Source organism: Mercenaria mercenaria, chromosome 4 (genome assembly GCF_021730395.1).
Source record: "Mercenaria mercenaria strain notata chromosome 4, MADL_Memer_1, whole genome shotgun sequence".
Taxonomy (NCBI): domain Eukaryota; kingdom Metazoa; phylum Mollusca; class Bivalvia; order Venerida; family Veneridae; genus Mercenaria; species Mercenaria mercenaria.
Genome location: NC_069364.1, coordinates 93,046,145 through 93,118,233, shown reverse-complemented (window position 1 = coordinate 93,118,233; position 72,089 = coordinate 93,046,145). Strand labels below are relative to the sequence as shown.

The 72,089-nt window shown below is 34.3% G+C and overlaps 2 protein-coding genes and 1 pseudogene across 2 annotated transcripts; all 3 read left to right on the top strand.

The window, feature by feature from the left end:
* Positions 1 to 41,999: 41,999 nt before the first annotated feature.
* Positions 42,000 to 46,062, top strand: LOC123553580 (uncharacterized). Its single transcript, XM_045343274.2, has 2 exons — positions 42,000 to 42,297; positions 42,827 to 46,062. Exon 2 carries the CDS (start codon positions 42,892 to 42,894, stop codon positions 43,792 to 43,794), a length of 903 nt encoding a protein of 300 aa, XP_045199209.2. The 5' UTR covers positions 42,000 to 42,297; positions 42,827 to 42,891; the 3' UTR covers positions 43,795 to 46,062.
* Positions 46,063 to 50,376: 4,314 nt separating this feature from the next.
* On the top strand, positions 50,377 to 56,306 carry LOC123552455 (flavin-containing monooxygenase 5-like; annotated as a pseudogene).
* A 10,046-nt stretch (positions 56,307 to 66,352) lies between these two features.
* Positions 66,353 to 71,871, top strand: LOC123552454 (flavin-containing monooxygenase 5-like). Its single transcript, XM_045342125.2, has 5 exons — positions 66,353 to 66,794; positions 68,530 to 68,826; positions 69,239 to 69,787; positions 70,315 to 70,480; positions 70,946 to 71,871. The coding sequence occupies exons 1-5, from the start codon at positions 66,471 to 66,473 to the stop codon at positions 71,191 to 71,193; spliced, it is 1,584 nt and encodes a 527-aa protein (XP_045198060.2). The 5' UTR covers positions 66,353 to 66,470; the 3' UTR covers positions 71,194 to 71,871.
* The last annotated feature ends 218 nt before the right edge of the window (positions 71,872 to 72,089 follow it).

Genomic DNA, 72,089 nt, shown 5'->3' with positions numbered 1-72,089 from the left:
ATGTAGCAATCACCAACAAAATAAATGACCAAATCATCTGAATACCGCCGTGGTCAGCAAAGATTGTGTACAAACTACCCAGGTGACAACAACTCAGTTAAAATGCGGGAGTGATATATACCTGAGTGAGCTCAAGAAAGATAACTTATCCAACACAGATGGAAACAGATGGAACAGGTATAAAACCACTAAAAGCAACAAATATGACATTGAAATAGACGGAAAACTTGACCCGGTTACATACGTGATGTACATGTCCATATATACACTACTATAAGGTTTTGTTGTTGTTGTGTATGTATACGTGCGTGCGTGCGTGCGTGCGTGTGTGTGTGTGTTTGTTGTGGAGGAAAGGGGAGGCGGCAAGGTCTTGAGGGGTGGGTATCTTTCTTTGATCGATGTTATTTCTATTGTTTTATTCAAACAATAATAAGTTGATTCTAGACATACAAAATGTTAGGCTGTTTGTTATGACTAATACTTTTCACATAACATTTGATTTTAATGACATTTTCTACATATTTTTTTCAACAAACAAAATTGTTTTTAGTATACAAGCGACGCTGTTTGTTTATGTAAAATGTATAAATCAGGGGTTTACATACCTCTAAAGGAAACTATATTGGTCCCGTGTGCTTCTTGTTTTCTTTAATCATTCCGGTTAACAATTATCATCAGTAGCAAGAGAGACAATGGACAAACAATCTATACGGAAATAACCCTAACAAGAGTTTAACGACACTAGAAATGACATTTCCATGACATTCTGAGCGTCAATATGTTTTGTCTACATAGGGCATTGTTTTGCACTATTCTCATGAATATAATCATTAGATTTCATTGATCTGTTTTCTTACCCTCTGTTTTTCTCGGAGAGCAATCAGCTTGGTGCTACAATCTTATGACACAATACACACATACCACATAGAGGTCATCTTAACCATTGAACGTACTGACGTCTTACAAACATACGAGGATTTCAGCTAATTGCAAAAGTCACGACATATCAAATATTGCTATGAAATTAAAAGCGAAGACTTTATCGAATTGTCACAGAGGAAGTTAGAAGGAGTCACAAAATCTTTGCTTCTCTGCTCCGTCTTCTAATTATGCACTTGTAATTTCTATAATACTACAAAAATAATAGTTTGTTTGTGATACTGGGCACTTCATAATAAATATTTAATAACGGTTTATAGATAAAGACCTTTTCCTTTCTTTATTAAATGCATAAGACAATAAAATAAAGCAGAACAAACACCATAACCTCAAATGTCTCGTTCGGTAAAAAAAACAACAGAGGTTAAGACATTTCACTATGAATATATATTGAAATTTCTTTGACTGAGGACTTGTTTCCGTTAAACATTTGATGCTGGTAAAATGTTCACCTGAAGTTTCTATGGCAATTCCAGTTTAATGTATACATATTTATATTTTGCTGCAAAATTATTGTCATCTCCGAAAAAACAGGTTGCTTCATAAATTTTCCGAGATTTCATACAAAAGAAAATCTTAAAAAGAGAGCGGAATTTATCGGTAATTTCCGATTAATTTGAAAGATTTCTTCAACCAACCTATTGTAAATCATATTATCAATCTGTATGTGCAATTACAGTACACATTTATTGCTCACTTCAAATTATTAATATATGATTTAATGCACGTGTTCTAACGTATTATAAGTGTCTGTGCATATTTTGTAAGAATTTGATTTTTCACAGAAATAGTTAGCTTAGCACACCCACGCGCGCGCGTTTGTGTGTCCTTAATTTTCCTTTGTTGTGGTCACATATGAATTGAATTCTGTGTACTTGCATTCCATAATGTCACATATTCTCGCGCTCCCGAACCCTACGACTACGGAAATGTTAGAACTCCTCGAATACAAATATTCGTCCATACACTCAGTACTGATAGATCTATCAATATAAATATGTAGTATAGCACTTTTTTTGTAAGGAGAATGATTAACTTTCTTGACATTTATATATTCAAAGTCAATTCACAATAAATACACCATATCACGTTGCTAATAAATAGTTCTGCAAAACAGAGTTTTCTTATTACAATATAATTGGACACCGCTGTCAGGACATAGTATTAAATCTGTTAGAATATGTGCCTGTTGACACAATAATGTATTGTGGTAAATTATTTGACAAATTACGAGCTGCTGTGCTATATTATATTAAGTGGATTTTTTTCTGATTTTGAAAACCATTTGCTACTTTGAATTAAACTTTATAAGAGAAGTTTCGTTTTTTGCGGCAAGGAATATAATAAAAAAAACGGAAAACCACAGGTCGCCCTATACGATTTAAACGAAAATGTTGCAGGCTCGGTTTGATTGAGCCTGTTCATGGACGGTAGTGGAAGTACAAGCTACCGTCCACGCCCTCTGGCCTCGGGTTGAGCAGAACTCAACATTTACACATGTTATAAATACCAGAATGTAATTTAGAGACATCCGCAGATGATTTCAACGGAGATGCACATGCAATTCCACAAACAGTGGCGTATGGTCCCCACATAAAATAATGGATGTGCCCTAAACGAGAAAACAATGACCTCACGAAATGTCCTTAGTATATTTCATCAAAGAATGCTGAAATGCTGACCCAGATGTTGCAAGTGAGCATTAGCAGCATTTATTGCATCAAATACATGCAGCAAATACAAAACCTGTGAAAACCTTAACAAAACAACAGCTGCATTTCATTGTATATTTTGCGAGCGTTGTCTCAACCGATTCAATGGTATGTTATCTTGCCTTAACGTTTTCGTACCAGTTTTCTGGGCACAAAACATGGCGCTTTACTGCTTGGTAGGTGACATTTATGCCTTTTTTTTAATTACAGCCATGATCTTTCTGAACAGATTTATGATGATTTGATCTGCATAATCATTACTATTCTCGAACCAATTGAGTTCAGATAGGATTAGAATTATCAGATAGGATTAGAATTATCAGATACATCTATTTACGAAACAAGAGATATTTTGATCAACGAAAAACATGAGCAATATATATTTTGATTTGTTTTCGGATGCAGACAGTCAATATATTTGTCTTTCCACAACATCATATCAGAATGTTTACGTCTCTTTTAGGACAAGTGACGTATGTATGATCATTACATTTATAATATGATAGACACTCACTTAGAACCAAATAAAAATTCAGTTTAATTCCAAATGCTTTTGTTTTCCGCTAACTTTGTATTCAAATACATGATCGTTAGCTGTTTGTTCATTTACAATATAAATTGAATAGCGTGACCATTCCAATAATTATTTCAGCATAGCTTTAGCTTATTAGTGAACTGATTAGATACTATCAAGGAATTCAATGATTGGGTGTTTACATTTACCAGCCAGCAGGAAGATTTTTAAAGATTAAAGGTCCAATACTAAGGAAAGTGAACATTTTAATTTCTTTTAAAAAGCACAGAAACTATTTCATTTTATTGGAAAATGAAAGTTGGTTTGTAGAAATTCGAAATAAATCGCAGTATATGTACAATTATTTTTCTATGAAGTATGAAGAAAGTTAAAAAGACCTGGGGGGTCATTCTGTCGATTCATTGAAATTTTAACATAATACACATACATTTCTTTGAGTTCCAAAGACCTTCTGTAAATTTTGACCTGCCAATCTTCATTATTTAGTGTCTTGCAGAAGTCTATGCACTGGCTATGAAAAAAATTGCCAACTCACTTTCCCTTAGTAATGGACCTTTAAATGAATTAATGAATCTTTGTTGAAATAAGATATATAATGGTTATTCACAGTAAAAACAAAACTGTGATTATCAAATACGTGAATTGCTTGAAATAATTTCAAATGACTGTTTGAAAATCTGATTTATTACTTGATAATGCCCATCCTAACGCGAAACATGATTTCAATATCGACATATCAAATCCTGATAACCACTCTACATTGTCTGTAATGTCAGTAAGTGTCTTTCTAAAGATGACATTCCCTGTACTCATTTAAGTGGCAGGGGCCAGTTTCGCATTTGGCCCGGGTATGTTTTTAAATAAAATAGACATATGTACTTTACAGGCATATATATTCAACTGGTTATTTATGATGTTTATAGAACTAAGGATTCCTGCGTACGAGTGATTATTGTGTAAAATAAATATGTGCATGTATCGATTTTCCTAGCTCCATGTAGACGGCCGGGTCTAAAACTTTACCTGAGGTAACGGAAGTCAGACGAATTGGAAACGGTCATCCATCCATCCAGATTCAGCTCAAATTTGCGGAAAAAGTAAACGGTTATGAGACACTTTTCTTCCCACCATTATTTTCGTCTGGCCACATACTTTAAAAAATATGCATGTGTTTTATGTCAGTCATTTGCTGATAATACGGTGCAGGTCGCGCAAGGTGTGCATTTTGGGCCATTTTTGTCTCAAAATTTAGTGTCCTGTAACCCGAGTTTTACTCGTTTTTATCACAGAAGCAACCGAATCGGCAGACTGAAAATGTCACATAATGAAGTGCTATGTCTATGCAAGACATTCGCTCAAAAATTGCCTTGAATTTGTCGAAATTGGATTTTTTATGATTTTTTTCGCACTGGTATCAGCGCAGAGTTGTGGAGTTTTCAAAATTACTGTCCCTTGCCACCATAAAGGAATTCGGCCAAAATTAAATTTCGAACACTCTCTTGATTTTGCGCAGTTTTAGGTAGTTTAGAACCTCTAGATTGATATTTTAAACTTTCTGGGGACTTAAAACGCTAAATGACGGCACTGCAGCTCAAAAATGTTACGGTGAGGACACATCAAGGTTTGAAAGTCAATATCTGCACAGACGATTGTTTAAAATTCTACCACCATTAACAGTGTTTTAGCACCGTAAAAACGTTGTTTTCATTATTCTTAACCCACGTAGCGCATATTTAGCCAATCAGCTCTGCATTCCGTCAATCAGGAGGATGCTTGGAGGGTGGGGACCCCATCCCCATGAAATAGGCAAATAGGCAAATGGGGGCATTTTATTTTCGCAAAATGATGCGAATATGACTTTATTTCATTTTTACTGATGGAATACGTTCAATTACGTCAGAAAATGATAAAAACGGACGTATTCTACATTATTTGTCTCGTAGCGACAAATTGTAAATTTTGGCTCATTTTGCGCGAGAGGGGTGGGCTAGTTTAGATGCTCACATACAGACATCTTTTCATGCTACCAAAATTATTTTTGTGTGGTTTTATTCGCAAAAGATGTATTAAAGTTCAGAACCAGTAAAATCCGCTTTTGGTCATAAATTGAAAAATCATAATGTTCTATCTTGTTTCGTGCTTAAGACCTGACTCTACCTGTGAGAATTAGCTCATACGGTGCAAAAATAAAATTGTTACCACAGCCTAAAAATAGTCAGGATATAGTGGATATTTAATTGTTTCAGTGTAAGATTGATACACTAGATACAATATACTCATGAGTGACATAGCCACGAGTGAAATCCCAAATAATGGTATCCACGAATGAAAGACATGAAACAAAATATATCTTCTGCATGCTAGTAAAATATAAACTCGAGGATATTGATATATAATTTCTAAATACTTGTATAAATTGTTGTTTTCAATTTTGAAATCATTTAGCTAAATGCTATGGGCAGAAAGTTTCTACAGACTGGTGCTGATTACTGTGAGAATATTTACATATAAATTAGAATAAATGTTTTCAGTGGTTTGAATCATGCTTATGAAATTCGATATTAAACGGGCTTTTTAGACGCAAAAATATGATGCGATTTTACATCTAATACATCTACTTTTGTATATCTTTCCTACTAAAACAAAACACTTATTACATACACTTGCAGTAATACTAATAATAATCACAGATATGTTTGAAACAGATTGTGCTCTGTTTTCAGATGAAAATGTGATTAATTCCTTTTCTTTTTCAGCATTGAGTATTCATCCAACTTACTATATCCTTTAAACAACTTTCAACGCGATGGATGGTCTCTTCAATAGACATTCTGTTTATTGGTTTGAAGGATTGATATAACTGCGAATCGTCCGCATAGAAATGATTGTTCAGTCCGTGCTTTCTGCAGATAGCTCCGACTGGGTTTGTGTACATTATGTAGTTCTTTGACCCCAGGACAGACCCTTGGGGTACACTGTACTTCATGAGCATTGGTTAAGATAGCTCACCATCTATACATACGGTCTGGTAGCGGTCACTATGGTATGACATCATCCATGCGAGTGGCTTGCCTGTAATACCAAAGTGACGTTCCAGGCGATGAATCAACGTCCCGTGGTCGATAGTGTCAAGAGAGATCGAGCATCACAAGAATAGTCACATTGTTTTTATCCAAGAATGTCATTTTGGACTTTTAATAGAGCGGTTTCGGTCGAGTGGAATTTCTTATAAGCAGATTGATTGACTTTATGGAGTTCATTGTTCCTTAGATGATTTTCAATTCGAACATCTACTACTTTTTCTAAGATTTTAGACAGAAAAGGCAGATTTGACACAGGTCTATAGTAATTGTTTCGATCTTTCCAATAAAGAAGTCACTGAAATCTTGTGCGAGATGCTGTGGAGATGAATGTGTTGGTAAAATCACCTCATTTGTATTCCAATCGTGACAATATAATCGTACCTTCTTAAACATTTTGTCTTTCCAGCGTATCGTTTTTAGGATATGATAACATATATGACCGAGTGCTTTCAACAAATTAACCAAGTCTTTCTAACATGTAAAACTTACATTATCATTTCTCCAGTAGAAATTTGTCGGTGAAAACTAGGAATTCCACCTTATGCGTCATGCTTCCTCGTGTGTTCCAAAATGAACCAAACCAATATGTTAATTATATAAATATTGTGTACAGCCATGATTATCTGTCATGTGGAAATTTTCGCCATTTCTAAAAGAAGTTACATTTTAAAATGTCCTAGCAAATTAAGTGCATGTTTTAAATTTCACCGACTAGAACAATTACATTTCTCAGTACCCGCCCGCTTAGCTCAGTAGGTAGAGCGTCGGTCTACGGATCGCGGGTCGCGAGTTCGATCCTCGGGCGGGGCGTATGTTCTCCGTGACTATTTGATAAACGACATTGTGTCTGAAATCATTAGTCCTCCACCTCTGATTCATGTGGGGAAGTTGGCAGTTACTTGCGGAGTACAGGTTTGTACTGGTACAGAATCCAGGAACACTGGTTAAGTTAACTGCCCGCCGTTACATGACTGAAATACTGTTGAAAAATGGCGTAAAACTCAAAACAAACAAACAAACAATTACATTTCTATTCCAAATCAGCAAGATACTATTGCGACATGAACTGGTGTAATTGTATTCAACCGCGACTCATATGCTGTATTTTGAAATTCAATATGCATCAAGTGGGAAACTCTCATGAATGCTTAACTGTGACAAAGCCAGGAGATGGAAGAGTGTAGTGAAAGGTGGTTTAATGCAAACAATTTATATACAATGTTATAGAGACCGATGTGGTCCGGAATTTTTCGATCGATACAGTTTATCTACCTTATAATGACAACTACTACTAAAATAAAGATATTCACACCAGTCGTAGACAAAGTGCATTCTGACTTTTGCAGACATGCTTGACGATTGTATCTGTGTATTTGTCTCTTGCGTCATTTATAACGCTGGAAGTATCAAACTAAAAAGCCTTATACTAACAAATTATATCTGTGGTGATATGTGTATTATATCTGAAGCTCAATGTCCTATTAACCAATGGAAAGATCATTTACGAATCTTAAGATGTTAGAGAAACAAATCTCTAGGAATATAACGAACTTGAAAGCATGATAGATATGAGTATTACTTTACGTGAAGGCTATCACAGAAAATGAGACTGGCTTATATTGATGTATGAATCTATACATACACTACTTTAGGGTTTTGTTTATGTGTGTGTGTGTTGTGGAGGAAGGGGGAGGGGGCGAGGGTATTTTTAGTGGATCTTTATCACTGTTTAATTCAAACACCAATAAGGTTATTCTACATACATTTTACATTTCAAATATTTCGGATCTAAAATATTTCATTTGTTTAACCCCCTTAGCATTGTTGTATAATTGTCAGTTTAACCTTTCATTTTGTGCGATCAATCTCATATTTACCAAGTTCACATGGCTTGCATCTCTACTATATAATCGTCCATTGATTGGTCAGGGTTAGCTATAGAATGTAGATGTACCTGTTTTACCGGTTCAAACATTTGACGTTTTGAAATAATATGAATTCAGAACTGTTGACTAATAGAAATTTATCTATTTATATCTTTGTAACATAATAATAAACTTCTACCATCTAATTATGTGCCAATACTTGATAAATGTTTGATTTCTTTTACTGTATGTACAACCAGTTTGATATATTGGGTATCAAGTTGGTATCCTCAAGAAAATCTAGCGTAATGATGCATTTTCTCTTAACTCTGTTTTCCTCACAGTAATAATCACACAACTATGGAAACAATAACTTATTTATGAAAGGCAACCTTAATTAGTCAACAGAGAACCAAGTTTGTATTTCAATGTATTATTTCAATCATTTTAGTTCGGACGATAATAATCAACTAGAAATCTGAAACTACCTCTGTTCTCAAAAACTTCATGTTTGATTACAGTTTTCATTAACTAATTGACATATGTTTACTTTAGTAACGGAGACCGCACCAATGGATTGGAGTTTTGTTTTGCATTAACTAATCCACAAACTGAAGTCCACTATACGTATGTACTCTTATAATTCATATCTTAAATAGATTATTATTAGATTAATATTTTCATAAAAATTAGGCCATGTCTTAATGTACTTTTGATTTAAAATTTGATTTTAAGGACAATTTTTTTGTTTTGTTTTGCAACCAACGAAATTGCAGTAAGTATGCGAGCAACACTTTGTGTATATATACAATGTTTAAATCAAGTGTAACATACCTCAAAATGGAAACTATATTGGTCTCATCCCCTTTGTATGTTTTAAAATTTTAACGACAATTATTCCGGTTAACAAATATTATTAGCATCACAAATAGTGGCGGACAATAACCTTATCAATAGTTAAACGACACTAGAAATGCCATTTCAATGACAATCAAAGCGTTAATGTCTTGTCACTACATAGGGCATTGTTTTGCACTTTTCTAGTAAATATAATCATTAGATTTCGTTAATATTTTTTCTTACTCTTCTGTCTCTCTCGGAGAGCAATATGCATGGTGTTACAGTCACATGACACAATACACATAAACCAGAACCAGACAGAGGTCATCTTAATCATTAAAAGGACTGATTTATTGCATAAATATTAAATTGTCAGCTAATTGCAAAGGTCATGATATATCAAATATTGCTATGAAATAAAAAACGGAGGCTTTGTCAAATTCTCTTTAAAGAAGTCATAAGGAGTCCCTACATATATTTTTTGTTATTCTTAGCTTAGTTTACTTATAATGCGCTTGTAGTTTCTATAATACAATACTACAGAACAAACAACATGACCCCGTGTATCTCGTTCAGTAAAAACACAAGGTAAGGACATTTGACTATGAATATATATTTATTGACTGATCGGAATTTGTTTCCGTTAAAACTTGGATGTTTGTAAAATATTCACCTGAAATATTTGACATAATTCCAGTTTAATGTAATGCATATTTATTTTTTTGTTGCAAAAATATTGCGCTCGGTCGCCAGTGTTAAAAATAACAGGTGCTTCATAAATCTCCGAAATTTCATACAAAAGAAAATTTGAAAAGGGAGAGGAAGTTTTCAGTAGTTTCTAATTATTTGCGATGTTTAGATACATGTTATTTAAAAGTTTGTTGTGTTAATTTGTTATGTAAATTCAATCAACCTAATATTATAAATAATGTTATTAATTTATATCGAGCAATACAGCACACATTTATAGCTCGATTGGAGTGGATTAGTGTGGGGTATAATGCACGCGTGTGTGTGTGCATGTGTTCTGAATATTAGAACTCCACGAAAAATAAAAAAGAAACATCCTTATACTCATTACTGATAGATATTGAATTAAGTTAATGATATTTTGCTTATAATCAAAGCCATATTCTAGATATGTAGTATAGAACTTCTTTCATAACACATGAGAATGGTTAACTGTCTTGATATAATTTGTATAGTTCGAAGTCAATTCTGGGCTGATTAATTTACGACAAATACACCACATCAAACTGCTACTAGATAGTTCTGAGAAAAAAAATTTCCTCATTACAATATAATTGGACATCGCTGTCAGGAAATAGTATTGAATCTGTTAGAATATGTGTCTGCTGACACAATAATGTATTGTTAGAACCAAGAAGTGGTAAATTATAAGAAAAATAACGAGCTGCTGCACTATAATATGTAAAGTGGATATTGTCTGATTTTGAAAACCATTTGCCTGACTTTAATCACACCCCTTATCAATGTATTAGTACCTTTAGTTGCTAGGAAGTAAACTTCACAAAACTGATGAGATGGATGTCATTCTTGCTCATAAAATGCCTTTGATTTAGTGATTTATTTTATCAAAGACTGCTGAAATACCGATCAAAGTTTTGTAAGAGTTGTCTTCACAGATTCAAGGCGATGTTATCCGGCCTATGCGTTTTTGTACCACAGACGAGTTTTCTGGACACCCAAACATTATTAAACAATTAACGCACAAATTGACACAAGATTGGAGTTCTTACACCTATTCCTGATAACATTTTGTCTCTCGTTATTTATCTACAAAGGTGGGTACAGTTTATGAAGACTGAATAATCCGGCATTGCTTGATCTTTCATTGAAATAATTTCAACAATATCAGACGTTTTCTTCCAGTATATTTCGCTTGTATTTACACTTCATCAGTTACTTGATCATTTTTTTGTTTTCTTCTGGCTGGTCTTAGACATTTACCATTTCATTTCATTTTTAATCTCTTTAACATGCTTAAAGATGAGAAGGGAATTGTCAATTATCAGCATCTCATGACAAATAGTGTTCGTTACAGAGCAGTGTTTGCAACTCAAGCTTGTCTACGACTGACTGACATCAAACATTATTATTGTACCTATTACATGTAAAAGTGAAATAGTAACTGAATGTGTTGAAAATCGTGTTTATTTCTTTCAAAAACATATAGGTATTGGTAGATATGTATTATATCCAACGAGAATTTTCCATATAAATTCTATCATCACTTGGAATAAGATAAGGTAAATAATTTTACATTAGATCAGAATAGTCATGAACAGATACACGATACATGTGACGTACCAGTACGCTTGACGCATCACCGCATCAGATACCTGTAAACGTAAACATTTAATTATAAGCAAACGTTTAGGATTCGCAAAACGTTCTACCTGACAAAATCCTGCTGCAGCTTATTTGCTTATATGATTCTTAGCATTTTTATACGCCCGAAGGGGCGTATTATGTTATGACGTCGGTGTCCGTCTGTCCGTCCGTGTCAGTTTCGTGTCCGCTCTGTAACTCTTGAACCCATTGAAGGATTTCAAAGAAACCTGACACAAATGTTCACCACATCGAGAAGACGTGCAGAGCGCATGTTTTGGATGGTTCATTTCAATGTCAAGGTCAAACTTAGGGGTCAAATGACCTTGTTTCGTGTCTGCTCTGTAACTCTTGAACTGCTTGAAGGATTTTAAAGAAACTTGGCACAACTGTTAACCACATCGAGACGACGTGCAGAGAACATGTTTCGGATGGCTCGCTTCAAGGTCAAGGTTACACTTAGGGGTCAAAGATCATACCTTCGGGTGTATATTGCTCCGCATTTCAGTGCTCTTGTTTAGAAATAATTTTTGCATAGAAATTTGAATATATTGTCGTACATTACCTCTCTTCATTAAATAACTGAGATTTGTATAGTATTGTCGAGTAATTGTTTAACTCAAACGGAACTTCTGTTCGCGATGCTTTGTTGATGGTTAGATTATTTAAATAGTGCTATTATGTTTGTAACGAAACACTGTTCCATTGGTTATTATTCTAATATAGGGATAATGCAGGTTTTATTGTATTAACGTATGCAGAAGCCCGCGGGAATGTTTGTGACCAAAGACCGAAGGTCGAGGTCACAAACATATCCCAAGAGCTTCTGCTGACGTTAATACACAAAAATAAACGTGTATTGTCGCTATTCCTGCATAAAAAACATGACACGACGATTAAATTTATTGTTTTCATATTTGATGACTTAACGATTCTGGTATATTTTTTATTAACCATTCTGTTGTGTTACCTGTTTTAAAAATCCATAACCGGGGCCCACATATCAACAACACTACCAAAAGCATGATTTGAAGGTATTTGAGCATTTTGTTTTATTTCTCCTTATTACAAACATGACATTACCCATAAGTTTGCATATTACTTAAACATTTGATAAACAGGAACACAATTTTAAGAATAATAACTTTACATTCGAATTATTTTAGTACTAACAAACATTGAGAGTACGGATGAGTACGAAGGTAGGGACGAGCTGTCAATCTTTTTTATATGAATTCTGCGAAAACATCATGTAGAAACATACCGACTGATACTTACCAAAATCATTAATGTGATTCCAAAAACCGAACAATCGCACAAGTAACACGCGATACTTATTCATTTACGGTTATTTACAACAACTGAACCGACGCATTGTAAAGGGAGTAAACTGTAAGAGAAGCGTGTGTGTGTGGGGGGGGGGGGGGGGGGGGGGGGGGGGGATGAAGCAGTACGTTTGGGTTGGAAACTGATACAGCAAAACTCACTACGGATTACATTGTATCTTTAATGCTACAAGAAGGTGTTATTATAGAATAAACAAGACGCAGATGCCAAATATCAGTCTGCGCAGAAATACATACATGTATTTACGTTCCTGGCAAAGCAGTTTAAAAATAAAAATCATGTATTAACAGCACGTGAATTGCCTTGTTTATTCTCCCGTTAATACACAGGCGGATCCAGTGAAAAAAGTAGTTTTTATGCAAGAATGGTAGTATCATGTAAAGTATTTTTGGCCCGAAAGGTTCTGTTGATGCAGTTAACTACTCGTTTTCTAGAAAATGATATGTGAGCATTTATACGCTGTGTCATTGTCAATGTTTGGACTGACGTAGCGTTTTCTCCGCATGTAGACAATTTAGCGTAATTTGGTTTATCTAGTTTTAGCCAGAAGATTGAAATATATATAATCTGAATACTGTATAATGTGACGCGAAAAGAGCCACAGGCGAAAACATTGCCGCAAAAAGCGAAACTAAAAATACTCTGTTACATTCGATATCTTCATGCATTACCAGTTTTACATTATAATAAGTGCATGAATATAACTACGTTTTTGGACGTGTTGTTATATTGTACAGAGTAAGGAAATACATAAGAGGGCAATATGGATAAAAGTGTGTTAACATTGCATGTGCATGTCTAAAAGCGCCACACGAAAACATTTTAAAGCTCGCTACTAAATCCTGACGATGTTAGTCTAAGCTTAAGGGCTAGGATTGTTTTAAAACAAAGTTACCGGCATCATCTTGCCCATTGGTATTTACGGCAATAAGTTTAATTTTCTCTATTTTGTATACTTTGTCTAATTTATATTGTGAAAGCTGAATATTATCTATATCCATAATATGTTTACTGCTTTTTATTAAATCTTTAACAGTAACCTCTTCTTCTGTATAAGTGTATTATACTTACGTCAAATAAGTAAAGTACAGTGCAAGCTCTATAAGAAGCTTCTTTTGTGCTTTTTCTCTTCACTACACAGACTAATTACTGCTTCGATTACTTAGATTTATACTCCTTTGCCGTGAGTATGTTATTGTACTTAAGATAGGTCCATTGTATGTTCTTTGTGCATTGAACTACCGTTTTGTTTTTACTCACATGCACTCGTGCAATCCGTTTGTATTCTATGTATTAGTATGTTTAATACATTTGTATATGTTGATGTCCAATCGGCGGGTCTGTTTGTTATCTGACTGTTGATATGTTTTGTTGTTAAATGTTTACTGATAATAAATACCATAACGATGTAACTGCTGTTACATAAAGAAATCAGAACAAACGAAAACAGATTTTCGTTTATGATAAAAATCAGTACTGAATTCAGCAATGTAGAAGGGAACGTCATGTTGACATGTTTTCAGCATTATATGATAAACAAATAGCACCTGCTTTAAGTACGACACTAAACACTGTTATCATAAAGAGAATAATCTCAACCGAAGCGAAACTGAGGTTGAATGTATCTCAGAGAATGTTGATAATGATATGAAAGGTAATGATAGGTAATGCCTCAGTCGGGATTCGATCTGACTTCACCTCATTCCAATAGAATGTGACAAGAATCGTTTAATGACCGCGAACTCGACCGTTTTAACCCGTTCCATATAATACTAGGTTACATGTAGAAGAAGCTTAAGTCGGAGTTGCAACTGGCTCAGAGAGGTCATTTGATGCTGAATACTTATGAAGAGTAAAATTATAAAAATATTGTGTATATGAGTTCCAGGGAAACCTGCTGACATGTTAAACATTATCAAACTTTCCGCCGGATAAAATCAGACTTATGTACCATGTAATGTATGGTCATATCATGATGTGAAAGACAATGTATTGTTTAAAACATTTGGTCAACTAGTGTCTGAGAAACATGCTTATATGTAAACATTCACACAATGTCACAAAAGGGTTATGATTTGGAAAAAATGTCAGCCAGACTAAGATCAAATACTCTTTTTTGAAAGTATTCAGCAGAATGCCATCTATAAAGGATTTTTACTGATGGAAGCTAAATCTAATAAAGTTTGCATTTGTTGAGACATAGGGTTACGTTTTTTCATCTTAAAATACTATTAGGTACTTATTATACGAAATCTTGATACATGTAAGCGATTAATTTGGTTAATATCAATAAAGTTATTTGTCCTCTCAATTTCTTAAATATACAATATTATATCATTCTCCCGTGGCACGGAACATACCGAGTAAATAAATACCATTTTAATATTGCAAGTACTGACGTGTAAAAGAAGGATGGTTTTTCTAAAGAAAAAACATGATAAATACTTTAATATCATTTGCACAGAGGTAACACATTTAGACGGACTCTCTTTATGAGACCGCCTCGGTAGCCTAGTGGTAGAGCGTCCGCTTCGAGTGCGGGAGGTCGTGGGTTCATTACAAAATAACTGAACACTCACTTCGAGAAAGATGTAATATTTCTATGAGATTATTTACATATAAATTACTATTTCATCTTATAGCGGACGAGATTAACATCTGCTTCTAAAAGTGTTCAGGTTTGACCTGAAATGTCACAATCATGCTTCTGTACCGGAAAACACAAACATTATGCCATTTAAGCATCTAATAAATCTTTAAGCTGAATCACAATTTAATGTTAAATCAATTTCAAAATTATAATTTTACCAAACCACAACACTGTACCACTGTTAAAATAAACTAACAGCAATCCTAATAATCATTCAGTGCCTGTCGTGTGGCTATAATATAATGATGTATAAGTGATTACGCAATAACTCATATTTAGATACTGATGTGGTCACCAGTATTGAGAAAACAAGTGCCGACTTTAATATGAATAATCTTCAAATTATGATCGATTATGATGAATCCCGTAAGGTGCTACGCGTATTTCGACCAGGACGAACATACTGCAATATCGTCTTATCTGCCCGCATGGTTCGGTTTCCTGTTTCTAATTAACGACATTATACAACACATTTACAGAAAAAGGTAATGATTCACACCAAACGATAATAACGCTTTTTTGTTTTTACACTTTATCAAGGCATTAAAGCTTAATAAGCGCATCCCTTTGGCCTCGGTAACATTGAGTTCTGTGCAAATAAGTGTTTTATGTTATGAATAAGAGCAAGCCCACATGATTGGCATTACTTTGAACTAATGAACCAGCTATTTTCTGTTTTGTCGTAACGGTTTAAATTTTACAAAAAAAATGGCATCTGATTCATGTAACACATAACGTCAGAAGTATTTTTTGTTCTTGAAGTATTGAAGAATGCCTTGTAAACTGCATATGCACATGATACATGTATGTGTTTACGATCTGTTCAATGCAAGTAACATGATCTGGAAAGCAATCATGATAGCTTTACATCCTTGGATTTAATTAAATAAAGAAATAAAACACTTATTATTAAATGTCATTTTGTAGTATGTAACATCATTTAGGATGGTTGTGAATCAAATAATAAATACCAGAAATAAATAAAGTGATATTTACTACTTATATAATTTGTCAATTTCTTCCTAAAGCACGTGACATATTACCAATTAATTTCAAAACTATTCACTAATATTGTATAGAATAAACAATAAACGAAAGGCAAGAGAAAAGCATAGTTTCTGTTTCGAGTATATAAATGCTCGATTTATATAGTGTACACGTAAACACATGGTCGTTTGTAATTCGTGAGCGAGGCAATAATTTTACCTGATTATTGGGTGTGGCAATGATGACTTCTCTGCAATTCCTGGGTGTGGAAATAACATATATGTGATTCCAGAGAGAGTCAATAACTGCCATATGATTCGTGGAAGAAGCAATACATTCTCTGCAATTTTCACTTTTTGCCTTTGGTTCCGCTGGTCTTGGAGTACCACATTCTTCCAGAGATTCTTTAACATAACTGAAATATTGGCGAAAAACGGTGCTCAACCCAAAACAAACATTTTTCATGATGTTGCTAGATCTTTAATTCTCTTATAATACTCCCTAAATGATATTTCCCTTACATTATACTATATTGAGCTTCAGACATACACATACCAGAACATAGATAATTAGTTAGGAACAGGGCTTCTCAATTTGATAGTTTCAGTGTTATAAATGACACAAGAGACATAAATACGAGATCAATCGTCAATTATGTCTGCGAAAGTCGAGAATGCAATTTGACGAGTGTGACTATATTTATCTGATGGGATGTTTTCGTTATAAAACAGATTAACTGTCTCAATCTGACTCGTCTCTATAATTTCATGAGCACATCGCTCTCTGTAGTATAGTTACATTGTAACCCATTGTAATCCACCTTTCACTACATGGTTCCATCTCCAAGCCTTGGCACCATTCAGCGTTCATGAGAGTTTCCCATTCTAAATACTTATAGTAATACCTATGTAAATGGTGTAATAGTATCTTGCTGATTGAGAATTTAGTACCGGTCGGTGAAATTTAGAAGAGGCACTTAATCTGCTGGAAAAAAATAAAATGTTATTACATTAACATATGACGTAAAGCTCAAATGTTTGTTAATCATAATGATTGTTGTACACAGTAATTGACCGTGTATAATTTACAGTTTTGATCTTATTCATTTCAGAACACACAAGGACAGGACAGAATACTTGATGCATCAAGTAGAATTTCCGGTTTTCACTGATAAAGTAATTTTGTTTTTGACGGGTTTACAAAAACTTTTATCCTTTCATGCATATGTTAGCATACAAATTGCGTGTTTTGTTTGTTTATACACATGTTTGTATTATTGAATGCCTTCATGGATATAAGTTTGAAATTTTCTCTAGTAAAAGGGTGTTTTCTTTTTTGTATTGTTGAATGCATCCATGGATATAAGTATGAAATTTTCTCTAGTAAAAGGGGATAAGGTTTGAAGTATCATTTAACAAGTATCATCTGCATTTAAAGAGATTTTGAATGAACGGAAATGCCCTTGCTTAGTTTAACGACACTAGAAATGCCAGTCCCATGGTATTTAATGCGTCAACATGTCTTGTTGCTACATCATATATTGATTTGTTCTGTTCTCATGAATGTAATTAATGAATTTTATTTATACGTTTTGCTCCACGCTGTCTCTCACGGCACAATAGCATGTTTTGACGTTCTATGGATACTACACACACGAAACACAAGAGATGAAGTTCATTTCCCCGACATCTTACAAAAAATGAAGATGTTTACTAACAAATATTAATATCAGATCTAAAAAGAGGCTGTCTCATACTGTCATTGAAGAAGTACTGAGGCGCTACTACTTTGGTTGCTTCTTAGCTTCGTTTATACACATAATCTGTTCGTATTTTATACAATATATAACTTTTCTGACTTTGTACAAATGCAAGGAAGACTTTTTCGCTTTCTTTTTAAATACTCGAGATAATAAAATACTACAGAACAAATAACGTGACTGAGTGTATCTCGTTTAGTAAAACAAGGACAGGACAGGACATTTGACTACGAAATTACATTTCTGAATTCATGGGAATTGATTTCTGTAACAGTCAAACCTATGCTGAAATGCATTTTGCTTAAAGGCATTTTCTTATGAAAATTCAATCAACCCATTGTACGTAATTCATTTGTACTAAGCCGTTAGAGTACACACCCATTGCACACTTTGGTAGTCATATTTGGAGCTATAAACCTATTTAAAAGTGTCTAGACATAATGTGTAAGTAGTAGATTTATTTGAAGAAAATAATTCTTTAGCTTAGCACACAGACAAGCACACAGGTACGCACACACGCATGCTTGCATGCACGCACGCACACACGCTCGTGTACTTGCTACTTACAGATGTTGAATGAAGTTACTGAGCTTTTTCTTATAACCAACTGTGGTGTAACAGGGTCTAAAGTTCACTATTCTAACTACAACAACAACAACTCTGTTCTCTATAATAACTACTGTTTAATATAGTACTATGTTCTGAGTTAATATATACAACAATGTCTTCCTTCATAATTCTCTAACATAGTTCACTAACATTTCACAGTTATTAAAAGAACTTCAATTCTTCGACATAATTACTTCAACGTTAATTGCCTCGGTCTTTATCTAACTTATTCATTTTGCTAGTATCGAACATACGCATCTAACCTAACTGAGAACCAGAATGATACTGAAGTGTTGTCTCAAAACTTCTGCTTATGAAAGAAATGATTCGTGACTTGAGTCATGCGGCGTGATCAAAAGACCGGGTGTTTATAATTACCCTGTCATTTATCCAGTTAGTCAGTTGTCAAAACAATATCGTAATTTTGAAACATGCATTGCTGGACAATGCATTAACTGGGCGATATAATGTAACCTGTCATTTAATGCACATGACTAATTTCTAGACCGTAAAGCTAAGTGTGAAAAGGAATGCGAAATATATTCTTAAAGTACATGACTTATTATTGACCGTAAAGCTAACTGAAAAGAATGCTTAAGAAGTATTTGGTATAATGGATTCTTTAAACCATTATATCACACTCGCCCCTTTCTTGTGAGTTTTTCTTTTAATTATCTATAAGAGAATAAAAATAAAAACAAAAACAAAAATTTACATGAGGCAATCAACAAATTAAACATGAGGTAATACATAAAACCGGCTGATAATATATACTTAATTTTGTTTTTAAAGTTTTAGCCGTAATACTGAAGATTAATGCCTTTAAGTAGAATAGAACACAATTGAATTCATAAAATCAAAAATAATAAGATCAATGCATGATATAATATATAATAAGATCAATGCATGATATAATATACACAATCAATGAATAAGATGAAACACAAAGTATTCGTAGATATAATTTCACAATTTCACAGATTTTTTGATTCAGTCCTAGAATATTCAATTTGTTTTCTTTTTTGTTTCAGTCCTAGATTGTTTTTCTTGCTTTTTGAAGTCAAAACCCCATTTAATTTAAATAAAACACTGCATTACTAGCGGACACAATTTTCACAATATTTTTCACAATACTAAAATGCACTTTTTCCTCCCTTGCCCAGAGGGGTTTTGCCTTCAAGAATGTAACTGAAATGAAAAAAAAATAATTGTTTATACACAACATAACTGTCAAAAATATACCTGTCAAGAAGAATATCATCATTAGGAAATACTTCAAGTAACAGTTAGACGTGCGTAAAATGTCAATTACTGATATGTAATGATATATATATATAAGTTCACAAATCTCTAGAAAATAAGATTAAATATGCGAAAGTAATATTAATAAGAAAAATCCCGTAACCTGTTTTTATATTATAATGAAATAATAAAAATCTACAACTTAGTATATACTAAAAAATGAAACAATGTTCTAGAATCATATTTAACAATCGGAACGATACTTGTTTTCCGGAACGATACTTGTTTTTACGTGAAAGGCGACATCATTCATTTCAAGTTCCATGGTTGACATCTGTACACCGCAGTTGCTATAGTCGAATTAGTAAGAGTGGTGACCCATCAACTTGTCAGTTTTCTCCAAAAAGCCATGAAATATGTTCGTATGTCACCACGCATTATTATAGCCTTCATTGTTGAGTAATAGCTTAGCCCGGCTTCAGAAGGTCGTTTTCATAGAAGGTTTGGCGTGTTGCTCCAGCAGCATTCTCTCGGTTTAATGAATATACAAGCAATCATTTAACATTGTCAAAAGTTTCGTTTGTCTATATAAGAACTTTACTTAATGATGCCTTCTTAGAATCTCTAAATAGAATGTTTATAAATTTGTCTTTTGTATGCCAATCTGGTTCCTGTTTTCTGTTTTTCAATCTTTTATAGTTTTTATTTCATTTTTGTAACAAAGCGTCGTCGTCTTAAGTCAGGACTGTTAAAAACTCCGTAAACCTCTAATAACTATTCGGGATACATTTATTGCAAAATACAAAATGATAGTTTCTTCATAAATGTTCAAAATAATTCTAATAACAGTTATCTCTACGCTGAAAAACTATGTATTTATCATGCACAAATTTGTCCTTAAATCTTACACTTAGACTCATAAAAACATGTTTTATTCTTTCTCTTTACGGAATTCCGCCTTAAATAGCAGTAATGCAATGAAATATTTTGCTATAATGAATTTCCAGCTAATTAACAAGTAATACTAATTCATATTGAAACATAACCGCAACTACTCTGACTCATACATAAGAAGCAATCTCTATGTCTGATTGCAAGGGTCGCATGCCTAGCGACATTATTCTCCTCATCAATACATGGTCGCTTTCCTAGCGACATAATTCCCCTAAGACTCATAATATAAGAAACTTCTTGTTTCATCAACGATCGCATTTCTTGCGACATTCTACTATGTATAAGCATTACACATGCTCTATGATGGTTCTTGACACATCATACAACGATACATTATAATAATAAATTTAGCGTTACACACGCCTCACAGACGTTATTAACGTCATATCAAAATCTCATGGAGTTCAGAGCATTTGGGTTATGATTCATAAAATGTTACCTTGTCATTTTACTAATTGAGAGCAATTTACTACTTTACTTCCCTAAGGGTATTCCACACTTAATATAACAAAAAAAACGAAGCTGGACTATATACATATGCTTGTCAATTTATGTTCTAATGAGTAATCTGTATGAAATTTATCTTTACAACAATAATGCATTTTCCTTATGAAATATACCATTTTCTGAATAATTCTATACGATATTCTTGTAAAAAAATCTTAATTGTTGACTTTAATGTACGAAAATTCGTGAAATTTAAGAATAAAGTTTCTTTTGGATTGCCTGTAAAATTGTAAAAAAAAAAGTTAAAGAGAGCTGAACATCTCTTCAAATCAAAAATGCATCTAAAGAATTCCCGAATAGCATCGTTGGTATACGAGTTAAAATGAACAGTCACTAACCTGATGAAGTATCGATTTCTTTTTCCATAACCATACACCATGGATGTTCTCTTTCCTTGCCGAGCCTTAAATTGCATCTTGTCCGTACGTTTCGTTTGTTCATGGGGTTTCTAACAGCTGTCTGTAGAGGTTTATCGGTCGTCAATTCCATTACCAGTCGTCTGCAAAATCGTCAGTGGTGAAAGTTATTTCGTCTTAAATCGTCATGGTGGCCTCGTCGTAGTTGGTAGTACTTCTTTCGTGTTGTGTCCGCGACGTTGTCACGATTCGTTTAAATCCTGGTTCTTTTAAGGCACCAAATCAACCCGTGTGGTGTAACAGTTACTAAGGTTTACTATTCTAACTACAACAACAACAACTCTGTTCTCTATAATAACTACTGTTTAATATAGTACTATGTTCTGAGTTAATATATACAACAATGTCTTCCTTCATAATTCTCTAACATAGTTCACTAACATTTCACAGTTATTAAAAGAACTTCAATTCTTCGACATAATTACTTCAACGTTAATTGCCTCGGTCTTTATCTAACTTATTCATTTTGCTAGTATCGAACATACGCATCTAACCTAACTGAGAACCAGAATGATACTGAAGTGTTGTCTCAAAACTTCTGCTTATGAAAGAAATGATTCGTGACTTGAGTCATGCGGCGTGATCAAAAGACCGGGTGTTTATAATTACCCTGTCATTTATCCAGTTAGTCAGTTGTCAAAACAATATAGTAATTTTGAAACATGCATTGCTGGACAATGCATTAACTGGGCGATATAATGTAACCTGTCATTTAATGCACATGACTAATTTCTAGACCGTAAAGCTAAGTGTGAAAAGGAATGCGAAATATATTCTTAAAGTACATGACTTATTATTGACCGTAAAGCTAACTGAAAAGAATGCTTAAGAAGTATTTGGTATAATGGATTCTTTAAACCATTATATCACACAACGCCCTATTTATGTAATAAAGCAGTTCTGTCAATTATACAACTCCGGGTCAATTCTGGGATGACCAATTAACGACAAATACTCCACATCGCGTTGCTAATAAATAGCGCCGCAAAATAGAACTTCCTCATTACAATATCACTTGACAACGCTGACAGGACATTAAATCTATTAAAAATTGTGTCTAATATAGCTGTTTTTCTCGTTTGATATTCATTAACGAAGGACACTGCCAACTACTGACATCATAATGTATTGTTAGAACTAAGAAGTGGTTATAATTATTTGACAAATAACGAGCTGTTCTAGTAAATTATGTTAGGTGTTTTATTCTGATTGTGACACATACATGCGAAAACCATTCGCTCATTAACCATACCTCTTATCAATGTATTGCTGGCTACTTGGAAGGAAACATCAACAACACTAAGGAGAAACCTGTTGTTTTTTGTTACAAGTCGCGTTTAATTGTATGATTTGTAACTTTATCTTGACAGATTTAAAGCGATGTTATCCTGTTTCATGGTGTTTCTTCGGCAGGAGTTTTTGTTTTTCTCGGTCATAGTTCTTTACTGGCTTGTAGGTGACATCTATTTCTTTTTACATTAAATTATAGACCAGATCTTTTCTAACAGATTTATTATAATTTGGTCAGCAGTATTAATACTCTTTTCCCAGTAAACTGACGTAACTTTGTTCACAAACCTATTTCGATTGCTATGTAGTGACGTTACTATCTTGTACCTAGTTGAAAAGAATAGGTAAATGCCGTGTGTGAAGACCAAATAATCAGTCATTGGTCGATCTTTTATTCAGATAATTGTATGCTTTTTTAGTGCCTTTCGAGTGTCTTAAATCTCTTTGTTAGTTTATCCTCTTCATTTTCTTTTTTTATCTCTTAACCGTTTATAAACATTTTATATCATTTTTGAACATGCTTAGATTTGAGAAGGCAATTCAGTACTCATGACAGCGTATATATTCTTCTTCGCACAACAACAACCAATCTACGTCTGACTGATATCAAACAGTGTACCTGTTATCAATGGAAAAATGACTGAATACCTTGATACTCGTTTAGATATATGTATATCTACAGAGACTTTTCTTTATAAAATGTTTTATCACTCTCTAATAAATTAGCTAAATTACGTAAATTTCGTTACATGAGGTCTCAGTAGTGACGTACAGATACACGATACATGCGACGTCGTACCAAGAATTGACAGATACGCTAGTACCATCACCGCATAGAAAATACATGAATAAGTAATCATTTATTCTATTTGCGAAAATAGAGAACCTGCAAAACGTTTAATCTGAAAAGGTCCTGTAGCTTCATTTCTGCTTACTCTCATATTGGGGCCTCCATAACCGAATGGTTAAGATCGCTGACTTTCAAATCGCTTGCTCCTAATCGATGAGGGCTCGAGCCTCGGGGCGTTGAATTCTTCATGTAAGGAAGTCATCCAGCTGGCTTAAGGAAGGTCGGTGGTTCTACCCAGGTGCCTGCTCGTGATGAAATAATGCTCGGAGGGGCACCTGTGGTCTTCCTCCACCATCAAAGCTGGAAAGTCGCCATATGACCTATAATTGTGTCGGTGCGACGTTAAACCCAACAAAATAAATAAATAAATACTCTCATATTAAGCTTGATTATTTGATTCTAACATATTTACAATATCTGCCTCATAGAAAGTTAGCTGTATTGTCATACCTTACCTCCCGTTATACAAATATCTCAGATTTGTATATTGTAGTCTATTTAATTGTCTTATCCAGACGTAACTGACATTTCGTTGCTTTACTGTTGGTTAGTTTATTTTAACAGTGATGTTATGATTGTAACGAAATAGTGTTTCATTGGTTACTGATCAGGTAAAATATTAGTTTTCAAAGTAATATTAAATGCGTACATTTTGCAATGGCATTTTACAGGGATCCATTGTTTGTTCTTTATGTCTTAAATCTACCGTTTTGTTTGAGTTTTCTTGTATTGTTTACTCCGTCTTTTATTCCATCTATGTATGTTAATTACATTTGTACATATTCGGATACTGCGTTTTTCTATTATTTGTTACTTGGACTTCAGACATAAAAGTAAAGCTTCTGGGTGAAATGTCACTTAGTTTCAATCGAACTGGAATGGGAAAAGTTAAAATTACTTGACAAAAGTGTTAAGGGTTATATTTCTCCGAAATGAATGACATTAAACAAGGATTTTCATATGCAGACTTTTTGTAATGGGACATCGATTGATAAAAAGTCTTACTGAATACAATTATTGTAAGAAAGCAATGTTTGTATTTTCCTTCGGTATCCAATGGCATTTTGTAAGTCAAACCTATTCTAAACCTATCGTGTTACATCATGAACTTGACTTATCCATTCTACATTGGCGTCTGACCATGACAAAATATGAAAAAGGCACAATTTTATGTAACGAACTGAAATTTGTCAATACAAGACATTCTTTTACCTTGGCGAAGACTGTCGCCTGCCTACCCATCAAACTTACACGTTTAACGAAGAAAATAGATTTTGATGAACCAAACCACAAAGAAATGCACATATGCCAAAATGTAAGTCCATGAAAAACAACTATTGGAAATGTTTTACATTTAAAACAAAATATAAAACAGACACAATCTATTATAAAACTTTTGAAAGATGATGAATTTTACAAATTATCGCAATTAGCTGCAATTCAATTTACGATCTGCCTTTAAAATAAAATATAAAACAGACACAATCTATTATAAAACTTTTGAAAGATGATGAATTTTACAAATTATCGCAGTTAGCTGCAATTCAATTTACGATCTGCCTTAGTTATTGCTATCCCATTATTTTTACTACTTGGAGAGCTGACTTACTTATTTCTGATGCATTGTATGGAGAAGGTTATACTTTCATGGCTGTTATATTTCGATCTTCTAAGATCGTTCAGCACGACTTTCGTACTATATAGTTTCCCAGCTTGAACATTTCGGCCTGGGTGGTTCCAATATTCCCGCTTTTATAGCGGTTGGTGTTGTATAATCTACCCCTGGATATCGTGCCTGCTTTTTAATTTTGTCTTTTGACAGTTCCTGTGCAGGCTCTATAACATCAGATCCCCTTTCTAAATTCCAGTTTGTTTAGTTCTGCCAATTGTTTTCTCGTTTAGGACAAACCCGCTATTTTAACTGGAGACCATATGCCAGTTTTCATGGAATTACACCTAGTGTATCATTGAAGGTTCTATGTGCACCGCCATATGAACACATTTGCGGATGTCTCTAAATTGTTTTTGTACTTCTGTCGTACTATGGTTTGCAAAAGTGCATCTATGTTTCGTCGGTTTTCTTAGATGTGTCATCCTGCTTTGCAATCCATGACTCTGGCCATGTATGTTGTAATCTACTCTGAACTTCTGATTTTTTTTATTTTGATTTCATTTACTTGGATACCGACATTACATTTTCTAAATCCGTACTTTTAAAAATACCTGTTTTTGTTAAGTAGACCTCAAATGACTGCAAAAAGATCGTTGATTTCACGCTTTAATATACTTAGTATACAACAAATCTTTCATAACTTCAAAGTATGATATTGATATCTTTCTTGGATTCCAGGAATACTTAAGATATTACAAGATATAAATAAAATCTGTAAAAAGATCCCCTGGAAGCATAGAATGCAACCAAAAAGAATAATAGCAGACTCGGTTTGATTTAGTCTGTTCATGAGAGGTTATAAAATGTGCAACACCTCTCACGCCCCGTATCACCGGCTTAAACGGAGCTATATTATACATCTTTTGAATGGACGCCATGATTCCAAAAGAACAAGTCGTCTAAATTAAATTAAATAAAAAGTCGAAGAGTCTGGGAAATGTTGAAAGTGTCGTAAAATTACCTAATACGGAATCGCAGAGAAAGACTCTGTCTGGAGAAATCCAAAGACACCATAAACATAATCTAGTTATTCGCTCAGTTTTATAATTAGAAATATATATTACACATACAAATTGAATATTAGACAACGTGTAGAGCATAATATGTTGACACTGCAGCAAGATAATTGATGTCAATATAGTGTCTTAATAAATGAAAAACGTACTGCCCTAATTCAATTTGCCAGGGAAAATGCTAAGCATTTTTACTAGTTGCATTGTAAACAATTTACTATGTGGACCTGTGACGAAGTTTGTAAAACCCTGTCCTTTTTATTGAACAATATTTACACTAGGTTTGGATATGCAGTTTTCAGACAAGTAATTGGTATTCTAATGGGAACAAATTGTGCACCCCTTGTCACAGATTTGTCTTCATATTGTTATGAAAGAGATTTTATGTTGAGCCTTTCTCCAAATACACAGGCAGACATTATTACTGCATTTAATTATACATCACGCTATCTTGATGATATTCTTAATATGGAAAATTCGTTTTTTCTTCAATTTGTGGAAACTATTTATCTCAGGGCGCTCCAGTTAAATAACTATTCGGATACTACTGCTTCATTTCTAGAATTGCATCTCTCTATTTATGGCAATCATATACATACCAAAATCTATGACAAAAAAAGATGATTTCAATTTTAGAAATGTAAATGTCCTCTATTTGAATAGGAATGCAACCCCAGGCAACATATGGGATATATATATATTTCAATTAATTCGGTTTGCAAGAGCGTGTAGTCATATTAAGGATTCCAATTAACGTAATCAATATAATTACAAATAAGCTTCTTCAGCAAGGCTACCATTATTATAAATTACGTAAATACTTTGCTAAATTTTACTATCGGAGTTCAAATTTGGTTTTAAAATACAATAGTAAGTTAAAGACACTTCTGCAAGAAGGTATATCAAAACCCGATTTTTATGGGGATGTGGTTTACAAACTTCGTAAGATTTTTGGTCATGGCGATTTTCCAATTGTATTTAGTAAAGTTATTAAACGTTTTGTTAAAAGAGGTTATGACCCAACTGTTTTGAAACACACCGCATGTTTGGTGTTCAGCCCTTTTACAGTTTGACGCTACGTTTTCCTTTTTGACTGTGTCTGACGGAACAGGTGGATGCATCTATGACAGGTAGTTCTTAAATCCAACCGGGACTTACCTGTTTTGATTGCTGTCATCTGGCCTCTTTCGTCGGGCTCTTGTTGCTCAGTCTTCTGCAAAGGCATTGAGTACATGTCGTATAGGTTCATAAGGATTGTTTTTTATATAAATATACATTTTTTTTGTGTTTCTGTTGCCTTGCGTATGTTAGGGTTTCACCTGGCGGGGATTAACTTTTATTTACACTTATTTTATCTGGAACATGGTCAAGGTACGAATGACGTTAGTTGCACCATAAACTGGTTTAAGCTCCCCAGTGCTGGTTTTGCCACTGACCGTTCCAAGGCGCTTCCCCACTGTGTTCCTTTATTTGCTCGTTTTGTCCTAGTGTGTTTGCTTTTTGTGAGTGTGTGTTGGTGTGTTTGCTTTGTGTGAGAGTGTGTTTGTGTTTTGGTCATGTGCGCGTCCGCGTGCTGGGTTAACGTTTAGGGAGGCTGCGTCTTTGGCTCTCCTTGTTGGATATTTATCCTTTTATTTAATTTTCATACACTTTTTAATTTTAAAACGAAGTTTTTTAGTATGTTCCTTATTTGCAGTTCTGTGAATAATTACGGTCTGTTGTTATGCAACACTTTAATAGCACGAGGGAAGCATTTATTTTCACCTTTTTATACATGTTTAAACCTGGAACATAATTTTGAACACTTGGCCGTTTGCATAACAACGACGCTACCAGTCCATGCCTCTTTTAGTTCTTAATGTAACTTGCGTTCGCAAATTTTTATTAAAACTGCGAAACATTTTCTTTTCAACCTCTGGTCGTAATTTAATGGTAACCCTCCTTCGCAAAGTTCTTCGCAATCGACGCAAGAAACCTATCAACAGATAATGTTGTGTTGTTGAACCAGCAAGTTTTAAATTTTGATTGCACGTAACACCAATATTGCTTAACTTAGTTTAAAGAGTACATTGCAAAACATTATTTGATTTGATAAATTAAACTCTCCAGAAATGAATGAAATTTTCTGTACTTCCGGAAATAATCAGATTCGTTTCTTGTAGTTATTAGAATAGAGAAAAGTAGAAACTTCACAGGTCGCTCAACACGACATAAACGAAAATGTTGCAGGCTCGGTTTGATTGAGCCTGTTCATGGACGGTAGTGGAAATGCATGCTACCGTCCACGCCCTCTAGCCCCGGGTTGAGCAGAACTCAACATTTACACATGCTAAAAGTACAAAAAGCAGTTTAGAGATACTAGCAGATGTATTCAAACGGTGGTGTACATGGAACCTTCAATGATACACGTGTTGAGGCGTGTAAGTCCATGAAGAGCGGTGTTTTGTCCCCAGATAAAGTAAAGGGTTTGTCCTAAACGAGAAAACAATGGGCAGAACTAAACAAACTGGAATTTAGGAAGGGAATCTGTGGTTATTGAGCCTGCGTATCCACACAGAAACTGTCAATAGGCACCATATCCAAGGGGTGATTAAACAATACCCAAGGCTATGAAAGCGGGAGTATTGGAACCACCCATGCCTAAATGGTCATGTTGAGAAACTAAACAGTACCAATAACACGACATAAAAGTTGTGCTGAACGATCTGAGAAGATCAAAATATAACAGCTCTGATTGAATGTACGGGGAGACATTTTACGGCCGCCACACGGCACGAACAACGCTGCTGTGATAATAAAATAGAGAAAAATAGAAACTTCACAGAAAGTCCTACTGGATAATCTGCAAACGGATTAGATGAAAATGAGAAAAAAACGCAGTCAAAACCATTCGAAAAAGGTTACTGCCGCATTCTCAAATACACAAACATCATTTGCAATAAAATGTAGAATTATCTCAAACTCGGATGGATGGACGGATAGATGAATGGACGGACGGTCAAGATACTAGATACAAGAGACAGTGTTTAATGGCGGAAAATATTAGCTTAAGAGCTACTTCCCGGCACACAAATAGAACAGGAATTAACAAGATTAAAACAGCTAAATGGAAAGATAAGCAAGTAGTTAAAGCATGTAAAAACATTCGAGGACAATTTAGACTGAATATGGCCTGCTTCAATCAGGAAAGTAAACATATACATGTAATGCATAGAAATTATATATGCACGAAAGATCAAACATGTAAGAATGAAGTGCATAAGAAAATATAAAACTAGCAGACATATATGCAGTAACTGCGTAGAAGGTTTTAATCGAGACAGCGGGAATGAAAATGTGAGCAGAAAATACATAATATTAATGTAAGCAGAAAGGCACTATCATTTAATTGAAATTTAATAGCACGTCCATAAAGATTGGTATGATCTATCAGCACATTCCTCTTGAATGTTAACTAATAGCGCATAAAACATCGTGCGTACGTGTGCGGCTTTCTATTTTTCTCTATTTTAGCATCTTTTTAAACATTTTATCTGTTATATAAACACCTGTAGCAGTGAATACAGTATCAAATTTTATAGTGCTGTCTCACTACATATCACGCTTTAGACACGTGACATGATATCCCACCCAGTCTCATTACACTGACACCGCGCTGCCCAGTCCTAGCATTATCCTCTTAATGCTGAGCGCCGAGCACGGAAGCTATCATTTTACCCGCCTTTGGTATGAAGCGGTTAGGGAGAGAACCCAGGACCTCCCGCACTCGAAGTGAACGCTTTTCCATTAGGCTACCGAGGTGGTATAAAACATTATTTAAGAAAAACAGCAGACAAACAAACAAAGCAAAACACTTCTTTTACTGTACCCAGATCATTTGGCTTCTACTTATGTTTGAGTGTTTAATCTGTCCGACCAATCTACTCGTCCAGTTAGCAAACAGGCATTTCGCAATGACAAACAGAAGAAAAATCAAAGAGGGCGTCAGTGTCTGGCAACAACAAAAGGACACTTAAAGCAAGCATACACATATACATATAAATAAGTGGCCATGGTGGCCCTGCATGGCTCAAATGACTTAAATGGGTACGCGAGGAGGACATCAACACAATGCTAAAGGCACATCTAAGCTCTAGTCCTTGAATTTTTAGACAAGAAGATTTTTAAAGTTTAATGCCAGTGGTGTCCCTTTGACTATAATATGAACGAACTTGGAAGAGAACAACAATGCCGCATTAAAGTATCTAAGATATGTGTCTAGCCTGTTCAGACTAGAGAGTTGTTCTTTCATGTGACCCTTGGATGGGGCCACTTTAAACCCCACGAGCTCAAGTTGAACAAACTTTGGTAGAGGATCTACAAGCCAAATATCTAAGTTACAGGGATTGAAGTTTTAGACAGGAATATTTTTTATGTAAGTCTAGGCAAAACAATTTAACCCAAAAGCGGGGTCAATTGTGACCATAGGTGCATGATTTGAACAAACTGGGTAGCGGACTACATCTACATGCCAAGGGCATTATAGTTTTAGACAGAAAGTCTTTTAAAGTTTTTCCTACATAAGTCTGTGCTAAACATGTTGATTAAAAGGGAATGATTTGCATATACTTCGTAGAAGATTATAGGAAATGGTACTTACCAAATATCTAAGCTTTTGGCCTTGTAGTTTCTGAGCAGAAGTTCCCTTATACAAAAACTATCTACAACAAATGAGAGGGTGGGGGTGTGGGGGCATAATTTTAAAAAGTTGGTAAGGGGCATTTAGACAATTCTAACTACCAAATAGTAAAGCTGTGCCATGCTATTTCGGAGAAGAAGATTTTTAAAGTTTTTACTTTTGGTTGCAAGATATAAACTTCTTTGACCAATTTTGGTTGAGGAACATCCAAGGAAAATCTAAGCCAATTTTTATTAACTTCCAAATGGTTTCAAAGCGTGGATAGAAAGACGACGTAAGACGGACTGTGAGTGTTCAAAATAGCGCACCCCGAGCATTTCTCGCTCAGATAAACGTAGACGGGCGCACCAATGGTTGGATGTATGGATGGATGAATGAATGGATGGATGGATAGTTACACTGGGTAGTTGTTGTTAGTAAACTGATGAGCCATTACTGTTCAATTCCAACACGTGATGTAGCCATGTAGTGGTTCGATTATCCCGAAATCCTAGAATTATTACCAATTAAATAAATATTCTGAAAAGTTAGCGACGTTATTTCGGCAGCTATTAACACTTTAAATGTCAAAGGTAATGGAGTTCATGTAAAACGGCGCCAAAAGTTTCACTTAGAATCTAAATTACATTTTATTAGGTGATCTATTGCTTTTTTAAACTAACGGGCTTACTCAATAAAGTGTACATTAAAAGGAAACAGGAAATGCATATGTGATATGGAGGCAGATATAGATGCATTTCAAAAATTATTTAAAAAATAAAAAATGTACAGTTCTTTATTCGTTAGATGCCGTTGGCTAACTATGGGAAAAATACCTAAAATTCTCAAAATCTGTATGGGCGCCGAAAAAAGTGAAACAGTTAAATATATGTTAATTGAAAGTATACCAGCTGATAATATTGGTGATAGGTCCAAACTACCTTTATATCAATTCGTTGTGTGCTGGTGTAATCATAACGGTTCAAAGAAAGATATTTTTACAACTTTTAGGCTTCATTCTAATATGCACGCTTACGCTAGAATGACGTCACGTTAACGTGCGGTGACGTCAAAGTTTTTGTTGCAACCAAGAAAGAGCGCTGCTATATTTTATCATCTGTTTTAGATTAAAGGCATATTAGAATTGAAATAATTTATAGCAAAACCGTGTTTTAACACTATTTATACACTCGGGCGGTAATACGTCGTACAAATAATTTATTACGCCCAACGTATAACCGCCCATCGTGCATAAGTAGTGTTAAAGCACTCTTTTCCTATAAATTATTTCTTAAATAACATGTCATGTTTGTTCGTCGAATGAAACATGTAATATTTTGCAAATTAAAAAGTTAGATAAAGCAAATAACACATGATATTTTAGTATTTACAGATAACAACACATCGTCACCCACGTGACATAAATAATATATTATTCATTATGCAATGTTACATATAATATATTATGTTTATGTGTAAATAATAATGAAATATAAATAAAACTAATAAGAGTTTCGCGAGCGGTAGTCACGCTGCAGTAGTACAGATGAGTATTGAATGACATCCTTATTTATTGTGCAAGTACCATAAAATATACCATACATATGTACCATTTATATAAACCATAAATATTTACTATAAATATGTACCAAAAAATATGCAATAAATATGTACCATGATTAAATACAATAAATATGTATCATGAATATATACCATAAATATGTATCATAATTATGTACCATAAATATGTACGATAGATACATACCATAAATATGTAAATTAGACGTTTTAATTTCCCTTAGTATATATACACCAATATATCCTACTGTACATCATAATTAAATTACATCAGGTTTGTTCAAAACGTCTCTCATACATTGACTGAGTAATTTTGACTTTCTTCTGTATTTTTATAAATATATTTTCAAACCATTTAATTTCAAATCGAATCAAATACCAATCATTCTACAATGTGTGCGAAAACTCTATGTCAGCCTCTAAATCTTTAAATTAAAATTTACTTTTAACGACGTTTAAGAACCGTAAAGAACGATTTAAGATTTGATTACATTTCCTTAGGCAATCTAACGTGTAGGAGGCAATAGAACTGTTGTGATGAGAATCTAATCAAATACAAGTTTCTCTTTTTCAGCTGGTTTGGAATAATCTTTGATATTAACTGAAATTAGCTGAAATTGCAAAGCTTATGTAAAGTACAACCTTATATGAAGAAGAATCGCATGCTTTTCTTTGAAGCAATATTTGCTTACAGAAGCTTAATTTTCACGCGTTTAATCATAAATGACGTTGTGTAGAGCACGAGAGTCACGACAGTCGTCGTTTTACACGCGTATTTCCAGCACCAGTTGAAAAAGGAAACTAGTTTATTTCGACTGCGTTGTCTTTATAACAGTAACAAACATCTTGTGTGTATGTATTATTATTTCTAAATAAAAGGTGTTTATGTTGACTGACCAGAACAAGTTTTTCTTTAGTTAAGTTTGTTTAGCTTTGATTTAATGTGTCAATTGCAGCGCACAGTATATGAAACAAAGTGCGCTTGCTACTGTGAGTCATTTTTTTTTCGGAAGTACACACGTCCTGCTTTAATTACATTGTCGTACAATGTTTACGTTTACAGAAACAATAGTCACTTTTTTCATGATGCAAGTAGAAACCGTATTTAAATTAGTGGGCAGTTCGATTGTATAGCTTACATTATGATAAAAATACTCGACATCTAAGTTTATTGCATAAAACATGTAAATACATTGCCTAAAGCAGATACGAACATACTATAATATGGACTATAGGTTGTACATGAATAGTTTCAGAAGAGACAACACAGCTGTGTGAACTTATTAATATCCTCCGCCATCCCCGTAATATATCAAAATAAGTTGGACACCAAGACCATTTGCTATGAATAATGACATCACGAGGAGAAACAGAAAACGGTTTTATGAATTATCTTTACAAAAGCGATTTCACTTTTTTGTTTTTATATGCTAAATTTATATATTTGGCAGGGGGGGGGGGGGGGGGGGGGGGGGGGGGGTCTCCTGCCCCCAAGTGTCTGTGATGCTAGGGGGTGTGAGGGATGTTGCACACTTCATTATCTCTCATGAACAGACTCAGTAAAACAGAGTCTGCTTTTATGTTGTTTGGTTGCGTGCTAGGCTTCCAAAGGATTTCTTCACACATTTTTATTATCTATTAACTCCTTTATCAGTCTACAAATGAACCATTGAATTCGGTCAGTTAGAACAGGTTAAGCTACATTTTATCTCGAGAGCACGACATCTTACCTCGAGCGCATTAAATCTCTTGTCGCAATCTCGAAATATACCTGCTGATGAAAACACATTTTTTGTGTGTGAAAATATCCAGCTTTAGAGACTTGTTACAACGAACAAAAGCTACATTTAGCGGGTTTCAGGTAACATTTTCAATAAATCAGCATTAGAATAATTCAGTAGTGATAAATGCGTTGTCTGTAGCTTAACGATGTGGTAATGGAATGAATTATTTTCCAACACAGCACTTGACAATACAAGGCAGAACGACAGGATAATATTGTACATTCACTGAGACTTGATAAGTAAATTCCTTATGCTTACTATTGGATTGAGAACGGAATAGGCAGACACAAATATGTTTATACATCTAAGTGTTTCTATTCATGCAAAGCTATTTTGAATATCTTGGCAGTACAAGCAGCTTAAGACCTTATTGTGAAACCCTACTGCCTTTGATATTTTAAAACAGCTTTTAAATAATTTCATTTTTTCTTCTTTGTTTTGTGCATGAACCGGTAAAACTACTGATAATGTAATTATGTTATCTATTATGTTTGTACCATTCACAGTATATAAGCAGCTTGTTTTAATTTGAGTTGAGTACAATCACTTCCCTATGTTAAAAATATTCTACAAACACGCAATTAATGAAATTGTAAATATTGCTATTAAAGTAAAGTAACACTATTATAACACAAATCTCTGTAAAATCTTCCCAAAAACTAGTCAATATTTCAAATAAAATTCAGTTTATTAAGTCAGCCATGTGAGACGTTTATTGAGGTACTTGGGTCTTAATATTCTTCGAACGGTAGATTGCAATGTGGCCGTATGAAAAAATATAAACTTGAAGTTATACTATTTAGTGTATTTACCAGTTTTATAAAAACAATAGCATATTTTGAATTTAGACCAAAAATGAATAGATCATTTATAAGTTCAAATTTGCCAGATGGAGAAAACGCTTTTGCGCAGAACAGGTGTGCAGAACCGGTATGCTGATACAGGTGTGCTGAACCGGGTATGCAGAACAGGTATGCAGAACCGGGTGTGCAGAACGGGTGAGCAGAACGTGCATGAAGAACCGCTGACAATAATTCAAATTCATAGAAACTGTGCGACTTCCAAATCATAAAAATGAAATTTATTTGAGTTGTAAATGAATAAAAACATTTGCATACCTTATGTTGTTATTTTCCTTGTATTTAGAAGTTGTCAAAAACAACAAAACATCTATTATAAAAGTATTTTATTTACTTCTGCTGTCACTATCTTCTTTTCAATACAGAAAAATGCTGCTATCCAACTATTCTTGAAATACTAATATTTATTACAGCATTATCTCTTGTGGGGTTGAATTCAATCAAACTTAATAGAGAATTTCAGGTTGTAAGGATTCCACATTTCCCATATTTCTCTATCGTAAAATCAGAATTATTTCTATATTCAAACCGTGAGAAAAACTAAAGAAAACTGATTAAACGTGATATAAACTTTTAGACTGTCAACAAAATTTCATGTTAAGCTGTATTCTTTTCATAGAATCATATTGAATAGTCATTACTTTAAACAATGGTATAGCTAAGTTCATTCTAATGAAAAGTGTCATAGTTCTTATATATTAACAAACATAACGTGTAAACTATTATAATGCTTATTTCGCTGAACCAGCAGTTTCAGGATAGGTTTTAACGCAATTTGAATTCTTCTCAGACACTTAAATCAGCGTTTTTCTTTAACCATAGAAACGCAGTAATGTGTATGGCTACTTCACAGTGTAATGGATCGCTTCGTATTCCTGTAGTATGCAAGTCAAATAAAGGATGTAACATGTAGTTAAATATTACAAAATTGGCTCTATTTATAGATAATTTTCATATCATTCATACATTCTCATAAGGATCTGATGATATGATAAATAACACGCCTATGTACATATTCTTCTCAGCAAAATGTCATCATTAGTTTCAGAAAATTCCAGTCGGAAAGACAGCACCCCACTTACGCTCTTTCAGAACCATCTAAAGACCAGTTGTCTCTGTTCAGTGAATAATTATACAGCCGACTGTATTTATATACAGAAAAGTTCGTGCGAGTTTGTGTTTGCTACGTGCATATTTGTAGCTTAAAAGTGAATGCTCAAAACAATTAAATACTTCTCCGAGGTGTCTAGAAAGGTTCATTTTTTTTCAATGCAAGTACAACTACAATGAAAATGTTCCGGCATATGGACTAGTTTTTGATATGCTGTCTTTATAAATACCATTTTATCACATCTCTCTGGTTCAAGTATACCCCAGTACTAATGCCCCAAGACTTTGTTATACAGTCCATGAAACAGAAAACGTACTAAATGAATACTCTAAATTAGACAGACATTTCGTCTCGAACTATGTGAAACATCTTTTAAGATAGCTTCGTTTGTTTTCATAGAATATCATTTTGAATCCCAATATTACAGCAGACAAAACCCTGCACAACTGTGGATAAAGACAGACCGGGCGAATGGAGAGGTTACGTTCGTTCAGAGAATTTGCAGAATGTTGAAAAGAAAGGCTGAATTCAATCTTAAAACATGAACATGAATCAGTGTAATGAAGCAGATTACACCGGTTGTCTATTATCATTTAAACATTAAATGATCATATTTTATCACTATATAAATATTATTTGATTACTTAAATAAATCAAATTTAACTGCCTCTATAGCCTAGTATTAGATTGTGGGAAGACATTGGTTCCAGTAGCTCTCTAGCTTGGCGCTCAGCATTAAAAAGGGCTTGCTCCTCTTCTCTCGTGGCAATGGATTCCACCAAGAATGAGGTGTCGGCAGGGATTAACACAAATTATAGAACTTACCTCACAATCAAGTGTTTAAAATAAATTAGTTCAGAACAAGCACTTATATATACAAACACGAAGAAAGTTATGTTTTGTCCAACTGTCCCCGTATATATTATGTTGTCGTTTATTTGTTGCATATATTTGCTCTGTATTTTGTTTCGAATGTAATCACTGTAATCAAAGACTTCAAACGATTATTCAATTTGCAAACGTTTGTTGAAATAAAAACATTTACATCTTTAAACAGTGTTCCCTTGGGTAATGTTAGTACAAAAGACAAACATAGCTCTTAAACATAAGAACAGTGTTAATGTATTTAGAGTATGGTATTCTATAAGAGTTTGGTATGAACTCGACTTGGTTGTTTTGTAACTTGATATCATAGCTTAAATGATTTATTACATTTTTCTCTGAATACTGATTTGAAATGAGCAAAGAGAAACAAGGATAAATATCCAACAGCGAAAGCCTCACCACACTGCCTCTCACATCAGTGCACGCATGGTAGTGCACACGACCAAAAACAAACACAGTTCATAGACAAAGAAAAACGAATGTCACCGAGGACAAAAATAAACAAATAAAGGAACACATTTGATTACTGTCTTGGAACGATCAATGGCTAAAATATCACTGTAAAGCTTAAACCGGTTTATGGTGTGGACAGAACCCTACCGTGTTCCAAAGTCATAGGAGGATGCTAGTGAAGGTGAATCCATAACTTACACAATTGAAACTGAAGGCATGGCGTGAAAAAATAAAATCTGTAAAAAGATCCTTTGGAAACATAGAATTCAACCAACCAGAAAAACAGCAGACTCGGTTTGATTAAGTTTGTTCATGAGAAGTAATAGAATGTGCAACACCTGTCACGCTCATAGCACCGGCTTAAGCGGAACTGTATTAGACATTTATTGAATGGAATCCATGATCTCAAAGGACCAGAAAATATAACAACACTGAATCAAAGTACGGGGAGACATTTTACACGAAATTGCTCTTGTAAATATATATAAAGTCAAACATTAAGAACCGTAAGCGAATGTACTCAATGTTTTTTGTGGAAGACAGAGCATCAAGGGAAACACTTGTTAAACGGTCCAACGAAACAGGCCAGAAGACGGATATCAAACAATTCAGTCTCAATACATATCCTGGAGTACTGCACCTGCTCCGTCAGACAGAAAGGGGAAGGCGTAGAGGCCAATGTAAAAGGGTTGAACACCAAACACATATCTATCTATCTAGTGTTTGTAACTACAGTCTGAAAACAGAAAAACACATCAATTATGACAATACCGCTTGGGAGTTGGAATTAGATATTTCCATGTACGATTAATGCGGTATAAAATGTTGTAAGGTTTCGCCATTAGTGTTATTTTTTACAAAGCAGAACGTGATTAATCATTTTTCGCAACGAATCATTATTACGTTGAAAACATTTCCAGAAGAAATGTAGCGTGGAGTGAAATAATTTTACCGATTCTTCTGAAAAAAGTAATGCCATTGTACTTTTCTATAACAAATTTTGCTATCTAATTGCTAAAATGTCACAAATATATTAGCCGCGAATACAATACTAATGTCTACTAATACTAATACTACTTGCACAATTCTCGAGATCCTTTTAGCAGGTTAAAACATTGATAATCCCACGAAAAATAATGTATATAATTCTCACATTAGGCTTACAATGACAAAGGCAAGTAACCTGTTACAAAAACACTGTTCAATCTTGACCATATGAGCAAAGTCAGAATAGTTTAACGTTGAAGTAAGTATGTTAATAATAGGATGTGGGAAAACGTAAATTATCCTCACTTTGGATTTTTAATATGTGATACATAACTTTCCCAAAGTTTACTGATTACATAACTATAACTGAAAATAAATAAATAATGCATCACTTTTATGGTTTCCTTTTTCTAGGTACTTACAAAAGAAAGAAATTAAAGAAATTCACTTACGTAAGGTGTGTCTTTTTAGTTAGCCAGTTCAATGTATTATGCCAGCAACGTGCAACATTCAAGGCATGACGGCGAGACATAGAGATTGAACAAATGAATATTGTTTTGAATGGCAATATCTGCAGAATGATTATATTGTATATACAAACTAATTTAAATTATTCATACATTCTCATAAAGTTCTGATGATAGTTGAATTCATAAAAGTTTTCACAAGCTCATTGTACAGATTTGCTTTCACTTAAATGCTATATTCAAATTGTAAAATCCGCGGTTGGTCAAACATAAACATTTAGTACGATACAATACTGCTTCACTAAGTCCAAAAGTGTTGATTAACAAACCATTATAATTTCAACGTTCTTAGCTGATAATATAGCATTATTTTGACGACACCGTATACAATTATTTACTAATAATATATCATTTTCTATAAAACTCACCTTGAACACAACATATATCTTTGAGATCATGGAGTTCATTCACTATTCTGACAAGAGTGTGAGAGAGCGGGGACTATCTGGTCTATAGTAGCGTTATAGCGGACAGGCTATGGGACATCTTTTTTATTTGAAATGAGCATTGAGGTATGTGTTAGAACCAGATTTGCATACATTTCATTGTGGATGTACTTTTGACGTTTTGGTAAAAAAGTTAGGGAGAAGACTGGATTTGTTCAAGTAAAAGTCAATTTCTGCTTGATTAGTACGAGGTCACATCATTTTATGATATAATTAAACAGTGAGCAAATGAGACAACAGACTGGAAAATCTCTATTACTTGATAGAAGGTATTTGACCCCTAACTTTGTAGTCAATTCCCGTAGTTTTATGTATGTTTATTTATTAATATGGGGTAAGGATTGTGTACTCTGAAATTAGCATAGCTTTGTGTGATAGCTCTCTGTAAACATTTTCTAGTTTACATAGTGAATAGTATAGTTGAACCACGAGCATGCATAAATTCGAATAGGGACATCTCAGTAGAAATAAAAACCAATGTCTGCTGTTATTTTACTTTGTTGCGTTTCGAAAGCATCTTGTAGATTTCATTAACTATCACAACAACTGTTGTAAGTTGTTCAAACATTTAAGCTTTCCGGGCTTCGACATAAGTATGACACAAAGCTCGTGCGCCTAGCTAAATGCCAAAAAGAAGATACTAACGCCAGGTAAAAGTAAAATGCTCATTTGTTAAATACAGACTGTCTATCAATAAATGTAAGGCAACAAAAAATATCACAGTGCTGCTGATATTGATGAATGCATACTTTGTACAGACAGTGTCGGTATGTACATTTAAAGAGTAAATAATTGTAGCGCCAGCAGTTTGGGTCGTACGTTCGCCTGACCTGTAAAACCACTGATACCAGACTAGGAAGGAAATGCTTTGGTATTGTCCGGGTAAAATAGTTACTAACGTGCAAATTTCTATCACGTATTTCTCACCTAAAACGCACTGTTGGCAAGTGGTTCAACAACTTATCTATATAGAGGACATTTGTTTGTTTCAGTGGAAGATTGAAATGTCTTTCACGAGTGAACACCATATGCAATATTTTGACGAGTGGATTAGCCACGAGTGAAAATGTGAAATAAGTTGTTCATGAGCGAACTATATTTTTTTTTTATTTTACATGTAATACTAACACATTTTCTTTTTATTTCATGTTTTGACTAAATTTACACATTTCTTAGTTTCTTTCCAGTAAAAATACATATTTGATATTTTTCACTGTGAAAATACCAGATATATTTCACTCTAACATTTCGATGATTCACTGAAAAACATGTAATAGAATATTATGCACCAGTAACATTTTCTCAATAGTTCTTATTGCAGTGGTATGTCTTTTATAATTTCTTTAACGTTTGTAGAAAAACTTTGATAGCATTCCCTACCCATCTTTCTGTCAGTCGGTGGCAGTTACAATAAAATTACACTAAAATAAAGTCACGAAAAATCCAAAGTTGTGCTAGCCGTTACGTTGCTAGGAGTGAATTATACGCTTTAATATTCCAAAACCAGCCCTACATTATATGTTTTATAATCAAATATAAATACATTCGTGTAAATAAGTAAAGCTCAAATTTCTATTTTTCGAAAAAAAACAACAGTTCTATAAGATTGTCTTAAAATCATTTAAGATATAAAGTCTATGAGTTATAGTATTATTTGCATAAATTAATCAGTTCTGTGGGATTTTTATAGCAAATACTTTCGGATATAAGGTCCATCAATTACTGCCACAAACACACAATAAACACTTAAGTTGATACAATGTCTCGACAAGTTTTATTTATATTTTGATAACCTTTTTCACTGGTTTCGGGTTTTGAAAAACCATATCTTTAAAGATATGAAAACTAAATATTTAAGAAAATATTTATATCGAGAAGGTAGGCCTACATATACCAAGTTTAATCTATTATATCTGAAATAGTATTAAGACCGCTTACAGCTTGTTAAAAACCTCAAATTGCTACCCGATAAATTATAAAGAAATTCAATTTATCTATAGAGTAAATAATAGGTAGACGTTTCCATTCAAAGATTTACGCGATATAAAAAGGTACTTTATTGAAATTCTTTGACTTTCAATCAAATAATGAAATCCCGATCAAATTTATAGATAGATGTCAGATATTTTAATAGACTTATACAACCAAATATGTTCGCTTATGAGAAAAAAGAAACTGCGTTTTACCGTTAAAAAACTTGTTTACCTTAACAGTTTAGGTCAAAGTTAAACGTTAGTAATTAATACAGTCAATAACAATTTTCAAAGGAGCCGTATTGACCGAGCTATTTAAAGAAATTGGATATTAAAGTGAAGTTGAGTGTATTTGACTTGGTGTACAGTTCACAGTCGGATGATAATGAAATGAAATAACTTCGCTGGACTCAGGTGAGTTCATTGTTGATTTTTGTTTTGAAAAATCGAATACGTTTAAATCATTATTATAGCAGATATAGTTTATTGACGAACTAACAGAAGTATAACATTTGGTCGATGTAAGATATTTTTAATATTCAGTGAATAACACAATGTCATGGATTGTATACGATGCAGAAAAGGTAAAAGTTAGTAAGTTCAGGCATGCTCAAACACTGTTACAATTGATGCTGTTAAGCACATGATTAATAAATTTTGAACTACAATGTATGTTGACTGCATTTTACCCTTTATCTTTGACAATGCATTGCTTATGATATTGGAAAAGATGAAAATACATTTCCTGAATGATAGGCTTAATTAATTGATCTCCTACATGCGGATATTATAAAGTATATATTCTGTTATAACGAAAATAAATTTAAACTTTACAGTTCGATGTACACCAAAAATGATATTCATGTTTATTTATGAGCCCAGAAAATGTACATGGGTTAGTATTCATATCTAACATTAAAATAAAGACTTATTTTGCTTTCAGGGTATCTGCCATACAGGACGACAACAATTCGACCGAAATCATCGCCGGTCCGAACAAGTGCAAGAATGTTTTCGCCTATTAGGCGACAACGACGTCCGCTTGGCTACTTTCAGCCAGAGAGTCGACTAGAGCTACAGATGGAAAAAGCAACATTTCGGATGCATTCAGAAATATTGAGAAATATGTGTGACAAACAAATGAAGCAACGACAAATGCAGCAAATGATAGAAAGTGGGAATTTACCCCTTCCTTCACAATTATCTCAACTGAATATATCAAATCATACTGCTGGTTCGAAAATGCAAAATGGTAACGCGCAATTGCCGCCGGAAATCCGATGGCTATTAACACGAAGTGCAAGAATGCAAAGGGCAAACAATGCAGGGTTTTCTAAATTTAGAAATCCGGTGAAGGTTAGAGTAGTTTCAGCAGGTGGACGCAGGGGCCAAACGTTGATGTCCCTGGAGCGTCAACGTTCCATGTGTAATCGCTATGAAGGTTTTGATGTGTCCGAGAAACAAAAACTTCAATGTGATGTGCTTGGACCTGACAGCTGTACAGATTGTACAAAAATGAAAAGTAAACAAATTGTAATTAAGAAACAAAGAAAAGACTTTCCGCGTCTTGAATGCCATACGAGATCTCTCGTTGCTCCGGACAAAGTGGAAAAATTATATTTGTCACATCCAAAGGAACTATTTCATCAAAATACAAAATACGCATGCGGTTGTGCGGTTGATCCAAAATTTGAAATCACTACGCCTATAGTTTATACGCCTCATGAAGTGTTCGAACGGATTCGGAGGAGGAAGAATATCGAACGTGGACAGGAACTGATACGCCAAGAACACGAGATAATGCGTCAGCACAACAATACACCGACCAGAATTCCTCTGTATGAAGAAAAAACTGAACCGCCCCTAGATATGAAAGTATCTGTGACATTTAGGAATGATGGCATGGAATGAAAAATATTTTACTTGTGGCATAATGCATAGTTTAGAAAGCGTATGAATGGATAGATTCTCTCATTTATGCGTTGTTTAGAAAGAAACAGGGGATATTTGTCTGTTTAAGATAGCAGTGCCTTTCACCGAGTGAACACAAGATTCTACATTATGTGACATATAGTGATCATGAGAGAAAGATATTTCCATCTTATATGTAAAACAAACACATGTTCTTTTTTTTCATATTTCTTGTTTTAATCAAATTGTTCTCCCTTTATCCGCGCAACGTCACGTACATTGCGTCATGACGTCGCATTGTCATGACGTCACAATATCTATGTTGAAAGAACTTTTAAATAGGTCTTATTTGTCACATTTTGATACGGGGGAGCGTATATCTTTATTTTCGTGTAGATATTTATATACATCTGTATCTTTATGCGATTATATTTTGTAAAGAATTTCCGAATATTTATCATTCATGTTATTTCGCAAAATTCTGTGACGAATGAAATTAACACGTTCACTGCATTAAAACGGCGCAAACGCCAGTTTTGTTTCACTGATATATTGGAGTGTTTTCATTGAAAATCATACCATTGCTGTTATCTACGCGTAATTTAAAAGACGGCCTATAGGTGACACACTTTAGAAAGGCATCACTTAATTATGCGTAGTTAAGAAATGCGCTGTATACTTTTAAACCTGCAACGCAACATTATACAATTATCGACTTTTTCATAGGTTGATATCAGGATTTATCAGCCTGAAAAGAGTTATATTCACCGAGCCGAAGGCGAGGTGAATATAACTTTTTGAGGGTTGATACATCTTGATATCAACCCTATAAAAAAGTCAATAATTGTTTTATTACATGAATAAATGTAAAGTCAGTCTTGTTATTACAATTGTAACTTTAATAAAGAAATAATGAATAAATTTAGACCAAATCAGGTTGATATTGGTTTTGCAAGCACCTACTTCGATCTATTTTTATTTTCGTACTATTTATAACCCAAGATAAATTGATATGATATGTACTCATTACTTTTCGAACCGTTTTAAGCCAATCAGAGAAACAATTGAATACAGTCATGTAATAATTAGATTTTAGCATTACATAATATACACTTGTTAAGGTAGTTCTGCACGTTTTGATCAATTTTTTCTACAATGTAGAATTTGATTATACCTTGATTTTTCAAAACTTCAAAATATACTTAGAAAATTCGAAAAAAAGATCGATTTTTTGCTAGACTGATTTGAAAAATTTGGATCTCACACAAGTTTTCATAATGGGAGTCTATGGGGAAATCACAATTTTGATATCATTTTGGTGAATATTTTTTTTTTCTACAATGTAGATTTTAATGAAACTTTTCACAGTCGTAAACAAACATATGGCCTATAATATGGTGTAATAAAATGACTGTATAGGCTCGTGTGCTTGTTTTCAAGCTGATTCTAAGACATTTTTTTGCAGTTGTTTAACATGTTAGATAATATCATATTATAACTTTAAAAAGATAGTAACGTTGCCGTTGTAACATATTTACTTACCGGTTGCCATTAATTCATAAAATGATTTTCATTTCCGTACGCCGAATCCATGCTTTATTCTACGCCATCACTTCCGGTTTATCAAACGTGCAGACATACCTTAAATTCAAGTACATTCAGATCAGTATGTTGTATGTATATCAACATGCCGAAATTGCATCAAAATGTGAACGTTTTTTGATACCTTGACCCATTTAAAATAAAGTCACAAAATACGCATAAATAAAACAAATAGCGATGTTCTTAAAGTCACCCGCTTACATGTTTTATGTTAAATTGAGGCTACTTAAAACTGTTTTCTAAAAAATGACAGTTTAGATAACAATTTTGTCATGAATCCCGTCAAGGTCAAGTCTATTGAAATGGGGGTTACACATTTCGTTACTCGTCAGAAAAAAACAACGTTTAAAGGTATTTTTGACCCAAGTATCACATTTGAAAACATGAACAAATATATGTGTTTTAACAATAAAATGATACACGCTGTATGCATTTATGACTGAACATAGTACAAATGTGTACTACCACTAAAAATGGAAGCTTATAAACAAACGACTGCTAGCTACTACATGAGATTTAATTATTAATGTAGCTCTACATACAGAATTATTTTATCTGTTTATTGCATTTAAATATATTTGATGAGACAATACTACAGTTAAAGTTAATATCTAAATATAAAATATTTTAGTGAAAGACGGCCATTTGCGGGTGTTTTTGCAAGCGATTATAATTATGGAATTAAGAATATTAACTTTTTCCCATTATTTCGTACGCAAGATTGTGTAATCATAGTGAAAACCATGAAATAAAATCTACAATTACAAATCAATTTATAATTCATCAGAACAAATAAGCAGTTACGCCTGATCACTCATTTGTATAATAATGCTATACGTTATAAGTCTAAATATAGCCGAATGTCTATTAAATGAATAAGGGAAGTACCCATCCCATTAAGTGGGTACTGAGATACAAGCTAACACACATGGTCATGTTTGAAGATTAACAGCATCAAAATTGAGAATAACAGAGAACTGAACAAAAAAATACCAATCGATCGGAAATATCGTCAACTTTAATTTGTGAAAATTTCATATCAGTCCGTTGAAAATCGGTAGGTGGCGCATATTACCTTAATTATCTTCAATGCAAATTTGACGTGGTTAAGATCATACAGTCAGAAGTTATGTCTCCTGGAAAACAGTCACTTGCACGAATTCGGCGCACGGTGATCATATTTTTACGACGTTAACAACGTCGAGATTTCACTTAAGTTTGCATTAATTTATATTTGTAAATTTCTTTTATCAATTTTGATTAACAATACCTAAGTCTTAATAAGATGTTTGGTTACAGAAAACTGAAAATAGTATAATTATTCCGAACGTCTCAGACAACAGGGTGCGCACCCCGAGTAGTTGGTCTTTATCCAAGGTGTCGTATATTGACTTTTTGTTTTCTATCTCGACCTTTGCTGTCTTCTAGCAATTATGAGCCATTTTCGAGTCATTTGTACGATTTGAAAACCAAGACACAAATGACGGAACGTTGTTGTGGTGTCTGCTTCATTAGTCTATAAAGTTCAGTTGGTGTTTGCCAAAATCTCTACATAACAACTGTCTGATTATCTATGCGGGCAGATGACGACATTACATGCGTTATATACAACATTCTAACATGGCTCGATTTGTCTGCCAGTTAAACAAAGAAGAAGTTCAAGTTCTGTACATTCTGCGATAAAGAACGGTTGATGCGCGGACCGGTAAGAGAATTTTATGTCGTCAATTATGATGTCATATTGATGCAAGACGTTCGGTTCATCATTACTACTCGGATAAATGAAGCCCAGCATAATTTTTATCAAAATATTTCAATGACCATATAAGAATGAAAACAATCAAGCCTTTCTAATGGTTTATCGCCTAATTTACCACGATGCTTGTATATTAAATCCCCTCGGGCTAACGCCTCGTGATTCAGTACCTGCGCAAACTGACTCTGAACCGTGATTAAGACGACAAAACCACTCGAAAGGGCCCTTTATTATTTGTTAAATATTCACTTAGTTTAGAAGTTGTTTACTTCCGCCTCCCAAATCCGAATGCCACCATACTTCGGTGCATGTTTGCCTTGTCGTGTTGCTGCCTATGGCATATTTTCAGGTAAATAAGTTGACTATCAATGCGAATATTAGCGATCAAATTCAAATTATAACAGATGAAAAACCGACTGAATCGGTTTAAACGAGTTATGGTAATTAAACGTTCACGCGCTTCGCTTATTAACAAAGATGTTACAAAAAATATATGACCAAATTACAGAATGATTGCGAATTACATTTACTTATTTCACATTGCGCTATACACAATAGCCGGCTTTGGACAGCAAAAGTCTACATTGTTTTTGAACAGCCCTCGTACGTGTACATTTTTAAGAGTGAAGGACGGTGGTTCTCTCTTTATAGAAAATCTCGAGAATCTTTTAAATTGCTTTACGAATATGTATCTATTGTATTTTGATACGATTAGTAGATATTTTCAGAACTACGTTTTAATCTATTTAAAAACTTCCAGTCATGTATTTTTCGCGTAGAATAATTCACACCTTCTTTCCGTGAAATTATTTTGCAGGAATATAACCTCTTCTTAGAATTTTATATCAAAATATAATTATACTGTATATTATTTCTTACTTGAAACCTATAAATGGAATACTGTGCCTTAGGTATTATAAAATCTACTATATAAAACAATTAAAAAAAAATGTCGTGATTTCTTGAAACATGTCTTAAATTAGCATCTTTTCTACATGTGGGGTTAGAATAAAAAAAATTGCAAGTATATGGTAATATGTTTTTCTATCCAAGAATATCTCGTAAACAAATTGATACTCATTGTTTCTGATAACTGAAAACATGTAGCAATGATAACATTAATTTATGCTCTAGAACTGTGCGAAAATTGAAAAAGAAAAAAAAGAATTTGTGTCAACTAAACTGCACATTGCAGGATATTATTTATCTGAAACGTAACAAATAAACTGTCGGCGTATTAGTCATTAAAGAGAATAACCAATTAGGTCGATCAACGATGAATGTTTGAGTTGCGCCCCCGCCGGTATAAATTTGTGGAGCTCCCTTAAATATCAAAAATATTGATTCAGAGGAACCTTCAAATTTCACGATATTTTACATGGGATCGTATTAATTATGACAATGTCCGTTCACCTGTCTGCGTCTGGCGTGTCCGCATTTTCGTCTACTGGATGCATATATGATGTTGATTAATGTGTGAGCTCGCCCTGCCGGACACGATTAATTCTGCCTTTGCGACCACCGCAGATTGTGATCAGCCTGCACATTGAAAGATGGACAAGTTCATCATAGAAATTTAGCACGATCTTCTGATAAAACTACTTTTGTTTCGGCCGGGTAACTTTAGCAAAGTTATTTTGATTATATATAATTTTTAATATAATCATGTTTGAAAGCTCCCCGCAACACCCATGGACAAGTTGTTCGCAGTGTGTTAAAGACTTTTACAAAACTATTGCCTGATTTTTTTTTCTGAAATTTTTTTCCCTGCAAAATATTGGAGTAAATGAAGATGGACTGATCAAATAGAAAAATGGAAACCACAGGACCCTCCAACACCACATTAATTAAGGAAATGTTGTAGGTTGTTTGATTGAGCCGTTCATGGACGGAAGTGGAAATCAAGCTTTCTATTTGGGTTTTAGTTTTATAGCGAGCTCGAAGAGCAGGCCGAAGGGCCTGCTCGAGAATCGAGCTTTACGGTAACGCAAGTATACTTGCACACTTGGTGATGGATTTGAAAGTTTCGTCGGAAGTTTTAAAACGGGGCACCCCAGCGGACTGGTGCTCACAGGAAGTACTTCTTTCCGGAGTGAATACAGAATTCATTTTACGCTAAAATTATTCATCACTCAACAATAATGAAAGAATGATTTCCAGTTGTTTGAAAAAAATATTATTTGTATTTAAAAGATCAAGCATCGGCCAGAAAATGGAAAAAATGTCATTAATAAGCAGAAAGAAACGGGAACGCGGTAATGACGTCACCGTGACACCGGCTTCTCATAAATTTTGCAACCTATGAATTCACTGTTATGGTATGGTGACATAAATGTAGACTTTTTCAAGAGAATGGTTTTCCTGAATTCTTGTGACTAGTGAATAGTTCTTTGTGACAAATAAATGATGCATCATATTTTTAGCTAAATCCGATTTCTTTGAGCTCGCTTTGAGGCTTTGCCTTATTTCATATTAGAGTTATAGGGAATCGATCCTACTGATTTTCGTCGCGAAGAAAATCGGGATCGATCTCTCTACGGTAACATGCGATATACCGAATGAGATATGTACTATCGAATTAAAAAATGTGTATTTCCGGCACGTGCACAGAGCGTCTGACTTCGGATTTTTTGGAAGAATACGTTTTTTCCTTGTGCCTAATAAGCGTCCACATAACTTGTCCGAACCACAACCTTCAGTACAAATATGGATATATACACCGTAGTGTGCACTTGTAAATAAAAGCACCTACTTCTCATTAAATAAACAAACTCGTTTGTAAACATGGAAGGTTCCAAACTGAAGGGATCCATGCTAAAAAATAATGACAAAATACAATACATATCGCATATCCGTAGCCCTGACCAACCTATTAACCGGGCCAGGCAATTGTATAAGTACAACAACACTGTTGACCCATTTAAACGAGGAGTAGTGAGTACAGTTCATATAAATAAATATACCTCTCCGGAGGGTGCGCCTATCCAAGAGGCTGAAATTACCTGTAATACAATACGACACTTTTTCAGTCATATTTTATAGACGACGGTTACCGTAGTAGAAACGAAGAAACAGACAAATTCTCTAATTGATTTGCATAAGTTTCAGGTTAAAAAAGTGGGTGAATTATAATCTTTCCTATCAGCCGAGGTCAATGATATTTGCATTCTCTATATAAACACATTTTATCGGCCAAGGTAATCAGTCCTATCATGTGTTTGTTTTCAGTGTAAGGACACGCTGTTAAATCCAGGCAACTACTGCATCATAAAATCATATAAAATAATGAAACGCGTAGCAATTATCGGTGCTGGCTGTAGTGGACTAGCAGCTATAAAATGTTGTCTTGACGAGGGTCTCGAGCTGTGTGTTTCGAGAGAACAAACTATATAAGCGGATTATGGCACTACACAGAGGAGGTGGAAGAGGGTCAGGCGTGCGTTATGAAATCTACAGTGTAACCCCATTTCCCAAAAAGATGATGTGCTACAGTGACTTTCCTATACCTGAGGGTATCCAATCTATATGCACAAAAAAGTGTGTTGATCAAATATTTTCCCCATGTATGCGGACAAGTTTGGGCTCGGGGAAAAATATCAATTTCACACAGAGGTACGGAATTATCCAGGATTTATTTTTTAATTTCTAAAAATAAATCATATGGAACATGGTGCCCTATTTTTTTTCAGTTTCTGAAAATATCCCAGACCGAAATTTACACACATATTACCATTAATGTATGTGTGCTTGCGTCTGTGTGTTCGGGTTTGGCGTCTTTATTTAACAATTGTTCAGTCATTTAAAGGACGGTGTCAACCTTGGGGCGGTAAGTACAATGCCAAACTTTATAGTTCTGCCTCACTGGGAAAATCATGCCCTAGACACCTGATACGATACCCCACCAGTCAAATTATTTGACACGGGCTGACCAGTCCTAAAACTATCTTCTTAATGTGGAATGCCAAGCCAAGAATCTACTAGTATAATTTTTCACGTCTTGGTATAACGCGACCTGGGAGCGAATCCATGACCTCGGTCATTCGAACCGGGCACTCTAGTACTCGGCTACCGAGGCGGGGAACAGAAAAAAGAATTTGTCACAATGTTGTCAATAACACTACATACCAGTTCTGTAAATCTCCTCTTAAAACGATTGCGTATTGCATTAATTCCTAAATTTGATAACTTCCCTAACTTAGAAGATGTTTTGTGAAAATACGAGATAAATGTATTTTTACTTCAGCAAAAGAACAATTCCCGAATAGTTGTAAACTATTTTCATAGGATCGATATTTTAATTGCGACGATAGTAGATAATAAATCGTTAGTCATTGACGTTTAATCTAGATATTCAACAGAATATGTTAAATGCATTTTTGTTGCAATGATTATTTATATTCATATAGTCCTAACAATTTGGGAGAAGGTGTCGGATAAACAATATGTATTTTTGCTGTAAGCCCAAATGCACAGTCATGTTTAAAAATCATTAATATTTACAGGTTTTGTCCGTGAAACCAACAGAAAGTTTTAAGACGGACGGAAAATGGTCTATTACAACAAAGAGGTCCGACGAGAAAGAAAAACAACATACATTTGATGCTGTTCTTATATGTACCGGACATCATGCAGAAAAGAATATACCAAAGTTCCCTGGGTTAGATACGTTCAAAGGCAAAGTGACGCATACCCATGATTACAAGGATTACCATGGTTACGAGGACAAGAAAGTTCTGATTATCGGTATTGGAAACTCTGGCGGGGATGTTGTACAGAACTTAGTCGAATTTCGTCTCAGGTTAGCTAGTGGGTTTTCTCTTTGAAATCCGTTTAGACGCTGGGTTATTTTATTTTGTTTTTGAATCCCCTCACGAAAGTCATTTATCACAATACCACGATAATGAAAAAGAAAATCACGGGGGGTGGCGGAGTATCGAATACTGAAAGTATAATCTGTGTGATTAAAGTAAGGTACGATCATGAAAATCATAATCAGTGTGGTGAAATTCAACATCACAACTAGAGCTTCTTTTGAGAAAAGCGCATGTCTCCCACAACTGCCTTATCAGACTTTCAGTGCTTTGATTATCAAAAACAAGTTTCAAGGGCCATAATTCCGAAGTACCTGGGCCGATTTGGCTAGTTATCGAACTTGGCCGAGGACTTACTGGCAAACACATTTTGTTCAAGTTGAGAAATGTTCGACTTAGAGTGCGGACAAGATTTGTGACAGACACACGCACAGACAGACACACAGACACACACACAGACAGGAGTAAATCAATATGTCTCCCACACCACTGTAATGTGGGAGACATAATGACCAATGTCCAAACCATGATCGTGAAAAAAATCGAAAGTCAGCATAATGGATAAATACGAAATCGAAAGACGAAACCATGTTTGTGGGGGGAAAACAAGTCTAAAACCGATTACGACAGTTTTCTGTTTTCTTCAACGTTATGCTGTGAATTCACCATCGTGATTCGTGTTTTCGGCTTTCAACTTTCATCATCTTAGCTTCGTGAATAACCATGAGTTTTTTTCATGACAATCGTAGGTTCACGGTGACAACTACAAAACGAGATAGACCAAAATTAATAATAGAAATTGCCGAGGAACAAAATTACTTACATTCGTATGCGTTTGAATATTTAACTTAAACATATGTATCGAAGTTTGTTCTTACATGTATCTATATTTCAGATTTTTTTGAGCACCCGATCTGGATCATGGATATTCAATCGGGTTGACGATAAGGGGGTTCCCGGGGACATGAACCATTCAACTCGCTTCAATACCATTCTATTGCAAAGTTTTCCTAATTTGATGCAGAATCTTGTTAAAAAGAAAATTAACTACAAATTTGATCACGAAAAATACTGCTTCAACCGAAACATGGTATCTTTTCTGCTCACCCCACAGTGAACGACGAAAAATTCCAAACAGAATCATTTCCGGGGTGTTATTGTAAAAGCCAATGTAGCAGAGTTCACTGAAATGGAGCAATATTTGAAGATGGTTTTAAGTCGAAAATTTGGACGCTGTAGTACTTGCTACAGGTACATATTTGGCTTCCCGTTTCTTGATAAGAATGTTCTAGAAGTGAAGGAGAACAAGATCAATCTGTAAAATACATGTTTCCACGGATCTGCAAAAGAAAACCCCGGCAATTATTGGGTGTTTCCAGCCTTGGAGCAATTATGCCCAAAGAGCGAAAAGCAGTGTCGTGTAGTACTAGAGTGTTTAAAGGTAAGTTGAGTTTGTAGATGCACGTAAAATGACAAAAAATTGCTTTTCTAAGTCTTTGATAGAGCTGTACTGTTCTATTTCTAGGTGCTTGTTTTACATCTTGTTTTTTTGCGGATTTCCCATGATTTTGTTTTATCATACAGGAACTTACTGCAAACGTCGTTTGGTAATTGTAGTTACCAGATATTCTCCGTGTATGTTTTTAAGCATGATAGCTGTTACTGTTTGTATTGAGGACTATATAACGGAAAAAATTGAACTACTTGATAACTGAAAGACAAATGGGCGTATACTACACTGTTCTTTCGTTTATGTTGGGATAGCACTTGTGCTTCGTGCTTGTTGCAGAATCCAGAGGCAGTAGTTGGTTAGGGCTTAGGTAACAACATATTCCGAGGGATTCTGCAGAGGCTGTAAGAGAAAAAAAATGTACAATGCTTAATTAAGTGAATATCATTTTAAAAAATCGTTAATTTCCGGTCCAATTTGTTGTAAGTATGCGTTGTAGGGTCTTTATAAGTCCGAGGTACCCCATGGAACACACAAATACACGTACAAAATGGTGCGTTTACTGCACGTAATCATCTTGTGAACACATGTTTACTCCCCTGTTCTTTAAAAAATTACTTACTTCATTACTTTATATTGTATGTATGTATCTTCTGAAATGTCAGCTATAACGGGAATATCCTTGCAAATATTACTAGGGCATAAAAGACCTGCCGGATAGCAATGAGATGTGGAAAGATATTAAAGACAAACAGGCTGCCATGGCGTTGAGATACAAGAAAGCAATGCGACATACCATTCAAGTGGATTACGTTCCATACATGGATGAGTTAGCAGAAATCATAGGCTGTAAACCAGACATAAGTAAAAATATTTTATAGATCCAATTTAGTTATTACACATACTAATTGTTTTATTACCAATAATTGCTAGCTAGACTGAATTCAAAAAATCTTCATATACTTCATCAGAAGTTTAAAAATAGCAAGTAACATTGTGTAGAGTTTTGATTAGGAAAGGGGGGCGATTGTTTACAACAGTTAAATTTGTCGGATATTGACCAAATTTTCTTTGTGTAACAGATATAATATTATGTTAAAATATATGACTTGCTTAACTCGGTGTAGTTAAACCCCGTTTTATATTTATCAATTTTATTACTGTAAACCCCCCACAAGTACTTCTATTAAACAGTTTGTCTGATTCCTTTGAAGATTCTAATTTAGATGTTAATTTCATGGCATGATTTGTTATTAAATGTTTTTTGAACATAGGGAAAACTTATTTGGACCGACCCGAAACTTGCAACTAAAGTTTACTTTGGACCTTGTACGCCCTACCAGTATCGGTTAATGGGACCTGGACCCTGGAAAGGTGCCCGGCAGGCCATCATGACACAATGGGAACGAGTGTATAAACCCCTGCAGACCAGACCATGTGTTAGAAACGAGAGCAAGGGCTTTGGAGCAATATATATGTTGTTAGTTGTGGCCTTAGCTGTACTGCTTTACCTTATTTTGTAGCCGTACACCTTAGTTATTTTAAGCAATTATTCAATCGTCATTCCGTCATTATTATGTAATGACTACATCACTGAATAAATGGGCACTGCTGACTCAATAGTTTAATCAACATTGATGATAGTGATTTTGCTTTAAAGGTTCAATATAGATCTAATGATAACAGTAATTGGCACTGTGTTGTATCGAAAACTGAATTCGTAAAAGCACGTGAATTGTCGTAATTTTTTAACGACTTACCGGAAGGTATATACTTGCAATTCGGTTTTATCTTAGTGCGTTTGAAGATATATATTACAGTGCTGAAACCATATTTGTTTTGAATTCAAATGAATATGTATTACACTGTACTCAAACTGTAATCAGTTCGGATGTCACAATTACTTGCCATATACTTACAAATATGATATGTCTTTTAGCCTTAGCGACAAGTGGTCAATAATCTGCGTACGTTATTTGCACACATATGTTTCTGTTTATATTGTAAATGTTTAAACATACTTCATTACATTTGACCAGCATATACTACTGCCTTATCTGTGAAGAGTAACGGTCAAAGGTTCTTACAAACATGCATGTATGCATGTTTTCGTTTGTCGGATGTTCGTAGAAACATGTTACATACGTTACCTTAAAACACAATAGTGTGATAAAATAATTTCCAGCCAGACAGAGTACATCAGGTTATGCTCACTGACTTAAAAATTCATGCCCATTATGTTTAGAAATAACAAAGTTGTAAGATGTGATCCTTTGGAATTAGGGGATTTAGAACAATATAAAGTTACGATAAACTGAAGTGTTGCTAAACAACAGTCAGTGGTAACAATGCCTGACTACGAAGTCCAATTCCCCGCTCCTCGAAGTCTGGATTGAGCGTCCGGTGTATTTGTGTTTTACATCTGGCACGCAAAAAAACTCTGGAGGCTTCCGGAATTTGAGTGTTTTCTGTGACTTCCATTTGCTAACCATATGGGAAAATTACCACAAAAGCAGATAATAAGTTTTGCCGGGTAAATCTGCTGTCGGGACTGTTCGCTAGATTTCGGTCAACTCCGTATTTTTGGCCGATGTCTAACAAGTAATTCCGTCTTCGCCAATGTACCGTTACATTAATACTTTTGATCATATGGATTTAAGGAATATTGTCAAGTCTGACAAAACGAGACACGTACATGTTTACATATCTTTTATATATTATAATATGTATATATGTTATAGCTCATATTGTCATGAATTACATGAATTGAGTATTGAATAAACTTGAAACGTGATTGCAAAGATAAATCAGAAAGTTTCAAATCTTACAATCAGATGGAAGCTCGCTTTTATAATACTTTGTTTGATGATTACGAAATAAATGTTTTAAATTTTTTGTGTGATCAAATAACTGCATATTTATTATTGTGTCGTGAGCGGTGTCGAACTACCTTAGAATCTTATGCCTGCTCGAAGATCGAAATTCAACTTCATAACTTGTCGAATTTTGATCCCAAGCTACCCCTGAAGATCGAAAAACGTCAAATTTCAAAACTGCATTTAATTTCGGGCCAGATCAATGATCGAAAGTCATAATATTCCAAAAGCCGAATTTCGATCTTGTATTGAATGAACAGCCTGTTCTAAGATTGATATTGATTTTTTAAAGTCAAATATCGAGCAAGCAATTTGTGTCGAGCCAGCTCGAAAATCGTACTTTAAATTTTGAAAAGCTGAATTTCAATATATTACTGAAACTTCGATCTGCTCAAGATCATAATTCAAAGATTAAAAGTCGTGCAAGATCGGATATATCGAAATTCAAGTTTTCAAAAATCTAAATAGATTATTCCCGGTATTATATTTCAAGCCTGCTCGAAGTTTGAAAACAATCGAATTTAAAGCTAGGATTGAATGTGAAACTAACTTTTGAAACAGATGGATTTCGATCTTGCATTGATTTTATTTGCAAGCTAGCTCGACGTTTCGAAAATCTAGCACTGCATGTCGAACAAGTTCGAAAATCAAAGTCAAATTTTCAATCTGAATACCGAGCAGGTATTGAATTAGGAGCCATTTTAAAGATCGCAATTTAAATTTTTAAATGCCTATTGACTAGAAATTAATGCTAGCTCAAAACAAAATCATATTATTGAGCGTCCACTAATTTATAAATCCGTACATGTAGGCAGTTTAACGGGTGAGAAGAAATTAGTCTTTATCGTAAGTAACTTAAATTCCGTAAGAATTGACGGAAATATACGAGAATGTTCAAGTCTTTCCGAAAACGGAAAAAAACTATACTCATCTTCAAAATGCTTAAAAATGACCATTTTCTTCTTCGCCTAGAAAACTGAAGTTAATATGAAACAATAGCTAAATGAATATAGATTGCTAAGTCGTTTGCAATGGTCTTCAAGGAATTTATTTATTCTTTGATAAACAGAAGAAATTTCAGCAAATTATCTATTGTAGATAGACAGACATAAAGTACACGCAAAAAAAGACCATTTTCTTTTAAAATCATTTTAAAAATAAAATATTCATAAGAAAGACAATACATTGAATATTATCACATCGTTTGCAAAGCTTAAATACCTATAATACTTTTTCCAAAAATTTAAGTAGAGTAAAGGACTCCTTCTTTGCGCTATATAAAATATTTTCACTCGTGCGAAAAATCGATGGGTCTAATTTTCCCATATGAGTTTTCAAGTCACCACACGGGATACCATTGGAGACTATAAATATGCTTTATCATAAGCATTAGCCTTTCAGTTCTGCACGAAATGTGTTGCAATGACTCTAGCCAACTCACCGATGTGTGAGGAGATGCTGACTACTGAAATTTACTTGGTAATGTTTAACGTTATTTGATCATACCATTTAATGACATCGTTTTTTATCTGTCTAAATATTAATAAAGTGTTTTTCTAACAGCTACAAACTGACAATAAGGGTAAAGTCATATCGGATGGAAATTTATATACTGCTGAAAATGAGTAAACTGTGTTAGATCCGATTAACTGTTTTATCCGCCAATGCTGTTTCAGAGTTTTCATGAATTTGCATGGTTTCGATATGAGTTACACATCATTCTAAAATCAAATATGACTTGCAGAAGTCCCCATCTTTCATCAAATCTTAGCCGACCCATAGTTTGAAAAATACGCTTGTCCGTCAAAGACCTTGATTCTGTTTACACGTAGTGTTTATTTGTATAATTGTGAGGAATCGGTAATGTATAAAATAGATAGAATAATGTGAAATTGTAAGTAACGGATGTTTATATTTTAGTTATAAAAATAATCATACTTTCCAGGTACATGTAAAATGTTAATCTTCTTAAAAGAATTACTTCTTAAGCTAAACATAATATTAATATCATTATAGCGCTCAAAATGCACTAAATTTGCCAATGTTTTGTATATGTTGTTTATTTTAGAGTATATATGTGTTTTGTACAAAACCTGCCGCTAACTAAGATGACATACAATTTGAGAATAACCTGGCCTTACAAGAGTCGGTACGTGTACAAATGTTGTAATCAGTTTCTAGTATATAGGTTAATTTCGTGCAAATTAAAATTGAGAGCGACTTGAACAATCTAGAAATTGCTCTTATCAAATCTAATACTACCATTGTTGTAGCAATACATTATTTAATTCGTCTGTTAGAAATAGCGTTTTAGCTATTTAATAGTAAGAGGTTATTTAATCTAGTATAAAACCTAGGCTGCCTTATATCGTTATTTTTTTCAAAGGATATATTCATGTACTAAGTAGTATATGCGTGTTGAATATTATAATAGAACAAGAATTACAGTGTGTTGTACACGGCAGAGAGTTTTATATAAGTCAACATTGTATTATACATAGACGACATATGCACTTTTAGTCAATATAATGTCTACAATATATGAATTTAGGACAGGTACTGATGCCCGTGGTTTATACAACTGTAAGTCACGGTACTTTATAATGATATTTAGTATATTGATCATGCAGTGCGGACTTGTTTTAAAATGTTATCTATATATGCAGTTTGCATACTGCAATGATATACTTTTAGTATGCATATTAAGAGTTCAAGTTAGACCATGGGTAAAAGCGATTTAATTGGTTTTAATTGGTAAGATTGGCTCTAAAATGAGACCATTCGTTCGAACTTTTATATCGGCTCTAAAACGACCATTTGCTTGAACTTTTATGTCGGCTATAAAATGAGACCATTGCTTGAACTTTTATGTCGATTTCATATGTGTCCCTTTGCTTGAACGTTTATGTCGGCTCTAAAATGAGACCATTTGCTTGAACTTTTTATTTCGGCTCTAAAATGAGATCATTCGCTCGAACTTTTATGTCGGCTATAAAATGAGACCATTGCTTAGGCATAGGAAATAGAGATCAATATAATTGCATCTTTACTAATCCTACCAGGTGTTCTGTATTACAAAAGTGGTTCTATTATGACATTTTGATACAAGCAAAACTGTATTATCTGCACTATTATTTACCTTCTGGTACTTCATTGTATTATCGGCTTGTTAAAAGTTAATTTTTTACCATATGTAAGTTGACAGAATCATAGGAACCATGTCTTGAGGGGTAAATCAAACACAAATGAATAAATCCTAAATGATTTTGTTGTGCAAAAAAGTATGATATTGTGTCTAAAACGGTTTTCACTCCACTCAATTGGGTAATTGCAAGGGAAGTAAACTAATAGATTTCTACTTATAAGTACAAGCCCAAGGCAAGGGTTGTCATTCTTTGTGGATCACAAAATTAAATTAAAAATTAAAACTTCTGTTATTGATATTAACAAAACTATCATAAACTTCACATTTGTGAAATCATTTTTGGTTATTTCAATGACTCGGAAATCAATTTCTAGACTTTATTTAATGTAATACTATCACTGAATATTTTAGGGTCTATCTCTACATTGCTTGAACTTTTATGTCGATTTTCACATGTGACCATTTGCTTGAATTTTTATGTCGGCTTTAAAATGAGACCATTTGCTTGAACTTTTATGTCGGTTCTAAAATGAGATCATTTGTTTGAACTTTTATGACGACTCTAATATGAGACAATCTATTTGAACTTTTATGTCGGCATTTACGCAATTAGTTTCAAATTTGTAACTGAAGTACAAGATAGACTTACTTCACAATGTAGATACTTGTAGAACTATTTTAAATAAAATACTGTTTGTTAATACCCGTTACTGTTCTGCGAAATTCATTGTGATATTATATCCTGGTCGAGCTTGAGCTTTTTTTCGGTATTAATGTGTTGCGTATTGCGCTTTGTTGTTGAAGGTTATTTTCATGCCATATTCATTCCAAACTTTTAACACTATTTATAACCTAGAATTTGTATTGTAAAGTAAGCCGCTGTTTAGTATTAACAAAAGCAGATTCAGATCTTACTCATCTTCTGTTTCATCAATATCTATTACAAGTGAACTTTCTGTAAATCATGCATTTTTGTAATGTTATCATTATTACCTACTGGTTTTATGTTTATGTTTATTTTTTATATCTGCATGACACGTTATATGTTAGCATGCACGCAATTTGAATCTATCATACCGTACTCTAGGTTTCTAACAAACCATGATAATAAGAAATGTATTACTTCATAAAACATACGGTATCAAACATTATTTCGCTACGCTTAGTTACAAATCTTTCAAAATCATATAGAAGTTCATTAAGTCTCTATTTCTTATTTTTTTATGCACGATGAAATTAAAAACAGTTCATTCTAATTATTCTAATTTCAATAATCGCTACATATCTTATTCTCAAAACATTAGTCCGATTTCAAATACTGATTAGTTTTATCAATCAGATCATGTTTTGTTTTACTTCGTTTTTCGTTTGTTTTCTTTGTATTATTCACGGTATTGGCGGGGTGTTAGAACCGACAAGCATGATTTTCCTTCTAGGTAGTCCTGTTGTCTATTACTGTCTGGCGGCGCAGCACATAACAGTATGTATGATATTCGATCCACCTTGATTATGTGTATGTCCTTTAACCATTGTGCGCGCCGTCCATTGATTTTGAAGTCCTATTACATGTTACCGTATCTTGTAATAATCAGCGATTTCTTACTGATATTAACTTCGGTATATATATACTATGTACTTCTTTTAATCTCTGGAGATGTTCAACCCAATCCAGGCCCTGACACTACAGTGTCAGATACATCATCTTGTTCTGGATACAGTGAGGTGTTGAACAATGGTCTTAGTGTTTTGCATCTAAATATACAGAGCTTGAAACCCAAGATCGAGATTCTTGAAGTCGAGTCTCAATCATATGACATTTTAGTTTTCACGGAGACTTGGCTGAATATGTCTGTTGTATCTGATGACCTACTCTTGCCAAACTTTCAACCACACTTTCGATGTGATAGAATGAACCGTATTGGTGGTGGTGTCGCCATTTATGTCCGAGAGGGTATAATTGCTTCAGAAAGAGTAGATCTTGCTATTACTGGTCTTGAGGCGCTTTGGTTAGAACTTATTGTTAACAAACGTAAAATTATCTTGGGAGGTATCTATCGACCACCTGACTCAAACAATAACCATTGGCTTCTCTTAGAACAAAGCATAGATCAAGCTTTCAACCAGTCGTGTGATAACATACTTGTTACAGGAGACTTTAACATCAATGTTCTTAACACCACTTCAAATAAAATAACAAACCTAATGGCATCGTACAATGCAGAACAACTCAAAACACTCCCTACCCACTTCACTGAACACTCTAATTCTCTTATTGACCTTATGTTTGTGAAGAACACGAACCAAGTCATTTCTAGCTTTGTTGCTGACCCTTTCATTCCAAACCTCACTCGTTTTCACTGTCCAGTCGTTGCTGTTCTAAAATTAGACAAACCTAAACATATTTCATTTAAGCGCAAGATTTGGCTGTACAACAGAGGTAACTATGATGACTACAGAGCAAAACTCCAAGCAACTAATTGGGAGACTCTGATGGACAGTAATGACCTCGAAAAGGTTACTCAAGACATTACAGAGAGCAGAGTATCATATCAGCTGCATCAGAATCTATACCAGATAAAGTACTAACCATCCGACCAAATAACATCCCATGGCTAAACACTAAATTACGTAAACTCATTAGAAAACGCAATAAAATGCATAAAAGGGCAAAAAAGTCTAACACAGTTGAATCATGGGCTACATTTAGGCAAGTACGTAACGAGGTCACTAATCAGATACACAAAGCAAAACTAGATTATCAAAATAAATTAATTGAAAAAGTTAACTCATCCAATATTTCAGCCAAATTATGGTTCAAAACAGCAAAACAACTTACACACAAAACAAACATCCAAAACTATCCCAACCTTATACGAAGGCAACATGGAAGAGTCCACAGACTAGGGAAAAGTAGAACTTCTTAACCAGTATTTCTGCTCACAATCTACCATTGACGACCAAAATCGTCCCTTACCACATAGCCAAATGTTAACCAACTCATCTTTATCTGATATTACGGTCACTCCCCAGGATGTAAAAGATGCTCTTACTCTTACAGACCCTTCAAAAGCCAGTGGTCCAGACCTTGTCAGTCCAAAACTTCTCCGCGAAGGCGCATCAGCACTATCCGAACCACTTTCTAAATTTTTTAACAAACTATTGATGGAATCTTACTTTCCAAATTCTTGGAAACTTGCAAATGTCACACCGTTATTCAAAAAGTAAGATCCGTCAAAACCATCTAACTACCGTCCAATATCCCTACTCAGCTGTCCTGGCAAGCTCATGGAGCGCTGTGCCCATAAATACCTTTACAACTACCTTGTCAACAACATCCTCCTCACAACTTTTCAATCTGGTTTAATTAAGGGCGACTCCACCGTCAAACAAATTACATTTATCTACAATGATATTTGCCGAGCCCTTGATGAAGAAAAGGAAGTGCGTGCAGTATTCTGCGATATTTCTAAAGCCTTTGACCGGGTGTGGCATCGTGGACTTTTACAGAAACTGTCTTCACTGGGTGTAAATGGTGCACTTATTCAGTGGATTTCTTCCTATCTGTCGTCCCGTAAACAACGTGTCGTCTATGCAAACGCCTCCTCTAGTTGGTCTCAGATTAATGCTAGCGTTCCTCAAGGGTCCATACTCGGACCTCTTCTGTTCTTGACCTATATCAACGACATTGTCTCTATTACCAACTCTAACATTCGTCTTTTTGCTGACGACACCAGTCTGTACATAATAGTCGAAAATCCCAATCAGGCATCAACTGCCTTAAATTCAGATCTCCAAAGTATTCATTCTTGGTCTGAGTCATGGTTAGTATCTTTCAATCCATCAAAGACTGAATCAATGGTCTTCTCACGCAAACACTCCAAACCACATCATCCAATGTTATCTATGAACAATGCAGCAATCACAGAGGTATCTACTCATAAACATCTTGGACTAACTTTCTCAAACGACCTGAAGTGGTCAACTCATATTTCCATCATACTGAAAAAAGCATGGCAGAGGATTGGAATAATGAGGTCGCTGAAATTTGTGCTTAACCGCTCTAGCCTTGAACGAATGTATTTTTCATTCATTCGCCCTCTTCTTGAATACTCAGTTGTTGTCTGGGACAACTGTAGTGAAGCTCTGAAAAATGATATTGAGGCAGTTCATAACGAAGCAGCTCGTATAGTAACCGGTGCAACAAAATTATGTAATATCCAGAAGCTATTACATGATCTGAAGTGGGAGACCCTCGCAGAGCGGAGGAAAAAACATCATCTCATCTTATTCTACAAAATGCTTTATGGTCTATCTCCATCTTACATGTCTCATGATCTCATTCCAGGTCGTGATCAAATTAACGATTAAGGCTACAATCTAAGAAACATAAGAAGTGTAAACTCCAGGACACAGTCTTACAATTCTTCATTTCTGCCCAAAACAATCCGTGACTGGAATGCATTACCACAAACGACAAAAGAAGCAGCTACCCTAACAGCTTTCAAATCAGCACTAAACAAAAACTTATCTAAATCTTCTCCTCTGTTTAACTGCGGCTCTAGAAAGGGACAAATTCTACATACTCGATTGCGTCTTGGGTGTAGTTCTCTGAATTATGACATCCAAAAAAAATCTTTAACTGAATCCGCTCTTTGCACCTGTGGAAACACTGAGACTGTCGATCATTACCTGCTTCGTTGTCGTAAATATCAAACAATTCGTGAAAGGTTTTTCTTAAATACTCCATGTCCATTGTCAGTAAACAATCTTCTCAATGGCAACGATAGGCTTTCTTTCGAGCAGAATAAATCTCTAATCGTTGATGTTCAGCGTTACATTCTCGCAACAAAAAGGTTTACTACCTAATTCGGCCCTGCTCTGTCGATTTGCATCCCGGTACCGTGAGTATATACTTGGTTCAAGCAACACTCCTTTTAATTTTACAAAATTCGGTAGAAACAGATAGCATTACAACTATGTTATATAATTCTTATTTGTCATATAAAATTAGACATCACTAGCCATGATTCCTGACAATGTGGTATTTGATGATTTGTAGTTATTTCATATATGGAGAGGAATTTATATAAGTTTTAAATAACTTGTTTTCCGATCCATTAATTTCATGTATTTATTGTTGTATACCATGTATGTCAAACTTCCTGAAATAAAGTTTAAACCAAGCTAAACAAGGCGGAAAATGTTTGTAAGAATTGCTGCACGTGTGATTCGGTTCTACATGTTTAACGGCGTTTGTTTTAGAAAAAAATACAGGACTGCCGTTATTTCAAAGATGTTTACATTTCATTTATTGATACGTTTGGTGTGTTTTGTAAACGAACGTATTAAAATTATTGCCTTTATTATCCATATCAAACAAGGTGACCCACTAGTGTGTATAGGGCCTCCGTGACGAAGTGGTTAAGGCCGCTGACTTCAAATCACTTGCCCTTACCGATGTGGGTTCGAGCCTTGCTCGGGGCGTTGAGTTCTTCATGTGAGGAAGCCATCTAGCTGAGTTACGGAAGGTCGGTGGTCCTACCAAGGTGCTCGCCAGTGATGAAATAATGCTCAGAGAGGCACTTGAGGTCAAAAACTGGAAAGTTGCCAAATGGCCTATAATTGTGCCGGTAAGAAGTTAAACCCTAACAAAACAAACAAGCTAGTGGGGTACTCTATATGTACGTATATGTATTATAGCCTTATCTAGTGTTATCTTTACATGGTTGATCTGCAGTTATGTACAACACACCTCGGTTTATTTACAGAATATATTGAACCTTGTTTTTCATATTATGTTCTCAATCGCTAAAAATCATCACCTTTGTAACTGGGGTGTGGTAACGCATTTGAGGTGCTACATAACGGGTAACACATTTTTTGAATTTTAAGTGTTGATGTTTATAAGGAAATATGCCAATTTATTCTATTTCATTTCACTTTAAGCCTTATTACCGAACAGTAATTCGTCATTTTTGACATGTTCTTATTAGTTCTGCTAATTCTGTATGAGTGGTGAATAGGTTAAGCTGATGCCCGATACGATGAACTTTTTCATGTGCATGTAGATATGCGCAGCATGACGGCATCCAATTAAGAAATGAAATGATTTTTTTCGGTGTTCGTGCGAAAATAACGACAGAATAGGATCGGAAAATCCATGAATAGCGATTCTTGTTTAATTTGCCGATCCTAGCGATTCTTCTTTAATTTGCCGATCATTTCGCATGAACACCGAAAAAAAAGTTCATTTCTTTTAATTACATTATATTTCCTTTCCATTTGTAAACAAGATAATATTATAAACTGCACATATTTTGTGGCATTCAACATTAAAATCAGCTTCCCGGCCATTCCGTTCACCAGACGAAACAACTGCGACGTCATCTAAGGAAAGTTCTCCCTGACTATACGCGGACGTCGTCAAAACAGCGGTCGGTTATCACAAAGCAGCAATGAAGTAACATTCGCGCCTTTCCCTTTGCTGTTCATACGAAATGAATTTCATAATTTTCAATGGAAAAGAATAGGGCGAATGTAAATATTTTCTTTTAATAAGCATGGAATCAACGTGATAATATACATTATCGGACAATATAATGGTCCAGTGAATGGAAAAGTGTTTCCTTTTTTACCTAGTGCATTACGGTTACATTGCCATTTTAATTGTTCTTGTTGCATTGTGTATTAATTAAAGCACACGTTTTCTTGAGTTAAATCATTGCTGTGTCAATATGTTCATGTAATGCATTAGACAGAGATAATGTTTTGTGTTCGGTTATTTTCTAACATATCAATATTTGATATCACAGGGTAAACAAGTAGGTCAGGACGTGGTTCTTATCACCGGTTGAAGTAATTCGTCTATAAATAGCTGCATTACCATACGCTTATCAAATTGATATCGCAATTTTGGTATTCTCCTTCGCTATGTATATAAATCAGCAATACCAGTCACAATACATGTAATCAGTTGTAAAGTTTTGAGTACTGTTGCTGGGGAAATGTAAATTAATCATAGGTTATAAGAAATAACATGAAACGTATAGCAGTTATTGGTGCGGGCGCTAGTGGCCTAACTGCTATAAAATGTTGCCTTGACGAGCAACTTGAACCTGTGTGTTTTGAGAGGACAAATTATATCAGCGGATTATGGCACTACACAGAAGAGGTGGAGGAGGGTCAGGCATGTGTTATGAAATCTACGGTGATCAACACATCGAAGGAGATGATGTGCTACAGTGATTTTCCTATACCAGACGAATATCCCGTCTTTATGCACAACAAATGTGTCGATCGGTATTTTCATATGTATGCGGATAAGTTTGGACTCCGAAAACATATAAACTTCAATACAGAGGTAAGAAGTTAGAATATTGTAAATAACATTTTATATTACAGCAGTATTGTTTCTTAATATCTGAGCTCTAGAAGTTAAACGCAGAAATATTCTAACGTGGCTGTGCTTAAAACTTTGATTTCTAAAATATTTCAGATCAAAATGTGAAGCGATAATGTAAAGTATGAATGCATGTTGTACTAGTAGATTTATTTGTTCCATGCTCGGGAGCATGTACTCCTACTAAAACAGCTATCAATATTTTATGTATAAACTGCATATCATAAATAATGACGATTTCATAATTCGAAAGAAACATGAATTCCTAAAGTTTAAAAACTATCAAAACTTTCAATAATTAAAATTATCTATATTTAAAATGTGTACTGAATACTTTTCTAAGCGTCTTTACTACCCTAACTGAGAACGTAATCATTTTGAATTGTTAAGAGAAAAAATAATGACGATATCATTACTCTTCCTCTTTAAACGCTGCACATTCCATGACAGTCTATTGCGTCTGTGCAATTGTTTTCTGTTTCACTGGCTTATGTTAGTAGTGTGTTGGTCAGTCGTGTAAACAGACCTAAGAAGTAAGTCTTTTTTATTATTTTTTATTGCATTTACAGTATTTTATTACACATTTTGACAAAATTTGCTACATTTTATGTGTATTGAAAAAAAGTTTTTTTTTAAACGAATTTCTCCCGCCATGCCAACGATGTAAACAGGGGGTCATCTCATTCACACGAAAAATACTTGAATAAAGTATCACTGTTCATATGTGTTTCGTCCAATAATATGGTGGAGCTTTGACAGTTCTTGAAAAAAATGAGATTAGATATATTTGTTTCGATGTATGGAAGGCCGTACACGCCATAATCTGTAGGAAAACAATTGGTGGTCTCTAACCTATAGTTGTCTCCTGATTGGGTAATATTAAAGAGTGAAAAATATCCATCGCAATGGCGAAGGAAACCGGTACAAAACTGCCAGTACAGAAAGTAAGGTCATTAATGATTTTTACACGGAATACGCCCATTGTACCTGCAAACATCATACTATAATCGTAAGCAGTGAAAAAAGTAAACATTACCAAGCACTTTGTGAAATTAAGTCCAAACAATTGGAGATAGTTTCAATTACTATTAAATATCTTGTGTGAACGGTCTCCGATGAAAGAATGGCTTTAATTATAAACATTTGTAATACGTTCGAGACGATCAATGAAAAATGAATCCTTGTCACCACATGGTGTACGCAAGAATGTTTTTCATAATTTCTTTCATTGCAGTGCTACTATACATCAGTAAGTTTTCATATAAATAACATCAACAACATTCTGATACTATTAAAATATTTATTTATAACAAACATTTCTATATTCAATCGTAAGTCAGCAAATGTATAAAATAATATGAAAGTAAGCACAATAAAGTAGTAATTTAAGATTTTTCGAAATTATCAGGTATATGTCGGATGTCATACCAGTTAACCTTACATATGTCCATCACTAATCAATATGTCTCAAAAGTATGCGATAAATAACAGCAGTAGTGGAATAATCTTGCATGAAGAAGCCATCCAGCTGGTTTAACGAACGTCAGTGGTTCTATCCAGGTGCCCACCAGTGACGACATAATGCCCCGATATTGGCATTTGGGGTTCCTCTACCAAGAAAACATAGAAGGTTCCCATATGACCTATGATTATGGTTTCTGTGTCTTTAATACCAGCAAAAGTCATACATTTCCAGGTTTTGTCTGTGAAACCGACAGAAAATTTCAAGACAGATGGTAAGTGGGAAATTAAAACAAAGAACTCCGAGAACAAGGAACAAAAACATATATTTGATGGTGTTCTTATCTGTACCGGACATCATGCAGAAAAGAATATACCTAAATTCCCCGGGTTAGATACGTTCAAAGGCAAGGTGACTCACACACACGATTACAAGGATTACCATGGTTACGAGGACAAAAGAGTGTTGATCATTGGTATTGGAAACTCTGGTGGGGATGTTGCTACAGAGCTTAGTCGTATATCTTCTCAGGTTTGAATGTAGATTGCCCTTTAGAATAAAAACTTAGATAGTTTATATTGAGTGCCAATGGTTGAAATAAACATTTAACGTTCTTGTAATTACTTAGCATAGTAATAGTATAAGTAATGCATATTTAATACTAAAATTGTCATTACTAGTGGCCAAAATAAGTCTACGCGAGTACTTTCGTACCATTTTAAGATCTGAAATTGGTTACTCAGTAAAAGATACCTTTGATAAAACCTGGTTGAGTCAAAATATTTGTATAATTAAAAAAGGAACTCGTTTAGGATAAAAACAAAAACGTAAACAGGGTCACTATTAACTAGCAAAAATATGAAAAATACTAAATTGCTTGCATTTTACGCTTTATTTCAAGGAAACAACTGCATGCAAATTAAAGTTATAAGCTGTGTTTCAGGTATATTTGAGCACACGATCGGGATCATGGATATTCAACCGTGTCGGCGACAAAGGGGTTCCTGGGGACATGTTTGCCACCCGTTTCAGTGTCAATATTTTGAAGAAATTTCCTCGATTATTACTGACGCTGGCGGAAAAGAAATTAAACCACAGATTTGATCATGAAAAATATTGCCTGAAGCCGAAACACGGTCTTTTTGCTGCTCATCCCACAGTAAATGACGAGCTTCCAAACAGAATCATTTCAGGGGGTGTTATTGTGAAAGCCAATGTAGCTGAGTTTACTGAAACCGGAGCGATCTTTGAAGATGGTACTGAAATTGATAATTTGGACGCTGTAGTACTTGCTACTGGATACATATTTGGTTTTCCGTTTCTCGACAAGGAAGTTTTAGAGGTGAAAGAGAATAAAGTAAATCTGTATAAATATATGTTTCCACCTGATCTGTGTAAGACTACTCTGGCGATTATTGGGTGTTTCCAACCGATTGGAGCAATAATGCCAATATGTGAAATGCAATGCCGATTAGCCACTAGAGTATTTAAGGTATGTTGAACTTATATTGAGAAGTTTGTTTTGGATGACACGTGTATAATATTTAGTTTGTTACCTTTGTTTTACACCTTATATTAGAACTTCATACCGGGCGTACATTTACGATTCTTCATCTAAGGTTCTATCTGAGGCATCGAAGCCATCGCTCTTTTCTTGTTATAACAGATATATTTTGTATTTTATTTATGATTTACGAGAATTTATAGTACGTTAATCAGTATTTGTTGTGACCAAGGCTACTTCTGTCATTGTTTTGGACATTCAAGTGATTATATTTTACAATTGATGCCATCATTTCAGTATACATGGTGTTATTTTTGTAGTTGACGTAAAACGTTTTCATTTTGTGAACATCTTAACAAAACCGAGCTTCGTGATTTATTACGAAGTTAAATGGGATGTTTGTTTTGAACTATTTTAATATCCGATTTCGGTAATAAATAAATGTCCTTGAACATATATTTAAATAGCAAATTAAACAAAATGGAAATAGATACGTGTGTTTGATATATTTTCAGGGTTTAAAGAATTTGCCCGATAGTAATGGTATGTGGAATGACATCAAAGATAAACAGACAGCCATGGCGTTGAGATACAAGAAATCAATGAGACATACTATACAAGTTGATTACGTCCCATTTATGGATGAACTAGCAGAAATGATCGGCTGTAAACCAGACCTAAGTAACTAAGTTGCAATTACTAAAATCATATAGATATCTTCGTTATATATTTGAAATACCCTAAAAACTAGAAGTATTGACAATTTGATAATCGAAATTTAAATAGATAATATATGTCATGTTTGATCATCCTCTACTTAACTCTTTTAGCTGGAGTTGAAATTACTCGTGGTCCAATCCATTGTTTATGATTTATTCTTTTTGTAATCACTATGACTATGCAAATACAATGAAATAATGTGAATATTATCATTAGTTAAATTGTATAATTATGCCTGAACAGAAATTGTTGTCGTTGATGATCTGTAAATTGCTAAAATTTGTGTTTAGCCAGTCGTAATGTAATATTTATCGATTCCTTTAAAAAACTAAAAAATGCAACAGATTAAGCATATTCATCAAAGAGCCAGTTGCAAACTCAGTAACATTATTATCTTTAACAATATTTCATGTATTTGAAATTCAGGTAAACTCATTTGGACTGATCCCAAACTTGCGATCGAAGTTTACTTTGGACCTTGTACACCTTACCAGTACCGATTAATGGGACCGGGACCCTGGAATGGTGCTCGATATGCCATCATGACACAGTGGGAACGAGTGTATAAGCCGCTGCAGACCAGACCTTGTGTTGTAAAAGAGAGCAAGGGCTTTGGAGCAATATATATGTTGTTAGTTGTTGCCTTAGCTGTACTGATTTACCTTATTTTGTAGCCTTGCATCATTCAACAAATTTTAGTTTAAACATATTATATTTCATTTTACACAGAAACATGAGTGCGACTGATCTTGTTGAATGTCTATCTTTTTGCCATTTGAAACGCACTCTTCCCATTTCGGTACTTCAGTATTTTTTAGACTTCTGTATTATACTGATTGCTTATTACAAATTGTGTCTGTTATAACGTTAATAAGCCTTTTTTAAAGTTGTCGCTTTTTCAACAATTTTTTCTGACATAACTTTGGGATAGTTTTAAGAATTTTAGGGAAAAGGGCCCCTGGTCAAAATGTGACTTTTTTGAAGCGGTAATCCGACAAATTCGGTACACTTGAATCGTAACCACTTAATTATAACAGTTTAGTAGTCTACTTTATTTTTCAAGTTTAACTGGTAAAAATAAAATGAATATAGGAATAACTCATGTATTTTTTCGTGTTAAAACATCTACAGAATGATGTTATAGCTTTAAATGAATATGCGCCAACGCTATCCTAACATAAAACGTGATAACAATCTAAGAAATGAAAACATTGTGCATCAACGTCATTGAATTTCCGGGAAATGCGCGGGAATATCAGCGTTGTTTTATCACTTTGACGACATTTCCCTTTCATAAGCAACAAAACTTACTTTGCTAGTATATTTTGGATAATAAAAAATTTCAAATGGGATTGTTGTCTTTAGATTGGCAAATTATGCTTCATATTTTGAAAAAGGCAACTTAATTGGTATTGGAAATAGGGCCGACATAAGGTCCCACAGAACAGAAACAAAAAAAAGCTCTGAATAAAATGTTGAAAGCATATCACTGCGGTCCACACCACCTATGTATTTATTATATTTGGTATGATATTGGCTTTCCTAAGTTGGCAGCGTGGAATGTACTCAA

What these genes read in the sequence shown, in the direction of transcription:
- LOC123553580 (XM_045343274.2), top strand. Translation starts at nt 42,892, where the DNA reads ATGTTTTCGCCTATTAGGCGACAACGACGTCCGCTTGGCTACTTTCAG.
- LOC123552454 (XM_045342125.2), top strand. Translation starts at nt 66,471, where the DNA reads ATGAAACGTATAGCAGTTATTGGTGCGGGCGCTAGTGGCCTAACTGCT. An exon ending in ATATAAACTTCAATACAGAG is followed by an intron (nt 66,795 to 68,529) that starts GTAAGAAGTTAG and finishes ATACATTTCCAG; the next exon opens with GTTTTGTCTGTGAAACCGAC. An exon ending in CGGCTGTAAACCAGACCTAA is followed by an intron (nt 70,481 to 70,945) that starts GTAACTAAGTTG and finishes TTTGAAATTCAG; the next exon opens with GTAAACTCATTTGGACTGAT.